Source organism: Mercenaria mercenaria, chromosome 15 (assembly GCF_021730395.1).
Source record: "Mercenaria mercenaria strain notata chromosome 15, MADL_Memer_1, whole genome shotgun sequence".
Taxonomy (NCBI): Eukaryota; Metazoa; Mollusca; class Bivalvia; order Venerida; family Veneridae; genus Mercenaria; species Mercenaria mercenaria.
The window spans coordinates 37,819,979-37,892,067 of NC_069375.1; the positions used below are offsets into that span (position 1 = coordinate 37,819,979).

The 72,089-nt window shown below is 34.2% G+C and overlaps 2 protein-coding genes across 2 annotated transcripts; one reads left to right on the forward strand and one right to left on the reverse strand.

Annotated features, from left to right (window-relative positions):
- The first annotated feature begins 19,147 nt into the window (after positions 1 to 19,147).
- Positions 19,148 to 21,296, forward strand: LOC123529795 (uncharacterized). The gene is made up of 3 exons (XM_053524188.1): positions 19,148 to 20,147; positions 20,560 to 20,665; positions 21,014 to 21,296. The coding sequence occupies exons 1-3, from the start codon at positions 19,148 to 19,150 to the stop codon at positions 21,294 to 21,296; spliced, it is 1,389 nt and encodes a 462-aa protein (XP_053380163.1).
- A 36,675-nt stretch (positions 21,297 to 57,971) lies between these two features.
- LOC123561152 (uncharacterized) lies at positions 57,972 to 61,767 on the reverse strand. Its single transcript, XM_053524392.1, has 3 exons — positions 61,613 to 61,767; positions 58,388 to 58,528; positions 57,972 to 58,236 (listed from the first exon to the last, which is right to left on the reverse strand). Exons 1-3 carry the CDS (start codon positions 61,760 to 61,762, stop codon positions 58,132 to 58,134), a joined length of 396 nt encoding a protein of 131 aa, XP_053380367.1. The 5' UTR covers positions 61,763 to 61,767; the 3' UTR covers positions 57,972 to 58,131.
- Between the last annotated feature and the right edge of the window lie 10,322 nt (positions 61,768 to 72,089).

A 72,089-nucleotide genomic window follows, 5' to 3' on the forward strand; every position in this document is an offset into this window, starting at 1 on the left:
CGAGTCTATTTATGACTATTATAAAACGGTAAATGAAACCCGGCACGAAAATTTTAATGAACCTTATGATGACTCGTTTGTCCCAAACATACATAATTTAGATTCGCTAAATAGACCAATTACAGCGGACGAAATCAGAAAAATGATTTCGAAATGTAAGAGAAATAAAGCGACGTCGCCCTTTGACAAAATATCGAACGAATACTTAAAAAGTACGACCGAATTAATGCTTCCCATTTACTGTTTGTTATTTAACAAAATCCTTGACACAGGTATCTTACCCGATATATGGCTAATCGGTTCTATTCAACCTATATTCAAAAACAAAGGTAGCCCACTATCACCCAGTAACTATAGGCCCATAACTATTTTAAGCTGTTTAGGTAAACTTTTTACTTCGATACTAGATGACAGAATTAAACTATTTTTGAATGATAACAATTTGTTACATGAAAATCAGGCTGGTTTTAGAGCTGATTACTCTACGATAGACCATATATTTACACTAAATTTTTTAATAGAGAAGTTAAGATCAAGTAAAAAAAAAGTTATTTTGTTGTTTTATTGATTTTTCTTCCGCCTTTGATTTAGTTTGGAGATCAGGTTTATGGAGTAAAATTTTTAAAAGTGGGATACGTGGTAAAATATTCAATGTTATAACCAACATGTACCAAAATATTAAGTCTTGTGTCTCGGCAAATGGACAGAACTCTGATCTATTTGAAAGTCATTGCGGGGTTCGACAGGGCGAGAATTTGTCTCCAGTTTTGTTTTCATTGTATTTAAATGATTTAGAAGACTTTTTATCCACGAAAAATGCAGGAATAAATTTAAATGCTGAAATTGACAACGCAGTCGTATTTCTACAACTACTGGTTTTACTTTACGCAGATGATACTATTGTTATTAGCGATAACGAAAAAGATTTCCAAAACAGCCTAAATGATTTTGCTTCGTATTGCCGCGCTTGGAAGCTCAATATAAATTTTACAAAGTCCAAAATTATTGTTTTCGGAACTAATAAGCCACAGAATTATAATTTTCTGTTAGGTGAACAAGTGGTTGATGTCGTAAAAACATATAAATATCTAGGAGTGCTGTTCGCATCATCGGGTAGTTTCTTACAATGCCAAAAGAATATTGTTTCACAAGCAAATAAGGCAATGTTTGCACTTTTTTCAAGAATAAATAATCTAGATCTTCCCGTGGATCTTCAGTTAAAGCTGTTTGATCACACCATCTTACCAATACTAACTTACGGATGCGAAGTGTGGGGCTATAGTAATCTAGACATGATAGAAAATATCCATTGTACTTTTTTACGTAAAATAGGAAAATGTAGGAGCAGTACCCCTAGGTATATGCTGTATGCAGAATTTGGGCGATACCCAATTGAAATTATCATTAAAGCTAGAATGATAAAGTTTTGGAATAAAATAATCTTATCCAAGCATTCTAAAATTGTTTATATTTGTTATCAGAACATGATACAGTCTGTACACGCTTTTAAATGGTCATCTTGTATTAAGAGCATTCTAGACAATACTGGCTATTCCTGTTACTGGCTTAATCAGGCGACATTAAATTGTAAAGGTATCGATATTTTGGTTAAAAGGGTTCTAACAGACTAATTTAACCAGCAGTGGTCAACTTCCCTAACTGGATCATCAAAAGGTACAGGCTATAGCCTATTTAAAGATAACCTTCTGATGGAAAGCTATTTGTTGTCGTTGCCTTGCTCGCTCCGACTAAGTCTCCTGCATTTCAGAACAGGAAACCATCGACTTCCGGTTGAAACCGGGCGCTGGCGACAATCTTACGTTGCACATGAGGAGAGAAAGTGCCCACGGTGCCCACTTAACGATATTGGGGATGAAATGCATTACCTCTTAATTTGTCCTTTCTTTACAGCTCTTAGGAATAAATATATTCCTCATAGATTTTCCCATAGACCAAATATCCTGAAATACAAAGAACTGATGACGTGCAAAAATGAAACAATTATTCATAATTTATGCTTATTTGTTAAACATGTATTGCGAGAATTTAAGTAATTTCCTATCTGTATACATACCTTTCTTAAACAGTTGTTTACTATGTACCAAATGATTTAATAAGATTTAACAAACCAGTGTAAGTCCATGCATTACGAATTCTTGTTCGTTTGTATTTCAGTCAAGAAAGAAAATAAAGTACCTTCGTGTAAGTCCACGCATTCCGAAATCTTAATCCATTTTGATATCAGCATAAGGAAAATGTACTTTCGGACTTATTTTGTTATTACAATTTAAGATAAACTCTCGACAGTAGCCTCCATTCATAAACTGTACACGTGGATTCCGTGATCTTCGCGCGCCCTGCGAACTCGTCCAATCAAAACAGAGTATATGCAAACCTAGCTACTTCTATATTACACAACAAAAATAACGTGCCATATAATTTGAAAGCAATGTTTGTTTTTTGTTGTTTTATTTTTCAGCTTCTATTTTTGCTTTTGTTTTTTATTTCTACTTGTTATTTAAATCTGACATTATGTTATTGATATTTTTCATCGTATAGTATCATTTTTTTTCTATTTAAAGTGTCTTCTTGATTTGATCACTTCCCCTTCAGAAATTACCACTCCCGTATGAACTTTATCAGTTATGTGTATTTATTTGTTCACATGTATTTACACCATGTAAACTGTGACTCTGAATAAAAGTATTGACTTGACTTGACTTGACTTGAGTGCTATACACCGGGCACGTAAAAGAACCAGGCTAAGTTACCCGGACACGTCTGTATTTAAAACGTACTACCTCAGATTGATAAAAATAATCTATTATACAAACTTCTAAAAAATCTAAAAAGCTTGACTTCATAAAATTACGAAAATGCTTTTTTATATCCTAAAAATTATATCCAGACTTCGAAAATATAAAAACAGCTCTATGTTTAAAATTGCCTATTATTACAATTTACGAACATAATTTGTCATACTTAAAAACATAAATATTTCTGAAGTTCATAAATTCACGAACTTGTTTTAGAAAGTGTAGAAAAATCTGACCTTATGAATTTGTGAATATCACTTTTTATACTTCAAAATTTATTAACTAACTCAAATGACAAAAACTGTAAAATAAAAAGCTGAAAACATCAAAACATTTGTAAATTTACGAATGAAAATTGGTCTAGGTTTAAGAAATAACACAATTTAACAGTTCGTAAATTTACGAGCTTGTCGGAGAATATATGTAGGAGAGAAAGGCTAGACTTTATTGATTTACGAACATACAAAAATAATAATAATAATAAAAACAACAAAAAACAAAACAAACAAAAAAACAAATGTCAAATATTCTGGAAGTTGAAGCATTGACGTCGTAAATTTACGAAAAGAAAGACCATTTTTGACATCAAATATCATTTTGCATACTTTGTAAATTAACAAACTAGCTCAAATTAGAAAACTTGCTAAATTTTATACAAGAGGATCATGATGTCTCTATATCGCTCACCTGTCAAACTTGACCTTAAAATCATCAAGATAAACATTCTGACCAAGTTTCATGAAGATAGGGCCAAAAATGTGGCCTATACAGTGTTAACAAGTCTTTTCTTTGATTTGAGTGGTGACCTAGTTTTTGACGCCACATGACCAAGTTTCAAACTTGGCCTAAGAATCATCAAGATAAACATTCCAATCAAGTTTTATGAAGATATGGGCATAAATTTGGCCTCAAGAGGGTTTACAAGCTTTTCCTTTGATTTTCTTGTTGACCTTGTTTTTGACCCCATATAACCCAATTTCGAAATTGGCCTAGCAATTATCAAGATAAACAGACCAAGTTTCATGAAGATAGGGTCATAAATGTGGTATCTATGGTGTTAATAAGCTTTTCCTTTTATTTGACATGGTGATCTAGTTTTTAACCCCACATGACCCAGTTTCTAATATGGCCTAGAGATCATCAAGATAAACATTCTTTGCAGGTTTATTTAAAATCAAAGCATAAATGAAACCTCTATATAGCTAAAAGTGTGAAAATAGAAAGATTTGCCCATTTCAGGGTCAATAACTCTAGAACCGATGGTGAAATCTATCTGGTTTTCGAAAGGAACCGAGATCTTATTGTGACTTAAGTTGTATGTAAGTGTGGTTAAAACCGAAAGTAAGATGTCACTTCTATCGTAAAAAATAACAAATTTTGGCTTTTAGGGGTCAATCAGGGGCCGTAACTCCGGAACTTATGATTAAATTGGATGGATTTATCATGGAATTCAAGATCTATAGTTGTTAAAGATATTGTGCAAGTTTGTATCAAACCAAACCATAAATGAAGTCTCTATATGGCGCAAAAGTCAAAATATGTTCCTTTAAGGGGCCATAACTCTGGAACCCATGACGTGATCTGGCCAGTGTTCGACAGGGAATGAGATATTATACCAATACAAATTGTGTGCGAGTTTGATTAAAATCAATTGCAAAATGTGGTCTCTTTTATATTTACAAGACATTTTGAACAGACGGACGGACGACGGACGAAGGACGACACGTGAGCTAAAGAAGCTGAAGAAAATCAAAACCTTGAGTTTCAATTGTTTGTAGATTAAGAACAAACTAGCCAAATTGATAAAAATGATCAAATAATTAAAAAGAAAAACATTAAAAATGTGGTATCTAGTGGGTTAACAATAATTTTCTGATTTAACCTAGTTAACTAGTTTCAAGTCCTCAGGTTTCCCAGTTTTGAACCCTAGAGAAATACAATTTGACAGAGTTTTATGAAAATCAAGTGGTAATTATGGCCAATAGAGTGTAAACAATGTTGGGGTTTTTTTTTTTGGCTATCCAAAGTGACCTAGATTTATAGAGATACACACTTTGTAAAAGTTTGGTTTAGTTCTGTGGAAAATCATCTAGCTATTAAACAGACAAAGATTCCATTCAACCACCTGCTTTAAAAGGGTGAAAAGGATAACCAAACGTGTACAGCAAGCTTATCTAAAGACGTAGCTTTGGATGATATTTGGGGTCACTGTTACTAAAAACAGAAAAATGGCTTCACTCAGTATCTTCAGTTTGGGTACACTTATTGTTTACAATGTACTTGTGTATAAATAGCTTTTACCAAACACAAAGGTTGGAGATGTATTTGGGGTCATTTGGGACAAGGTCAAGGTCATTGTAACTAAAAATTAACATATTGAGTTATAGATAAAATAAGAAATATATATTTTTTCATCACCCGCTTAGCTCAATAAGGAGAGCGCAGATCTATGTAACTCGGGGTCCAGGCGGGTGTATGTTCTTTGTGACTATTTGATGGAAGACTTTGTGACTGAAATACATGTAATTGCCTTCCACCTCTGATTCATGTGAGGAAGTTAGTAGTTACTTACGGAGAACAGGTTTGTACTGGTACGGAACCCAGCAACACTGTTTAGGTTAACTGCCCACAATGGTGTTGAAAGATGGCGCAAAACCCAAAACAAACAAAGAGGTGTTTTTTTCACTTTGATCATCAATAAACTTTAAATATTAAAACTGGCTTCGGATTGTATTTTGGGACAATGTTACTAAAAATGGTTTATGCTCAATATCTTTCGTTTGGGTACACCTATTGTCATCAAACTTTGTGTTAAATTAAAGGTAGTTTTTATCAAATAATAATAAATTGCATAGGGCAGTGACACGGGTTCCTTTTTATACCATACTTTTGAATGACATGATTGAATACAGTCAGATATGTATAATAGAACATAACCCTTTTTAAATAGAACATGCTGGTGTGATGCAAAGTTTGTAACCTGGTTTTCGTGGAATTTGCACGTTTCTTGTTAAATGTATAAAATATTGTTTGTAAAATGTACAAAGTCAAGCCTATAGGTGTTTTCACATCTTTACAATAGTCAACAATATTTATCGATTTTAGATATCTAGTTTGTAACTTTACAAAATCTTAATACGACTTTTAGCTCATCTGAACATTGTTCAGGGTAAATTAATAGTATTGCTGGATGGGCCGTGGTCTATCACTATCATCAGTCAGGCGTCAAATGTTTTTGTTGAAACAACGCCTCCTTTGAATTTACACCAAACTTGGTCAGTAGCAACCTATCATGGACCTCTATCAAGTTTGTTCTAATGGTTCACCTTGGCGTCGCCAGAGCTTAAAATAGAAAAAAAAATTGAAATACTTCTTCTCATCAACCCCTTGACAGATGTTCCTTAAAAACTGTTGAAGCATGATTGTAAAGTGCTCACATTAATTTGTTCAAATAGGAGCAGTCGGGCCCTTGTAGGGGTTGCTATATGGCTAAAATAAAACTACATTTAATAAACTTCTTCTCAGGACGCACAGAATGGATCTTAATCAAACTTGTTGTGTTGCATCATTATAAGGTTGTTTCCCAAATGTATTAAACTAGCGGGTCTTGGCCTCTTGAAAGGTCAACAAGAGTTAAAAAATAGAAATGCCTTTAAATGACTTCTTTCCATGTACCACTTGATAGTTTACATCAAACTTGATATGTAATTTTAAGGTCCTCTTCCAACTTTGATCAATTAAGGGCACTTAGCCTCCTTTAGGGCCTGCTATAGATAAAAATAGAAAGAAACGCTTTAAACCGCTTGATGGATCTTCATCAAACTTGGTCTGTAGCATCATTGTAAGGTCATCTCCCAAATTTATTCAAATGGTTCTGCTTGGTTCCGTTTAGCACAGCTAGAAATAGAAAAAAAAGTAATAAAACATCTTATCTTAACGTTTGTTCTAATGGTAATGCATTTAGGGGCCATCACAACAAAATAAAGTAATATTTTAATGAACTTTTTAAAGGTGTTCACCAAACTTGATCAGAAGCAAAGTATGATGGTCAAGGTCAAGGTTATCTTCAGACGAGCGACTTCGTAAATTTAAGAAGACAATCATTTTGTCTTCTTTATATATTCTCTGTTAGGTTCGTAAATTTACGAATTTTAAATCTGTGTTTATTAATGTATAAAAAAATTTCGTAAATATACGAAGTCAGGCACCTAAAGTTTTCCAAGTTTGTACAATAATAGACAATTATTTATCAATTTGAGCTAGATGGTAAATATACGAAGTCTTGAAATGTTTTGTAAATATATGATTTAAAGTTATGTTCGTAACTTCACGAAATAGAGCCTTTGATGGTTCAACTGTTTGAAAAATACAGACTCTGAGCTAGTTCGTAAATTTACGAAGTTGTTACTTGTTTGTAAATTTACGAACTATGTCAAATTTACATTTCTTCTTTCACATTTTTCATCTTGTTTGTAAATTTACGAAGTAGAACCTGTGGTGGTTTTCAACTGTTTTAAGTAATATACAGTCTCTTTCAATCTGAGCTACTTCGTAAATATACAAAGTTGTTACTTGGTCATAGATTTACAAACTGTGTCAAATTTACATTTCTTCTCATTTATTAAATTTTCACATTTTTCATCTTGATCGCAAATTTACGAAATAGAGCCTGTGGTTGTTTTCAACTGAAATAATATACAATTTAAAGTTACAGCTTCTTCGTTAATTCACGAAGTTCTTACTTGTTCGCAAATTTACGAACTTTGTCAGATTTACATTTCTTACAATTTAATAATTTTTCACTTTTTTAGTTTGTTCGTAAATTCTCGATCTGTATCAGATTTAAATACGTCATTTGTTAAGTTTTCAACTTGTTTGTAAATTTACAAATTTCAAATCTATTTTTGAATGTACGAAATTTTGTTTGTAAATTTACGAAGTCCGACATCTTTTTCTACTTTTTATATGTTCTCTGACAAGGTTGTAAATTTTCGAACTTAAAACTGTTTATTTTTTAATTTAAAAGATTTTGTTCGTAAATTTACTAAGTCATACATTTTGTCTACTTTATATATTTTCAGACAGGTTCGTAAATTTACGAAGTTTTAATCTGTTTTAATGTATAAAATTTTATTCGTAAATTAAGAAGTCAAACTTTTTGGTTTATTCAAAATTTTACGATAAAAGACAATTATTTATCAATTTGAGCTAAATCGTAAATTTAGGAAGTCTTGAAATGTTTTGTAAATATATTTATTTAAAATTATATTCGTGAGTTCACGAAGTAGAGCCTGTGATGTTTTTCAACATTTAGAAATAATATACAGTTTTTATCAATTTAAGCTAATTCGTAAATTTACGAAGTTGTTATTTGTTCGTAAATTTATGAACTGTGTTAGATTTACTTTGCTTACAATTTGTTGTTTTTTTTCCTTTTTCAGCTTGTTCGTAAATTTACGAAAGCAATCTTTTCAGGTTTCTTAGTTTTTGCAATAATACACATTTCAATCAGTTTTAGCTACTTCGAAGAACAGAGCGTAAAATTTGGGAGTTTCAAGTGAAATTAGGGAATCTGAATACAGATTCTCTTTTAATAAAACGTTAACTTGATTATTAATTGTGTTTTGCAATTTGTGCATTATATGCCGACGAAGAATGATGAAAAATGTCATAAATCGTAAGCTTAAGACTTTTTTATTTCTAAGAAATGGGACAGAATCGTTGATGCTATTGTAATTCACAGCACCCAGGAAGACGCACTGAACCATTTTGATATATTATTTTATAATAATACAAATCATATTGCCGACGGACTTTTAAGATGCCAGTGGTATAAATGCATTAGACCTCACTACGAAAATTGAACATATTTTGTTGCTCAGTTACTTTGTATTGATGAACTCAAGCTAAAGTTTGTGGTCCGCTTAGATCATCGTCGGGGACTACGTGATACTTTTTGAAACCAGTTTTAGAAATAAAACATTATGTCCTGGCAAAAAAAAAGACCCAATTTATTTAAAATCGTACTTTTTGACACACACATATATATATATATATATATAAATGAAAAAGAAAAACATCCAATGGGTTTCCTCTATCTGTATTTCTGTCCACCTACCGGTTTCATATCATAATCATCAGGGCCGACATATAAAAAATGTGTAGTTGCTACGCAACGTCACATGTGTACACATGTGTACGCAACGTTATTTTATGACGTCATCAATATTTGTTTAGTTTTGGCTTAAATATATAAAAAAAGTAACGTTCCTTAGACAACCTAGCTGAAACATTATTATTATGAAATTTATAAAAAGGAAAAATTAAATACTGTGGGTCAGTTTTAGAGCATAGATCTGAATGTTCACTAACAGGCAATTGTCTTGTTGATGGGTCTCTTATTTGCTGATCATGAACTGTCCTTCTGTTTCTTAATTTGTCACCTGTTTGACCAATATAAAACTCTTTGCATCCATTGCAAATCAAAACATACAGAACATTTTGAACAGTACAATCCATGTTTTCTTTTACATGAAAAATTGTATTATTTAATTTTAAAGTAGAACCTTCTACAATGTGTTTACATTACCCACAACGTGGCTCATTACATTTTTTAACTGAAGGTGGGGTGACATTTTCATTAAATTCTGATTTAACAAGAATATGTTTAAGGCTGGGTAATTGTCTTTTGCACTTAATTAATTTGGTATTATCTATTATTTTTTTCATGGTGGAATCAGAATTTAAAATTTCCATGTTATTTTTTATTATTCCAAATAATTCTCTATTTTTAGGATTAAATGTAGAAATATATGGCGTGATTTTTTCGTCTTTATTTTCCTTTACTGATAATAAAGTACTTTTAGGTATTTGCATAGCTTTTATAATTCCTGTTTTTATAACTTGTACTGGGTATTTATTTTTAAACAAATTAGAAGCTAATTCTATTAATCTTGTGTTAAATATATTTTTGTCCGAAATAATAGTACACAGTCTACGAGCTAAAGAAAAGGGAATATTAGTTTTAGTGTGCTTAGGGTGACAAGACTTAAAATTTAAGAGTTGTTTAGAATCAGTAACTTTAAAGTAAATATCTGTTGAAATTACTGTCCCTTCTTTTATAACTAAAATATCCAGAAATGGCAGACTACCGGCACTCTGTTGCATTTTAAAACTTACATCTTTATGTAGTGAATTCAGCATTTTTTCAAAAAGTTCTAAATAATCAAATGATAGTTTCCAAAATATAAAACAATCATCCAAGTATCTTTTCCACTGTTCCATTATATAATAAGCAAATTGTTCATCCTTTACTTGTTTCGCTTTTTCATATAATTGTTCTTCCAAAAAACCAAGGACCAAAGTGGCATATGTAGGTGCAACTTTTGTGCCCATAGCTGTGCCTTTAGTTTGATTAAAAAACAAAGAATTAAAAGAAAAATTATTATTACTTAAAACAATTTTCAAACCATCAAGAATAAAATGTTTATTGAACCTCTCGTGGAGTAAATGAGGGTGTTTATTCAACCAAAATGATATGTCTTCTAGACCTAATTCATGTGGAATGTTAGAATCTAAACTAACAACATCGAAAGAAACTAATATAGTGTCTTTTGGCACTGTTTTAGGTAAAAAATTATCCCTTAAATAACTTTGTACTTTGTTTAGAAATGGTTTAAGGAAAATATCTAAAAAGCAGCTAAGGCGACTTGTTTCACAGTTAGGGCCAGCTACTATAGGACGAAATTTTAAATCTTGAGGATCTACCACTTCAGTGTATTCAGAAATGATATTTTTACAAATGTTTTGAATTAAAATGCTTTTGTGAATTTTTGGTAAACCATAAAATGTGCTAGATCTGCAGTCAAAATCTAATAGGAAATGAATTTCATGTTTAGTAAGATTTGTAGTTTTATTAACAAGACTTCTTATTTTAGAAAATATTTCTTTTTGATTATCACTTGGTATAGATTTATAATACGACTCATCAGTTAACATTTCCATAATTTTGCTTTTATAAAAATCTACATTCATTAATACAATACCACCTCCTTTATCAGCTTCTTTAATAATAATAGATTTATCTTGCGCTAATGACTGAATTGCTTTTCTTTGGGCTAAAGTAATGTTATGTTTGATTTGTTTATTTTCAGTAGATATATTTAAACACATTGTTTTGGTTGTTGTTATATATGTATCTAGTTTTTCATTGCGTCCACTTGGAGGCATAAAATTTGACTTATTTTTAACTAAAGAATTGTTTGTACATACTTCATTCTCAAAATATTCATTTAATCTAATTTTGCGAAAAAATTCCTCCATGTCGTTAATTAATTCAGCAGAATTATGTTTTTCAGATGTAGGAGTAAATTTAAGACCCATCAACAAGACACTTTTTTCAACATCATTAAGTTTACGATTAGAAAGATTGTAAAGTTTTGTAAAAGTTTTATTTGTTTCAGCTAGGTTACCCTCTTTTATGATTGGCTTCTCCAGTTGTGGTCCGCCTCTAGGAAAGAACGATCGTTATCAGGCTTGACCACTTCTTCTTCACAAATTATTTCAGAGTTATTAGATCTGTCTCCTTGTCTTCCACGGTATGAATTTCTTTCCCAAGGTCTACTTCTTTGGGGCCTTCTTTGTTGCTGGTTTCGTCTTTCTTCAGGTTGATTGTTCTTGTTAAAGTTTGATAATAGTTGTCGTAGCAGAGCTTCCATATCTACATTTTTGTTTTGCGTGTTTTTAGGAACATTTTGCTTTACAGCTTCTGCGTATGTTTTCCGATCCCTTTGTGTATTTCCTTGGTATGTATCTTTATTCTTAAAAAATAGATTAGCATTTTGATACTTTACTATGAATTCTTCTTCGTATGATTTTAACCAACGTTCATTATTTTTCCATCTTTTATGACTAATTTCTTCATTTCTGGTAACTTCATTTCACCAAAGTTCAACTAAATAGTTGGCAACACTGCCTGAACATTTTGAAAGTATGATTTCTTCCATTTCTTTGTCAATCTTTCTTGCGCGCTCATTGCACGAGGCTTCTCTTAATCTTTCCATATATATATATATAATTTGATAATTAGTCCGAATCCTTATTCCCGCTGTAATTCAAAACGTTTAGGAGGGCTTTGTTCAATAAATAACTTGTACATATTACATTTCAGACGGACTTTAAAGATGCCAGATGCATATGTCCAAAGAGGGCCTCATTAAGAAAACTGAACATGTGTGTGCTCAGTTACTGCTGACGATGGACTCGAATCATGATTCGGTCCGCTTTTGCAATCAGATATAATAAATTATTGCATTATATACCGACGGAAAAGTCTTACTAGTACAATAAGTTTTTGAGAAGATATGTTAATTTGAAAATTGAAGTTGATATTTCTACTTTGCTCAAGTAGTTGTGCCGCTGTTCAGGGAAGATGTTTTGATTGAGAAATAATTTGAAATATCCGAAGGGTATGAAATACATGAGCAAAAGACTGGATTGAATAATGATTTCAAAGTGGATGTAAAATTTCCAGAAAGTGCACTTGAATTGTTGTTTAAAGCATATATGCTGAATCCTTTGCATCATGCAAGGGCATGAATATCTATCGGCTTTGTTGAACCGTAAATTTCACAGAAACGAATATATCACAAATCAGAAGTGTGACGTATACATTTTTGCTTTAATAGAGGTACAGATGCGAAACGTAAATTTCACAAATTTGTGACATATTCATACGAAGTTTGTGAAATATCCGCACAAATTCTTCACAAATAAGAGGAATTCGCACGAATTCCTCACATTTGTGTCGCGCCATGACATTTTTAGCCCAAATGCGACGTTACGTCATTCGAGAAAAAAAAATCGATTAAAGTTACGTCACAAAAATTGGTGGAGTTCAACACGTTTCCGCGTCAATTAATGCATTTTATCCATTTATACTATATTATTGCGCAATAAATGAATGAAGACACAAAAGGCTATCAAGACTGCATTTTAACATTTCCGTGTTTTAAAATTTCGTTTCATTATCAAATGACTGATAATTTATCACCCTTTGTATCAACACGCCATTTGTAAACATAAAAGGGTCGTTGAACCTTCTAAACAGTTATTCGACGATTAATTTAAAAGGGATATTTGAAGAATTCGTGTCTGTGAAATGCACGGTTCAACACAGCAAAATACTCACACGACTTCAGAAGTAGTGTATTCGTCGGTTTGGCCCCATAACTGCACATGCGTGAGAATGTCATCATGCGCAGCAGCCATTTTGAAATCGATTTTTAGAATGACAATATCTTACTATTTTAAGAATGACTTCACAATGTTATTAATAGAAACGATTATTATAAATCTATTTTAAGATGTTATACTGAAAAGGACTTTATGTTCTATAAATAGAAAATGTCTCCCAAATGTATACGGAGCTGACTCGTATAGCTATCTAGGGCTTGGTCGCGCACATTGAGGGTTAGGTGCTCAGCCCTAGACGGGGAGATAACATGAAAACAAAATAGTACAAGAAAATCAAATAGAATATTAATAATATTTGACCATATAAATTAATCTCAGACCTAAATGAACAAATACATGTTTTTAAAAAAAAAACAGATTATATTTAAAAACAAGAACAATACTAATCTAAGTCGAAATATTTATCACATAAAAACTAAAACATTAAACATTGTTAAAGATAAGTACATGTTTAAAAAGCAAGATTTACTGAAAATTACTTTTTTGTTGACGATATGTACCCCTCGGCGTCCACTAAGTAAATGACCATGTATCTGTTTTAACAAGAGGTCATTCAAATGAACTCATAGTCTAATTGTATAATGAACTATCGACGTCAGTGCAACTATTATTAGGTACTGTATACTCATAGCGATGGTCATTGATGGTCATTGATAAAAAATGTCTTTGATGGTTGAATTTGGTATCAATGCGTAAATTTATACCAGATGAAAAAGTCATTAAATTCTCCGTTTGGCACTCAGGCGTGAATGTGCACTTCCTGCATCTCTGAGTCGATGTGGCAAACTCGTTATCTTTTCTGAAATAGCGCTGATAGTGCACTTTCTGCCTTTCTGAATCCATGTGGAAAACTCATTAAGTTTCCTGACTTCAGGCGTGACAATGCACTCGAAGCCTATTGGAGCAGGTATGGAAATCTCCTTATCTTTCACCGACTTGGTACACGGGTGTTAGTGGCTCTTTTATACCATCAATAATATGATGTTAAAAAAAGGTTGATAGTTTTCTAAAAAAATTGCCAACATTTTCAATGACTGTCTAGGGTTTTTAGAACCGGTAAAGTTTTTGAGAAGGTTGCTAAAATCATCAACAATAAGACGTTTTAGGGTCCATTTTTGCATTTTAGGTATCTGACATTTTTGAAAAGCCTATAGGGTACACTTTACCATAACCTAGGCGTCAACCGGAAATGAAGTTATTAAATTTCAAAGTCATCGTACAGGCTTGGGACCGGTACCGTTAGAAAAGCCGTTTCGAGTAGGTTCGGAAAGTATATACTATTATGGGTCTATCTCTATCCGTTTTCCAGATATTGAGGTTGAAGCCGGAATCATTCATCCGGAAACACCCGGCTTCACTATTCTTTATTATTAAAGATAACCTAGGTTATGGGAAACAGTTTCTTAAAAACTGGAGACCAATAACACTTTTGAATACTGTTTATAAATAGCTTCTGGAGCAGTTGCATCACGTATAAAAACTGTTCTGAAAAGCATCATTAGCGAAGAACAAACAGGCTTTATTAAAGATAGATATATTGGTAAAAATACAAGACTGATCGATAATATTATGCATTTTGCTGAAGAAAACAACATTCCTGGTCTATTATTGTTGACCGACTATGAAAAAACATTTGATTTCCTCTCTTGGGTATTTATTCAGAAAACATTGAATTTCTTTAATTTTGGAGATTGTCTTAAAAAATGGGAATACTCGAATATACAGTCATCTGTATGCCAGTGTGGTTTTTTATCAGATATTTTAGATATTGGTCGTGGCTTCCATCAAGGTGACCCTTGGTCACCTTATATATTTATTCTCTGCTCTGAAATTCTTACTAAAAAATAAACAAGAACAAAAAAATAGAAGGTATAAACGTAAATGGCATAGAACAATTATTATCACTTTTTGCTGATGATACATCAGTAATTCTGGATGGAACAAGTGAATCATTAAATGAAACTTTGACAGAGTTGGACTTTTTTTGCAAATATTTCAGGCCACAAAATCAACTTTGAAAAAACTCATGTAATATGGTTTGGTTCTAAAATTCTAAATACAGTACCGGGTCCATTAAGACAAAGTTCAAGCTGGCTTGGGGAAAACATGAAATTAAATTACTTGGCATTAAATTTCATATTGACTTAGAGAAGATGATTATACTTAATTATAAAGATAAATTGAGTAACTTAGAAAATTCAGTTAAGTTTTGGAATAGGAGATACCTTACGCCAATTGGAAGATGTACAGTTATTAAGAGTTTATTGTTACCAGCCTTTAATCACTTGCTTATCTCTCTCCAAGATCCTGATGACAAAATACTGAAATCAATTAATGACACCTTGTATAACTTCCTATGGCATGGACCAGCAAAAGTGAAAAAATCAGTCATACTAAAGGATTACTGTGAAGGAGGAATTAAAATGACAAATGTCCAGTGTTTTATTCAAAGTTTGAAAATAACCTGGATAAGAAGATTGTTAGCCACACAAGCAAATTGGACAAATTTGGCAGAAAATTTATTTGATAAACACAAACTGATTCATTGTGGGAAACATTATGCAGACAGAATGGAAAAGTGTTTTGCAATTATATTCCAATTTTCTAAAAGTTACTCCTGTGGAAACTAAGATAAACTTTTTAAGGTGTCCAATCTTATATAATCATAACAGTCTTGTTTTTCAAATCCTGGTATGAGAATGGTATAAGATATATTAATGATATGTATTATAGACAAAACAAGCTTTTGTCTTATGAAGAGTTTAAAAATAGCACAAATATACATGTGAACACACTACATTATCTTAGAAAAACAAGAGCTATATTGAACTACAGTAAGCAAATTACACTAAAAGAAGCAGAAACAGAATCTCAGTTTCTCAGTTCATTCCTTTTCCTATAGGAATAATACTAAAATCAAAATCAGAATGTAAAGACATCTATAATATTCTAAACAGAAACTCTGATACACCAACAAGCCAAACAAAATGGAATTCAGAATTTCACTTCAATTATGATGAATGGAAATATTTCTATAGTATGCCATTTAAAGTCACAAGGGACATCAATTTACAATGGTGCCATTATAGACTTCTACACCGTATTTTGCCAGTTAATAAGTATTTAAGAACATTAAGCTTGAAAGATAATGATCTATGTGACTTTTGTAAGAGTGAATCAGAAACCATAAAACATTTGTTGTAGAAATGTATACACACAAGTTCGTTCCTTCAAGATCTTAAGAGGCACTTGGAGATTAAAAATATTTTCTTAACATTAGACAAAATAAGCTTCTTGCTCGGAGCAAAAGGTACTCCAGAATACTTAACATCGCTATATATTAAACAATTCATATTCTCAAGTAAAAGCCTGGGTAGATTATTATCAGTGAATAATATGAAATATTATCTACAACATGAATTCAATATTAATAAAGAATTGTCAATAAAAAACAAACTTCCAACAAATTTGAAGCAAATTGGAAAATAAGAACCTTAATAATTAGTTGTCACGTTTTTCATATTGTTTTATTCAGACAGAGGAATTATTCTATACTTCCAAAAATAATCAGAAAAAAAATCTAGTGAACAAGAAATACAGAGCACAACTCTTTCCCTCACTTATACTTAAAGGCGCATTTGATACTTTTACTACTTCAGTATTATATGTTAAGCATCATATAGCATTTTCACATCATTCTGTATTATACTTTTTTTTTTTTTTTTTGCAAATGCAATGTTTCTAGATACATGTTATATATCATGACAGTTTACACTTCTGTATATACTTCATAATGCTACTTGTGTTAAACTTTGCAGATACATGTTATATATCATGACAGTTCTTTCATATCTGTATATAATGATACTATGCCATGAATCACACTTGCATATATTATGCTGATACATATTTAATATCGGTATCATGCTTCTTGACCTCTGCAAACAAACTGGGTTAAGAACTGTTAACGGCCGAATGAGCAAAGATAAATTTATTGGTCGAAAAACATTTTTTTAACGCAAATGGTTCTAGTCTTGTAGATTACGTAATTGCCTCTCAGAATTTATTCTCAAACATTGAATACTTTGAAGTGCATGATCCTAATATTTTATCGGATCATTGTGTCGTTGATTTTAATTTCATATTTAATAGACATATTGAAAATACTGTAGAAACAGATAATAGCTATGAAAATGTACCCGTTCAAATATGTTTGGAACAGAGATAAAATGTATGATTATCATAATTGATTGTCTGAAAATGAAAATTTGTGCAAATTAAATATGTTTAGTAATAGTGTTAATTCCTCAACATGTAAAACTGATATTGACAATTGTATTGTAGAAATGTCCGATATATTAGATGGAGTAGTCTCCCCTTTATTTAAACATGATCTTGGTAGTAGTAATTACGTCAGTTTTGATAATTCTAATGTTATCAAATGGTATAATGCTGATTGTGATGAAAGGCGTAGGTTATTTATGTTGCTTTAAATTCTTATAGATAAGATAAATCTGATCAAAATAGAAAAATATGGTAAATATGCGTACAGAATATAAAAATACCTTACGTAAAGCTAGATATGAATACGATAGAAGTGAAACCCAAAAGTTACTTTCAGCTAGAGAGAAAAATGCAAAACTATACTGGAAATAGTTAAAAGGTTCCTGTGGTATTAAAGAAAATAATATTACACTTAGCATGTTTGAAAATTATTTCAGAAGTGTAAACAATCCAAACGATCGTTTTTTCAGTCCAGATTAAGATGTGTTATTTTTTGTTGAACGCTATGAAAATAATGAATTTAATACTATGTTTGAAGAGTTAAATATACCTTTCACACAAGATGAGCTATTAAACTCAATTAAACAATTGAACACAAACAAGTCCAGTGGACCAGATTTATACTTAAATGAATTCTTCATACACGGTAAGAATGTATTATCAAAGTATTTGTTGATTCTGTTCAATAAAATTTTCGAATGTGGTTATTTCCCAGAAGCATGGTCTGAAGGATTTGTAGTCCTTTTACACAAAAAAGGTAGTGTTAATGAAGTTAATAATTATAGAGGTATAACTCTACTTAGTACACTTGGAAAATTGTTTACAAGATTATTAAATAACAGACTTTGTACTTGGGCCGAAATGTATGGCGTATATATAGAAGCGCAGTCAGGTTTTAGATCTAAGATGGGAACAGCGGATAATATTTTTGTATTACATGGTTTAGTAAGCCATTTAAATGTGCTTTCATTGATTTCAGTAAGGCATTTGATTATGTTACTCATGAAAATCTTTGGTTTAAACTTATAAAATTAGGACTCAGGGGAAAAATACTAGATGTTATTAAGTCAATGTATAGCACAGGCAATCGGCGTGTGACTTTGACCCCTTATGAATGATGGACCCCCCACCCTGTTCTCTACAACCCAGATCCCCAACATAATAACAAAAAAACACATTTCCAAAAAAAAAAAAAAAATGCTATATATAAAAAAAATAAAGGTATGGTACTTCACTGTCAAACATTAAGCAAAAAATGGTATGGCCTCAGTAACGATCTCACTGCGTACACAATTTTCGGCCGATTTTTGAAAATCTGGTCTTAATCAACGCATAAAGCATAAATCTTAACGGTAGACATGCACTTTGGTCTCAAGGCTGCATCATTTTGATGCAGCGAGACGCTATTCTTTGACAAATATCATCTCGTACACGATGTGACCTAACCCGTATATTTCTCGGGTCAATGGACAAGTCAATGGCAGCCACCTATTCCCTTCGTTATTTCCAAGCACAATCGTGGCCAGCCTTTAGAAACATAAATAATTAGTCGCTTACCTATAATTACTTCGTCCCGTTTCCGTCAATAACGATGCATCGAGTCAATTTCCCAACGCGGTATTCTTTCAAAACATCAGCTGCCATGTTTATACGGTGACCCGGAACTGGTTTACTGCGCAACCTTTTTGCGATTGGTCGATTCTGGAGGTGTGTTCTCCACGTGAGCTGGTACCCTACTTCTTCGTTATCTACCGTACGTAAGCCTGTAATCAACTTCCCGCAAAAGTGTCAACATGGCTTCGTTCAACATGATATCGTTAAACGCACAACAAAAAAGAGCGTTAGAATTCGTTTCTGGGGGTCACAATCTAGTACTGTTGGGTCCGGCAGGCACCGGTAAATCCTTCTTGGTGAATAGAGTTGTAGAAATATGTTCTACCATGGGGAAACAATGTGCAGTTACTGCCACAACAGGGATTGCATGTTCTGTGTATCCTGCCCAACTCAAGCCAATGACCATACATCGTTGGTCAGGGATAGGTGATGGTCGTTATGACTCATCTGAAATGAAAAGAATTGTGAAAAATAACGTCCGTTATAAAGACGTGATGGACAGAATTTTCAACACAGACGTTCTGGTCATTGATGAATGCTCACTGTTTAGTAAAAGACTACTTGAAACTTTGCATGAAGTATGTTCTTTAAAAAATCCACAACTTTATTTTGGTGGGATCCAAGTAATACTTGTTGGTGACTTCGTGCAACTTCCACCTGTGCCTTGTGCTAGATACAACGAGGATGGTTCATATTGCTTTGAAAGTGATATTTACAGAGCAGCTTTCCCTCACCATATTATTCTTAAAGATGTTATTAGACAGAAAGACAAATTAATGGTTGAGGCTATCCGTGAAATATCTTTAGGTGAAGTTTCAAACGACACTATCTCTTTAATCAAGCAATTAACACGCCCGTTAAATGGAGAAAGCATAAAACTTTTTGCAACTAATGACTTGGTTGATGATTATAATCGAGACCAAATACTGGATTTTCCTGGACATCTTGTTGAATTTAAATCAAGTGACACAGGAGATAAAAAGTACCTCAATGACATGCTGGCTGCAAAAAATTTGTGGTTAAAAATTGGAATTCCAGTTGTGTTAATTAAGAATTTATCCGATGTGTTAGTGAATGGACTTATGGGAGAAGTTTATGATATCTGTGATGACGGGAAGATTCTGGTGGAGTTCCCAAAAATGAATGAGAAAATTTATGTTGACAGGGTCAAATTTGAAGGTAATAAATTGTTTTTCAGCAATTTGATTTTGAAAGTAAATAGCTAAAAACCCATCTGTAACACTGAAAAATATGTATGTAGAAAGAAAATGGTAAAAACTCATTTTGAAGGAAGTAATGACATGGCATATATAATTTTATTATATATAGTCTAAAGATTATCGAACAAGTAATCACAAATCTATTTATTCTCAGCTACAATGCATTCATACTTTAAATGATGCTAAATATACTTTAAGAATATCTGTCAATAATTCAAGAAGTGAGCTATATATTTTTGCTTGCAATAAAACAAAGTACATGTAAGTTAAGATGGTGCACCAAATTAGCTGTGTCTTAAATCATTCTTGTATTTAACAATCCTCAAACATCAAGATTTTATAATGAAATTGTTTCTTCATTTTTTTTCTAGTTTTTGATCCCCGGAAGAACAAAGTTGTTGCTACCCGAGAGCAGTTGCCCCTAAAGCCAGCATATGCTTTGACAATACATAAAAGTCAAGGAATGACCCTTGAAAGGTAAGTTAACTTTCAGGTTTTTTTCTGATGTACAAGTATTATTTTTCAGATTCTCATTTGATAACTTGATAGATGTTTAGCTTCCATAACATAAGCACATCTAGTAAATAAGTGTTCTCTTGAAATTTACTTGAACAGTTTTGTGTAATGGGAGGAGAAAATCACAGAAAAATCATCAAGCCCGATACAGGATTCGAACCCCTGACCTAGAGAGAGACAGTCCAACACCTCGACCAAGTCGCTAAAGAGCTAGCCCAACAGTGAGACTTTTGGAAGAGTCTTATACATTTTTTACACTATAAACACACTGTAACGTATGTTTCCAAGAGGTAATTGTCATTATAACAGATTTACAAAAGTTATATTATTGCATGCTGAAAATATTAAGTGTCATTTACAGAGTGGAAGTCGACTGCAGGATATTTTCAAACCGGGACAGCTTGGTGTAGCCATTGGTAGAGCTCGTTCCTTAGATGGACTTAGAGTTATAAATTTCAACAAGAATGCCTGTATCAAACAGCCAGAGAAAATCCAGAGGTTTCTCACTTTAGAAGATTCTATTGAGACAAAGGATGATAGAAGCTGTTGTAACAATTATGCCAGGTTAGACATGTCTAGTTTAAATATATAATATATATACTTTTAAGATGTTTACACACTTGATAGAGAGATACAGTATAACCTCTCTTTGAGCAAACACCTCTTTACAAAGACATAATTATGTCAACATTTGGTTGATTATCCTTTCAAGGGCAATAGATCACATATTGAATTAGTGTCATAATTAGATTTGCACTTTACCTTTTTATTAAAGAACACTGAAATAAGCAAAATTGTTTTGGTCAACCTTATGTACAGCTCGGAAAAAATGTTTATTTTATCTTCAAGTTTATTACTACGGTACATTTTGTACTAGTTGTTATATCTTGACATGCATTTAACTTAATAGTTACTAATTTAAGTCTCAGATCAGATAACCAAGTGAAAGAAGTAATGAATGACAAAATCATTATGAGATGTATAGTTATTGCTTAGGTGTTTAAAATTACTTTACCTGTCAATTTTCTTCTTTTGTTGGGGTAATTCTTGACAGAAAAGTTGTATGGCATAGCAGCGTCACGTCCTTTACCAGCATTTGCCTTTCTTGATACAAGGTTTTGCCCAAGATGACACTATTTAGGGTTCTTTTATACTGTAACGCATTTGGATTGGTGTTTGCACCATTGTAGGTGGACCTTTGCTGATTAAACGTATTCTCTACTACATCTGAGTTTATTAAAGCTGGCGTCACAAATATTTCTTTTGTGGACTCGATCACCATTTTATTTAGTTCAATAAATCCAGTAATACATGACTGTATGTCTTCATGACACTGATATGACATTAGACTGGATGCTTTTTCTTTTTGTGAAAGATTACTACTGGCATTAATGTCATCTTGCCAGGTCTTGAACCAAGTACCTATTTCTGATAATTCCTGAATCCTTGAGTCTTCAATGTGTGAAATAGGCCTCATGTCCTTAAATATGTCTATCAGTTTTGAAGTTTGTTTCAAAAACTCAATGACTCCATTCAGAATTTCACCGTTTGATCCCAGGGATAACTGATAATTTATCATGGTGTTTAACATTTCTGAATTTAGAATATCTTCTGCTAAGTGGTTGCGCATTTTGAATGACACGTTAAATAAATATGTTCTTTTGTAAGTTTCCTGTGAAGTTGTAGGCAGTTGTTTTTGTCCCAGTTGAAGCAATCAACAAACATTTTCCACTGAATAGTATATGAAGATGGTAGAGTCAAAAGTCTTGTTTGTTTTTTAGATTTACCTTCAGTGTCACTACTAAAAATATTATTCCGTATCTTCTTTATCACATGGGAAATATCCATGATAAAGACAACATCATTAAAGTTACATGGACATGGTGTTTTAAATGATGTATTATTATTATCAAGGTTATATTTCATGAAGTTTCTATTACTCTGTGCACCATCTAAACTAGTGTAATATACTTTAAAGCCGAACATCTGAAGCTTATCAACTGCTTCCCAAAACAGAACGTATAGCTCAGCGCCTTGGACCCCATTTGTAATGAAATGTGCAAAGGGAAATCTGAAGCCGGTTAAACCTAAAAATACAAATTGCAATGCATATGTTCCTAGTGTTTTTTCATTTTTACCAGTTCTTAATATAGTGCATGCATTTCCCTCATCTCCAACATTAGAAAAGCCACACAGTTCCACAACATCTCCATTTTTTGATATCTGAATATCTGACTGTATAGCCATTTCATCTATAACGATTCCACCTACCCATCCATCTTGGTGAATTTCTTTCCTAACAGCCTCATTGTGCATCCATTCAAGAACATTATCATCAAACCCGACTTCATGCTTTACTTTATTTTTATAGAGCACTAGTGTAGAGGGACTAGGTAGTATGAGCATTTTTGTTGCACGAAAAGACTCGTAAGACTGAGGGCTTCTGCAGTACCATTGTAGGCAAACAGAAATAATTTTTTCTGACCATCGTCTTCCTCGTGGATCTCGGCTGATATTCTCTGCCTGACTTAAAATGAGTTCTGCAATATCTTCTGTTACATCTGGGATCAAATGTTTAATGTCATCTAAAGTTATTTTTCTTTCGGCATTTGGTCTTGATTTTTAAAATTTTCAGTATTATTTTGTGACTCAGGATTAACATTTTCCTTGTTTAAAGTATGCTCATTTAATGTCATTTTTTGGCATTTTCTGCAAGTCATTTTGACACTATTTAAGGGAACAACTCTGTCACACACAATAGTTCTAACAATTCTATGTTGAATGCCCTTGTCATTTTTAAGATGTTCAACACTGTGAAATCTTGTAACTATAAGGGATTTATTTACTGCTACACCTTCACACAATTTCAATCTTTTGACAATTTCACACACTACTAAGATGCTTTGTTTAGTGTTCTGATATTTATTTGACACATATAAACTGTCAAGGTTGACTTGCTTTCCACAGATGCTAAGACTCCATGAATTATCTTTTTGAAATGTCACAATTTTGTAAATTGGTTGGTCATGTAATGAATATCCACTAATTATTTGGCATGATATTGACAGTTCCTTTTCTTTCAATATAATAAAGTCTGATGGCAAGTGATTCTTAATGTCTGACAGTTCTGTAAAAGTAATGTGCTGTTCTTCGTGTGGTAGCCTAACCTTAATGCCTTTGTAAATTGTCCTTGTTTCATGTGCATTTGTCTTCCTTTCCTTTTTCACATTAGGATACACCTTCTGTATGTGTTCCGAGAAGGCACGTTTCTTAATATCGAATGGTAATCCAGCTTCCTTGGTCTCAAATTCAAATATTTCAAGTAGCTTATTTATGTCAACTTCAGAATTACCATCTTCTTCCACCCTAGTCAATAGCCTGAAAAAATAAATGCAAGTAAATGTACTGAAATAGCTATTTTTTAAAGAATTTTTTTTCAGATGTATTAAATGTATAAGTTTGATAATGAAAAATGTCCCTTATAGCAGAAAAGATGGGAACATTTAGCTTGTTAGAAATATTTTTGCTGTCATCAACAAGTTTTCTTAACAAATTTGCATTTTTTTTGCTCATTTGAAACAATTTTGGGACAGAAGCCAACATTTGTTCCATTTACTTGACACAATGACCAAGTCTTGTCCAGTGCATTTCTGTTCCAGTAGTGTTGTAAGCTCTTCTGTAAAAATTAGTGTTGGAATGCTGTTGTCATGAATTTCAAATAAAAGGGACTGTACGCATAAAAATGGTCAAAAATTATTCCAATACATGTAGAGGTGGAGACAATTAAAATTTAAGTCTTTAAGTTGTTTCTGATTTTTGTGTTAATAGTCACAGCTGGCTAGTGTCAAAAAGATGATATGGCTGTACCACAGTATTTTTCCTGTAAGTTAAACATGTTAAACAGACATAAATGGTGTCAAATATTCAGTAATCTGTTGTAATTGTGAGAACCACTGTATGTGTTGTAATCCAAATTATGTACTGTTTTTTCTTGTTGGAATGCTATACTGGATGAATTTTAAAAAAAAAAATGGAAAAAAAAAAAAAAAAAAAAAAAATTATGCCAACGCAGTAGAAGTGGTTACTGTTACAACGCACTGGGATGTTTCCGTTTCTTTTCAGTTAGTGAGGCAGAAGGGTGTCAAAAGGATAAAATAACTATTCCACAATCTCTATCCTGTGAATGGTGCAATTTAATCAAGTCAAAAATGCTAAGAATACATAAACCAATGAGATATACAGTAATGCGTTGTAATTGGAACCACTTCCTTATACGTTGCATTTAACTTTTTTTTTTTTTTTTTTTTTTTTTTTTTTTTTTAATGCATTCAGTGCCATTCAATCTGACCATGAAGATAATGAATTTGTTTGATAGCATCATACTAAAAAGTGTTATGCAAACACAATCAGATTTTTTGTACATTCTTACATCTTTTTATAAATTTTACACATACTGCACACAAGTGTGTAAATAACTGGTGCATTTTAACAGTGTTTGTTGCTAGAAAGGATCATATGCAGGCTTCTTTGTAACATGTTAAAAGCAAACTCAAAAGAAAATATACTGTTGACAGCAAAAATACCTTTATCAAGCTATATTTATACTGTTTACCCTGAAACCACTGTTTCTGTGAAAGTAAGCTTTGGCCTGTATAAAAATTTTGTAATCCTTTTCCATTGAACATCAAAATTTCAATTTTGATTGTTTCATTAATCTTACACAAGCTTTATTTCATCTGATTTTCTTGATTATACCATTAGACTAAACATTTTATGTGAAAATTTTGTTGTATTTCTGCATCATCTGTGAACAAGTTGCTTTACAAAAAACAATTCAAGCTAAGTTTCTAAAATGACTGTCTTAAATATCAAATATATTTTTCCAGGGGACATTGCAGTAGACAGGGAATAGTAACAGTTGATGATCGGTCAGCAAAATAGGCAGATCACCTGGAAGGCCGACCGCTTTGCTAGTGGAATATAAGTTCAGTTACAAGTCCCTAGCAATAGGTAAAAGGTTTTTTTATAATATGTTTATACAATTTTCCTATAAAACGGTGTTTAATTTTTATAGGGTTATAACCTAGCCTAGCCTCTGTTGCTTACCTTTGTTGTATAATTTCAGGAAGATTCTAGCCACGACAACAGTATTTTTACATTGGCTACGCTACTTTGCAATTGTCTGGTGTACAATATGAAGGGAGCCTTTGATCAAGATGCCGTCAACAAATTAACGTATCCTTGTTGACATATAAACATATTTTAATGCAAGACGTTGTCTGGGACTGCTGATACCATTAAATTTACATGATGATTTAGACGAAAGTATGGTGGTATGTTGAGGACAAAAAAAATGCATGTCCTAAACATACCATCGTACGAACGAAACTACGGCTTGTCTTTTATTCTGTAAGAAATGATTTTGTCCGGTTGATTTTTTTATCCGAAAGAAACTGACACATTCCATAGATGAATCAGAGTTGAAGGACGAATCATTTCAAAGACATTCTCTTCTTTTAAGCCGAAATGGAGATCATAGGCCAAGTCCTGGGATCGAAATAGCATCCTCGCGATTCATAGTGCACGCCTTTTTATACGCCCGTTTGAAAAACGGGACATATTATGGGAACGCCCCTGGCAGGCGGGCGGGCGGCGTCCACAGACTTTGTACGGAGCATATCTTCTACATGCATGAAGGGATTTTGATGAAACTTGGCACAGTTGTTCACCATCATGAGACGGAGTGTCATGCGCAAGAACCAGGTCCCTAGGTCTAAGGTCAAGGTCACACTTAGAGGTCAAATGTCAAATTCAAGAATGACTTTGTCCGGAGCATATCTTCTTCATGCATAGAGGGATTTTGATGAAAGTTGGCACAATTGTTCATCATCATGAGAAGGAGTATCATGCGCAAGAACCAGGTCCCTAGGTCTAAGGTCAAGGTCACACTTAGAGGCCAAATGTTAGATACAAGAATGACTTTGTCCGAAGCATTTCTTCTTCATGCATGGAGGGAAATTGATGTAACTTGACACAATTATACACCATCATGAGACGAAGTGTCATGCGCAGTTCCCTTCTTTAGAATTACTTCCCTTTGTTGTTACTATAAATAGCTTATATTGTAACTTTTACATTACTAGTCGTAGGGAAAATCGAGACCACTTTTCTGTAGTACAACATGCATGCTACATCCAATTTTGGGGTGTATTTTGACCAGTCTCTACCTGGTAAAGATTTTTGTGAGGACTTACATTTTTTTTTTTTTTTTTTTTTTTTTTTTTTTTTTTTTTTTTTTTTTTTTTAAGATTAACTTCCCTTAGTTGTGACTATAAATAACTTATATTGTAACTTTTTTATAACTGACCGTAGGGAAAAACCAAGACCACTTTTCTGTGGTACAACATAGATGTTACTTTCCAATTTTATGTTTATTTTAAGGTATCTCTACCTAGTAAGGAGTTTTTTTTGTGGACTTAGAAAAACAAAACACTTACAGTTATTACTAAACAACCACAAAATTAAAATTCCATTTGCAAATACAGGTGCTAGAGTAAAGAAATTTGCTGTGACGGGCGCATATTGTGACATTCTTGCACTCTTGTTTACATATTGAGCTCACCGGTCCGGCTAATTGTTTTAACCGAGGCTGTAGACATGGTAGAAGAATAGTTCGTGACAAAGCAATATGGTAGTAGATTCAGTATGACTTAATCTGTTCACGACAAGTAAATATGCAACTTTAAACGTCCCCGTAGCACCAAGATTTAAGCACGGACTGAACTACGGTGTTCGGATAGGGTCATTGTTTTGTCATACTGTCGACCACTATATAGAGGTAAGGGTTATGTTACAACGACACGATACGTCAGCACGACAAGATGTTGCGACGGCATGACGACATGATGCAACAGCAAAATAACACGATGCAACAGCATAACATTAATATCGCGTTATGACATACGATGGGTTTACATGGCAACATGATGTGACATTAATAAAATATTAGTGTCGTACTGTTGCGTCGTGTTGTTTTGCTATCGCATGGTGTTATCTTGCTGTTTCATCGTGTTGTCGTGCTGTCGCATCGTGTTACCGTGCCGTTGCATCGTATTTTGTTGTCGTGCTGTCCCATCGTATTTTTGTAAGATCACCCTTCCCTCTCAAGGGGTCGAAAGTACGATCGTTCCATGATAAATAGATAAATGATAAATAGCCGGCATAAGTGAAATTCTATTGTACAACATTCACTGTAAGAATCAACACACATTCCCACACACATTCCATAAAATATAAGGTAAATATTTTCCCATAAAAAGGTAACATCTATACGCACATGCGATCACCTATACAACTGTTAAAAATATAACTTCCAAATGTTAAACTAAACGATGATTGGTTGCTATTAATATTTAAGCTAAATATATACATAGTTAACTTGCGGCCTGCGGGGCCAAGTTGATATATAAATAGTTTTAAAACGCATAAGTCTGTTAACTTTGTTCTTTATATGTGAGTTTTAAAACAATGGTAGTTTCAACTACGGTATATATTTTAATGCCTAGAAGAGTTCTGCCTTTTTCCTTGACCGAAAAATATTCAGATGTGTTACCGAAATGGCAAAGAATATCCGTTATCGTGGACGTTGTGAGGAGGACAACAGTAGTCTCAACCTCATTTTGCCTGATTTTGTCATATGCATGAGAGATTTTAGCCTTAAACTCTTTGAAAATGGAAGAAAAATATCTGATAATGAATATCTCGAAAACAGCCTTTCTTCGAATAAAAGCAACAATGAAGCATCCAATAAGCTACGGGAATATATCCGAAAGTATTTCCCCAATCGAGAATGCTTCACACTTCCAGTACCTGGTGATTATGATGTGCTCGAAAATCTTGAGATCTTGCCTTTCAATGTCCTGTCAGTTAAATTCATAGAAGCTACAATCCGGTTTATGAAGCACGTATATCGCTTAAAACCAAAAGGACTTCTCGCCAGCAAACCAATAAATGGGCAAAGTAAGTTCCATTTAATTTTCTTTTTAGCTCATCTGAACGATCCGGCGTCTGTCGTACATCGTCCGACCGGCATGTATAGTTTTATTAAATACATGTATCTACTTATGATCTACTTGAGCAAACTGAAAGTATGCTGAAAGTATGCTCCAAGTATGTTGCAATTCTGTAAGAGACAGTTAGTGGCAAAGTGTCTTTTGTCTTTGAATTCCGAACCGGCCTGCACACGTATAATGCTGGTGCGAGTATATCATTGGGATGGTCATGCAGAGCGTCAAAATTATAAACTTATCCACGGGTAACTGGTAACGTTGAAATATGAATGTTGCAGTAATTAAAAAGCGAGCTGCCGTTTTCTGGACATGTAGATGTTTGACCATTGTACAATAGCTGTTGGGAATATTACTCAGTAAAACGTATCAATATCGTAATCGATCTCGAAAGAAATATGGTGGCATGACTTGTTATTTGCCGGACGTTGCGACTGTGTCTATCCCCACCTGCACAATAAGTTCATCTGTTGTTCCATATAATAATGTATACAATAATATAAGTATTGAACAGTTTGCTAAGTTAACATAAAGAAAAATATTTATAGGTTATAAACTTTGTATCGGGAAATATGCACGAGTTATTCAGCGGAAATATTGCTCGACTTTAGATGCGCAATATTCTTCCGCTGCAGAACGAGTGGATCCTATGTAAAGATAATGACCTTTTTGATTACATACGCATCTACACGAAAAATAATGTGAATATTATGAATTAATTCAATAGCCTGAAAACTAAATAAAATAATGTGCAACAACACACACTAAATTTTGTCACGCACCCGAAAAGAAATTCAGGCGTGTAACTTAACAGGGAATAGAAACGAGTATGTAATAATTATAATTATAGTATTGATCTTACCTTTTCAAGTGATCTATAATTACAGTGTTTACAACCCTTGCAACTGAGTATGTCACAGCACTTAGAGATGGTGCTGTTCCTGACGTGGATGATGCTTTTAAAGCCGTTGCTAAAATGGACAATGAAAGGATATCAAACAAAGCTCTCGATATATTTGAAGACAAAATGAAAAAAATACAAAACAAATTGCCGATCCCTTCAAGAATGTTTGAAGAACAATACATGAAATTTCAACAGGACGCATTGAGTTTCTTACGCGAAAATGTTGTTCATGATGAAACTGGGGATTGTGAAAGGAAGGCACAGGTTCGTTTTAAAACAATTTTGTAATTATCATGTTGATAACGGTATCATAGGTTATTTCTTACCAGGCAGTTATTTAAGGAAGTAGATAGATACAATAAAATTTGAATGTGCGCATGTCCAACCAGAAGCAAATGTAGGAATTTATGACAATATTTACGACAAACTAAATGTTTATTATTATTCATAAAATGATTGTTTTATTTTCTTCTGGACAGTTACATTAACCTGTGTCCAATTTGATACTAAACGGTTTTATAATGCTAAAATGAAGAACAATTTGCCACTGAAACGCTATTAAACATTACTGCGTTAAAATAATGTCATAGACGTCATGGCGTTATGTGTCAGTAACCGCAAAAAAAGGAATGTGTATCTTAAAAGTACGTGATTTTTAATACTTTAATATTTGAGCTAATTTTAAACAGCCTTTATTTGCCAAAATATTTTTCTAGACTCTTTCGTTTCGTGTAGTGATCAATATTTTGCAGCCTTTATCTACTTGTATTGAAATGTCATGCGGAATGAAAGAAAATGGTTGATGATAGGCAGATACAAGGTTAATAATCACGGACATTTTCAAATAAATGGAGCACTTTGATTTGTAATACATATTATTTCAGATCTCGTTTTGTAATTTTGTAATTTGGTATTTATATAATACTAAAACTAATCTAGATTAGTCCATATTTCGGTAGAAAATAATGATAGCATGGACTAAATTAACGTAACCATGGAAACTAAACATGAAATCTTTATATCGACTTTTAAAATTCAAAAGTTTTACACTGAATGTTTCAATTTTTAAAATGATTTTTAAAATGGTTCATTGGAAGAAGAATTGCAATCAGACATGGTTTTTCTAGTCTGATCAAAAGTGCTGCTGTGAGTATTTTGTTTTGCTTTGGTATATGGAAATAAACTAATGTATTACGTTAAAAGTAAAATGTTTTGAAGCTGCACGAAGCAGGAAAGATAAACTTACTTTAATATTTAAGAAAAACGAAGAAAGTCAAGACAATGTATTTAACCATCCTTGTTGACATGATTACTTAAAACTTTAAGATACTTAAGATACGATAGTGGTTGATATTCTGTTCATAGATTAATCTTGGTATTCAATTAAGGTCCAATAGAAAATGGAACTGAAAACGTCAAAAACTCGTTATTATCCGTAATTGCTTAAAAATCAGAGAAAAAGCGTAAGCATGGAAACAAAATTTTAGTTTATATAAGAAAGCTAATGCATACCCTCAAGGATCTTAAAAATGCCTCATACATAACCTTAGGACGGCCAGCACATATTCATGCAACCTCGCCAGGTATATGTATGTTTTTGACAACACAGAAAATGACGTCACTCGACCTTCAGCTATTTCTGGAAGTAATTAAAATGAAAGTAAAAATGCTAAACTTGAAAACAAAAGCCGCATTTTGATTCGTAGATAGTCAAGGGTCACGCGCAGGGGAGCCAATTTTCAGCTCTTTATTACGAATTGAAATTACCTGGGCTTTAGTACAGCATGTCAGCTTTTAATCTATGAAAAAGTATTTGAGCTCTGGATAAACGCAAATCCCACAGGGGTCCGTAACGGACCAAGGGTACATTGATAATTTTGGAACTTCATCAAATCGCTCAAAATGTCATTTTTGATGTTGTCTGAGAGTGTCAGTATATGCCTCAGGTGTAAGATATAACCGTATTTGAGAGCTGCAGACCTAGACATTTCAAAATAAGTTTCGTGTAATAAATGTTGTTTCTACGGAAGCGTGAAAGGGCCATCAGACGCTAATACGTTTTAGTACGTTAAGGCTGCGGAAAGGATATATAGCAGTTATTGCATTCTTGCAACTTTATTGGATATTAATTTATCATTATTCATTCTAATATGCTTGTTCATGTAACAAGCTTACGCTAAAATGACGCCACGTTTACGGGTGATGACATCGATATTTTTGTTGCGACCAAGAGAGAGCGCTACTTTATCTTCTGTTTTAGATAAAGGTCATATTAGAACCGAAGTAATATGTAGCAAAACTGTGTTTAACTTAAATTAATACTCTTAAAATCGGTTATACGCCGCCAGAATAAGTTACAAGGGCTAAGCCCTCGTGAAATTATTCCTTTGACATTTAACCTCTTTTTCGTGTATAAATAATGTTTAACCATGATTTTTCTATACATTAATTCTTGATTTAATTTGATCCAATATGGTGAATTCTTTTGTGATAATTGAAGCATAACCGTTGTCTTTTGTGCACGTGGAACGTGTGCTGTAATTTTTCAGAGCGCGCTTTTACAAAAAAAAAATCATTCTGAAGTCGATTACAAGCTCATGAACAACCATTTCTTTTCAAAAGTCAGTATTGCCTTTTATTTTTCTCAAAAGTAGGCGTTTCTAAATTTTTTTATTTAAACACTTTAACGCAACAATATCAACTACCATCAATTTATTTCGAAATATTTCGGAATAAAAATGTCTCCGAAATAATACTGAAAAGGCTACGGCACTAGGGTTCCACGTTAAGCATCGTTTCAGATTACTTAAAAGTCACCTGCGTTGGTGTTTTCCACAGCAAACATGAAAAACTTGGATTTATTTTTCTGTTAATGATGTAACGACCTAAACGGATATTCGGTATTCTCCTCCGACGGCAACCGAAAAACTAATCCAAATATGAGCGTCACGTTTGTTTTAGCATAGAAAAAATACAACCTTAATACTTTTTATTATATATATATATTTCATAAAAATATGCATTACGAAAATCTACTTAATCAAAATTTCCAAGTGCATAGAGTGGGCGTTTTTAAAGTCTTCGAGTGTTTACTTATGTAATCGTCAACAACCGACGACTTCTACGAATAACAGTAAAACCGAAATAAGCTGAAAAATGTTAATACCCATATTTTCTTTCTTCTTTCTTCGTCCAAAATAAAATACACTTAGAGTCATGAACTTCAAACCGAAATACAGATTTTATTCGAAGGTACAGAGACCCTGGCAACAGATATGAGAGAGAGAAAAAACACTTTACATGTTATACCCTACCCCTAGGTATACTATAAGAACCATGGTCATGAACAGGAAAATATATTAAGTTTAAATATGTACAGTTGCTAGAGGGAATGTAACTGTTATAGTTTATACTTATACCATTTTTACTATTTTATCTCAAGGAGAAAAGAGCAAGTTTGGGTATTTTTAAACATCCCTTAAACAATTATATCAGCATAGGATAAACAAAAGCAATTAGTTAATTGTGTATTATTCCCGATTGATACTGGTCATAGGAAGTATGCCACTATTGGCATATAGGACACGATTAAAAAACCAGATTTATGTCACACTTAAGATACGCTTTTAAATTTATCAATAAACCATGTTTTATCAAAATTACCAAATGGACAAATTTCTGCAAAAACAAATGGTTGTTAAAGTGGGGGATAAATTGATGAGATACCTTTCTGTAAGATTGGATTTAAATTCTTGAAAAAAAAGGACAAGCCTTTATAAGTATTTTGCATTTGTTAACAATTAAAGGGCTATATCTTCTTAACAATGCATAGTACATATTTGTTCTGACAATAAAAGCACGTTCACGTCATTGTGATACATTCCTGATTTCGTGTCGGACAATTAGACTTTTGGTAAGCATAACAGTACTCAAATTAGCTATCGGACGCATACATTTCAGATGATGATGGACAATATTTCGGATGAAATAAAAAAGGAAAACACCGACAAAATTCGTGAAAAGTGTAACGAAAAGGTGCAGCTTGAATTTGAGAAAACGGTTTGCGGAAAACTGAAGGAAGGTGATTATAATATCGCTGGAGGTTACAAGAGGTTTCAGCAGGACATACAAAAACTGAAAGATGATTACACAAACAGTATGGTAGACTATGATCAACATGAGGTAATTTTAAAATGCCTTCTTTTTATATATAGAAAAGGAAATGAGCGTGTGCTTCAACTGTGCCAGAGACACACCCCTTGGCCTCCTTTTCTGAGAAGCTGTTTATCAAATAATGATCCGTATTAATGCCCAGCAAAATATTTGGTCACCATGGATACATAGCGATGTCAAAGGTTAATCTTCGTTTCCGGATGTCCCAACTAAATAGCACAAATGAAGACAAGAATTGAATGTTCTTTTAAAGATAAGATACGTCTTATCTGTGTTTGAAATACACTTTGAGTTGTAAATTTTATCAATATATTCGTTTGAACATATTCAACAATTGTTTTAGGTTTTACTGGTTTGGGTTGAATTGATGAATGCATTGAAAAACAAAGAAATGCAGATTATAAAAGCTGATGATGATTTGTCCTTAAAGGAAAAAGAAGGTAATATGTTGATTAATTAATTGTAAAAAGTAAGTTTAACATTCATTGAATATCTTGTGCATATGATACATATGTTGTATAGTAAAGGGATTGTCCGAATAGGATATATTGCAAATGTAGCTCGTTTGAACATGTTTTCCAAACGTTTATACAAAAAGCAAGACAAAATGCCACTTATGACATAGCAACATAGAATGTCCGTCTATGAAGATGTACACAGCTCCGATTCGTGTATATTATACTTTTAATATTGAAAAAAAAAGAAAACATTTTTGCCATTTTTTTTTTTTTTTTGACGTTCTTTATATTATATCTTCCAGTTAAATTGAAATAAACGTCCTATATTATGCAACCGATATAGAGCCAATTAGAGAATGGTGATGCCATAATGGTGATGCCATTTTTTCTCTGAAGAAACCTTTCTAGTTCAGTGTAACACATATGCAAAGAACATAAGAAAACAGTCGCCGCCTTTTAGTCAACACGTGTGTTTAATAATAGGCTTGGTAAGTCTGGGGACGTAATAATTTAAAACAAACAATTTTGTTTCATTTTCACCCGCTAATGGAAATATTTCGCTTATAGTGACAAATCAGACATGTTAATGCGCCGCTGCCAAGCGATCTTTAATGCATGTAGTTTCGATCTATTTATAAAATACAATGAACGACCATCTAAGTCTCAAAAGAACAATAAAATCTTTAAAAAAGTAATATTTTAGGTAGAACAGTAATATTTTTACCCTTATGTTCTATATTAACAATAATGTTTATAAATTTCCTGTAAACACAAAGAAAAGTAGGGGCCACTCGGACCATCTTCTAAATTAACAGCTAAAATGTAAGTACATCCGTGTTAAAAGATTTGATTACATTTCTATAAATGTAAAATTTAATGCTTGAAAATGCTACTGAATGTCAAGTATATGTCCACAATGAAACAAAAACAGCAACTGACTGCCATATACATGAATATACCGCATTAACTGTGAAAAATGATTTTCGCACGGGGGAGGCATATAGTCTTCACCTTGTCCGACCGTCCGTCCGCCTGTCCGTCCGTCACAATTTTTGTCCGCAGCATAACTCAAAAAGTATTAAAGGTACTTAGTTGTGACTTCACACAATGATAGAGCTTATTGAGAGGAAGTGCAGTGATAAGGAATCTAAACTCTAGGTGGTCCCATTTGAAATTATCTCCCTTTTTTGTAAAAAGCTTTTCCAGAGGCTTAGTTCAAAACTATGAAAAGGATTGACTTGATACTTTAAATATTGATAGAAGTCATTACGAGAAAGGTCAGTGTCAAAAAACCTTAACTCTAGTTGACCCCGTTTTTTAAATTATCTCCCCTTAAGTGAAAAAATTGTCCGTAGAATAATTTGAAAACTATAAGAAGGAATGACTTGATACTTCACATAAATATAGAGTTCTATAAAAGGAATTGCAGTAACTGGGACCTATAATCCTGGCTGATTCCTTATTTTGAATTATTTCCTTTTATGTAAAAGCTTGTCTGGAGCCTAAGTCCAAAACAATGAAAGGGAATAACTCGATACTTTACGTATTGAGAGAGGTCAGGTAGAATACTTGCAGTGTTGAAGAACCATAACTCTAGCTGATCCCATTTTTGAATTATCACCCTTTATGTGAAAAAAAGCTTCTTTAGAGCACAACTTGAAACTATATGAAGAAATATGTCTCCCCCTTGTTTTTGCCTTTGCCGTCAGTCTGTCCGTTCGTCCGTCTGTCCGTCCGCATATGGCTTTTACAGGTCAAACTGCTGGCCGGATTTCAACGAAACTTTCCAGAAGTAATCAGTACCAAGCCTAGTTTTGCATATCACCGGCAAGTTCTGCTTTGCTTCACAAAATAGCCACCAGAGCTAAAAATAGAAAAATCCTGTCCGGCTTCTACAGGTCAAACTGCTGGCTTGATTTCGGCGAAACTTCACAGGAGTGATCAGTATCAAGCCTAGTTGTGCATTTCGCCGGCACGTTCCGCTTCGCTGCACAAAATGGCCACCAGATCTAAAAGTAGAAAAATCATGTCCAGCATCTACAGGTCAAACTGCTGGCTTGATTTCGGCGAAACTTCACAGGAGTGATCAGTACCAAGCTTAGTTGTGCATGTCGCCGGTGTATCTAGACGCTGTATCTTGGTGTATACATTTTTTCAGGAAAATAACAATTCACAATACGTTCACAAAACACACCAGTGTCAATAATCCCTGCAAACTTCGGTATGAAGTAATTCTTCAGAAGAAAACTGCACAAGAAACTGCTAGTATAGAACTTAGTATTAATAGAAGTTGCAGTACTTAGCAGTGGCAGTAAAGTACGGTAGCGGCAACAATAGAAAGTAGTAGTAGTAGTAGTAGTAGTAGTAGTAGTAGTGGCAGTGGTAGTGGCAGTGGCAGTAGCAGCAGCAGCAGCAGAGGAATAAGTGACAGCAACAACAGCAGCAGGAGAAGAAGAGGTAGATGTATAAGACGTATTAGTGGAAGCAGGTATAGTAGTATCAGTAGTAGCAGTTGTAGTAGTACTAGTAGTAGAAGTAGTAGTAGTAGTAGTAGTAGTAGAAGAAGTACATGTAGTAATAGCAATAGAAGTAGCGGCACCAGTAGTAGTAGTACAATCAAAATGTTAACTATTGGCAATGGAGGGTATTAGAGTTGTAGATCTAGTAAAATTGTCCGTTAGGTTTGGTGGGGATCACTTTTTAATAGATATTATCGTCGAAAGTCTTTTTAGGAGCCGGTGTTTTAAACGGAAAGAGTAACTTTTTTAAATAGAATAATGTCCGGGAATCGATATTGTATGAGAGTTCGAATGTAGTAATTTCGGCAGTGAGTATTTTACATGGAAGGAGTCACTTTTTCTATAGAATAATAACCGGGGTCGTTATTCTATGAGATTCGAAGGAAGTCATCTTTAGGGAGTCAGTATTTTACTTGGAGGGGTCAGTTTTTCTAAAGAATAATGACCGGGGGTAGTTATTCTATAGAGTTTTCAAAGGGAGTCAGTTTTTTATAAGGGGAGTCAATATTTTACAGGAAAGGAGTCACATTTTCTATAGAGTAATGACCGGGGGTTCGTTATTCTATGGGGGTCGAAATACTTCATTACACCGGCATGTTCTGCTTTGCTGCACAAAATGGCTTCCAGAGCTAAAGGTATACATAGGGGGGAGACATATGATTTTGGGACAAAAACACCTTCTAGTTAACTTAATACTTCAAATATTGATAGAAATCAGCGAGAGGGGGAGGAACAATAACTCTAGCTTACCTTGTTTTGTGTTATCTCCCTTTATGCATGGAAACTTTTACCGTGTATTACTTTAAAAGTATATAACAGATTGACTCAATAACTTAAATTTAAAAAAAATGAATGAATGAGAAAAATGAAGGCTAATAATGAATTAAACAACATGAATACAAGCTATATAAATAATCATAATTAATATATAATATAAAAGAAGGAAGGTGGGAAGATATTTGTTAAAATGATAAAGGTCATACTGCTAAATTTATTGTATAGAGAATTTTGATAAAATGTTTAAAAAATAAATTCATCTTCTTTCTTTGTTTACAATTCTCGTACAGTTCCGGTCATTAACGCCGCCTCGGAAGTATTACTGGCTTTTTTTTAACTCACCTCTATAACGAGAGGGAGCCAGTGTGATATTTATATCTAGGCTAGTTACGGATGCCATTTTAGTGGCCATCTTGCCTACGAAATAGAAAGCGGCATCAAATGGTTCTAAACTATACAGACTCTAATTAACATTTTGATATGCAACAGTTGATTTGCTCATCCAAAGACCACCAACTGTTTGTTTCAAGCTACTTATCAGGTCATGTTTACAGCATGATTTTGTCTACTTATACTTCCACACCTTATTGTATTGTATTGAAATGAACACGTATTATGTTATATCTTTTGAACAATTAATAACATTTCAGTCTTTTGTATTTATATGCAGATGAAAAACAGAAAATTAACAAACAGTTCTCAGACATGAAAGAAACGCAAGAGAAAAAGCTTACTGAAGCACTAGAAGCTCAAAAGCAACAACTACAGGAACATTTTGAGGTCATGGAGAAAGAAAGAGAAAAGAAGATGAAAGAAGAAGCAGAAAAATACGAGGAACTCGTTAGAATGAAGTTGCAAAAGGAGCAGGCTGAAAAGGAGCTGCAGGAGTATAAGAAAAAAACGAAAGAAATACAAAAGCGCAGTGTGGAACCGAACGAAGAGCTTCGAAAGTTAATGAAAATAACGAAAGAACAAGAAGTAAGTCGTAGAAAGGAGGAAAATGATCTTCAAATGTTACTGAGAAAAATGGTGCAGTATGACAATAAAAGAAAAGAAGATGATGCAAAGCTGGCGCGGCAGATTCGTGAGTTACTACAAAAAGTTGAAGAGTCTGAAAAAAGAGAGAGGGAAAGAAAGCGCAAAGAATTTTTTTGGAATGCTAAGGGATATATTCACCAACAGTTAATCTCGCACTTAACCATCACAAAATACATGAACATGATAGTTAACAATCTAGTGAATAACAGAAACTTTTATTTTAGTGTGGTAGACTATCTGACTGTAAATTGTCTGCAATGTATTATTACTTAACATTTTCATTCTGGTACTGCAATGTAACGAATTAAAAACGTCATTGTGTTTAAAGTAAAATGCTTTCAGTCGCCTTATGTATTATTCTATTTCGTGTGATATTTAAATATTTAAAATAACACTGAACAACGAGGTCAAAGAAAATATGCAAATTCCATTGAAATTTTTTTTCAAGCATTTTTCTTGCTATTTTCATTGACTTTAACATTTTCGCGATCTGATCAAAACTTCGTAAAAATCAAGGATAGGTGTCCAAACAGACAAAATCTATCTAGCTTGTGTATAGGACAAGGGTTTAACACCACTACGTTTATAACTAGAAGCACATTTACAATATACAATCGATCTAAAGGTATACCGGGGTACTCGTTAGAATCTGGAGTAATATTTCATAAATTCAAGTTATTTTCTAACATTGTCTCTGGACAGGTATCTGAGAAGGTCCTAACAATGTAGGACTGCAACTGCCCCCGTATGTGTCTGTTTTACTTTTAGTATGATCTCTTTACAACTGAATATCTTTATAGTGACACACACACCATTCCATAAATTATTTAGGAAACATTTTCCTAAATAGATGCAGGAATATATATGATTTCAAATTTAATAAAGACTGGTTAACGTTTTAATTACGGTCATCAGGTAAACTGTTTCAAAAATTTAGACGAACATTTCCTTGCATATAAACATGAATACTTTTCTTATAGTGGCAACGTTTGATTTTATTAAAGGTATCGCATGGTATTCTGGCGTTTTGAAAAACATTTCCAATGCAAAGACTAATTCCTCGTTGGCCGAGGGTAGCGCTTTCCGTTTCGTAATTTTTCATCGTTCAGTTCGGTTACAGGACCAGTATATTTTTATTTTTTAAACTGTATTTACCTTTTTTTATTTTTCAGTAAGGTTTAACGAAGATAACTGAAGTTAGTAAATTTAGTTCCAACGTTTTCACTAACGGAAATATATTAATCAAACGTAATTATGTTTAAATACTCTTTAAATTAATAATGATGTAATGATTTTGACATTTTCTCGTGATATATTAAAGGAAAACAGGTCAGTTCTATTCTTATACTTCATTTTTGATAACATTACAAGGCAATAATTTCAGTATAGATAAGTTTATAAGAACATAAGAACAAAAGTCTTAGAATGATCTAGAAACCGGTGAAAAACAAATTAGCACAGAGTACGTAATGCAGAATAAAGACAATTTTTGAATGGATACATGATTCGAACCGTCAAAAGTATCACACCAAAAAAAAAAAACAAAAAAAACAACAACAAAAAAAACAAACAAACAAACGAAAATTCTACTGATAAAAATAAAACGCCATAGTACTGTATGGTACTTTAAATCGTAATAACTTGACATTAAAATGTAAAATTTCCATTATACTTAGGTGTATGGTTTCCTCTTACATTGAGAGGACACATTTGCCAGATGTGTAACATCTTTTTTAGGTGTTTCATATTCTTAAATGTTTTGATGTGAGACTGAGATCATGTTTTCAAAAGGTATCTTTTCCTTTAATGATTGGTGTTGTGTTTTACTGATGTGGTCTCAATTAATGTAACTTTCATCAAATCACTTTTTCATGTAAAGCCTCGTTTGATGTGTATCTAATAAACAAGATTTTGTTAAGTTTTAGTATTTAGTTATTATATTTCCCCTTAGGCAACAATTTAAACTACGCTTTGCTTGATTCTTTGGTCTTGCTAAATGTATGATTTAGTTCTTTTATGAAACTGCTTATTAAAAATGTTAGGAATCAGACAGTGACGTAACTTGTCATTATCTTATTAGAATAAATCTGCGTGTATGACAATTTCATTTGCAATATATGAATGGGAGTATATTTTGTTACCATGGTCACCGTGGTGAAACAAAATGCGTTTCAATATAACCATTATTTTAGAATAAGTTGGTGGATTCAAATACAAGAGTGTAAATTGTTTTTGAAGAGAACACATGTTACAGACGCCGTTATAAAAACTCTTCGATGTCATATTCAAAGTTAAAGGGTAAAACTAGTGTAAAACCAGATTTTACCTATACACAATTTCATTCTTTCAGAATAGACATGTTTTTACACTTTTATTTTCAATTTGAGGGGTATATACTGGTAACGGCGGTAATACCAAAATGGATTTCAATATAGCCGACAATAAAACTGTAATATAACAGATTAGAAATATTGTATTTTCTGTAAATTAGCTGAATTGTCAAACCTGTCACAAAACAGGGTTAAACAGGTATACTTGGTCTTTTATATCATTTTACTTGCTCAATCAAAGTAATTATGTTTAAAGAAAAAGGCACGACGAACTGCGTAATTTTACATGGGGCCAGACTGCTACTTGAATATAAAATGTTGAAACAGATCTTGATAGATGATCAGAGATGGGAGAAATGCTAGATTGATAAGGTCACCTTCTCTTGATAATATTTACGTGAAAATGTTATGTTTTATTTAATAAAAAGACTGTTGCCATGTTAAATAAAACTGATTAAAAGGTTATGTTTTGTTGTATTAAATGGCCACGCTACGTTACAACGCTCTATAGTATTTTTGCATATTTCTGAAAACCACATATCCACGTATTTATCTCGAAATATTTAGTAAGACTGTCACTTATTCAGTTATTATATTGCAAATGACAAAACTGCATGTTATCCGCATAAGTATCTTCACAGGACAAAAGTGCATGCTGATGTCCATTACTGCTACCCACATATTCCGTTACGTTAACTAGTCATCTTGATTTTTGTCACTTAGTCAGTCATGATTGGCAATTTCCTGTAACTGCCCCTTTTATTACGGAATGAATGAAAATACGCAAATGGACATAATAACTATGCAAATTTATCATTCCTTCTGAATTTTATAAATCACTTCTTTAATAGGAGTGGTGGTCGGTGACGTGGTGCATGTACACTCGTAACCGTAAATCGCCAAATTTGATCGAATATTTTAAAACTTTATATCAAGAAAACTTTCACAATAACCACTTATTTGTGTGAATATGTGAATGGGCAGAAGTGGGCACTAACAGGCAGCTTTGTCCTATTAACAAAATTATCTGGATAACACGTAATTTTGCCACTTGCCAGAAAATAACTGGATATGTGACACTAGAAAAAGACTGTCTACATAAATAAGTGGATATGTGGTTGGCAGAACAATGCCACCATACTATAGGCATATGCAAAAGTGATCCGTTATATTCGATTTGGCTAGATCTAGACTTGCTCAAAGATAGTTGATTTTAATGACAAAAATCTTCAGATCACCAAGAAATTGTTACAACAGGGTTGCCATTATCATAAGCTACGGAACGCTTTTAGTAATTTTTACTACAGATCGTCGGAACTGTTAGAAAATACAATATGAACCTTAAAACACTTTTAAAACGTGGACTTACACACCAGGAATACTATGGAGATGTAGTTTATAAAATATTTGGTTAAAAAGTTTATCAAAAGAGATACGATGCGAAAATCGTGAAGCACAGTGCATGTTTAGTGATTGACCCCTCTACAGTTAATTGCTACGCTTTCTTATTTGATGGCGCGATGACTAATAAAGTGTAGGATTCCATGATGCTTTCTCCTAAATCTTACATACAACGGACGGAGGGAGTTGATTTTTGTCTTACAATTTTCTTAGTCGTGCCCTTACAAGTTAGGCTCTTGTTGCTCTGACTTTAGACAAATTGTTGAGTACATTGGTGTAAATATACCTTAAAATTACCTTAATTTTATGTTTTGCTTTATTTATCTGTTATTTTTGCACTAATGTAAACGCCTTTCTCAGCGGGGATTTTATTTACATTGTGTTGTTTAACTTGTTGAAAAAAGGGTAAGTGCGAGGTTGGCATGCCCTAAACGCGTTCAAACCCCTAGTTTCCTTTATAGAGGTTACTGACCGTTCCAAGGCGGTGCCCCTATTTTCAACTGGTTGTTTTGTCTGTTGCGCATGTTTTCTTTTTTTTTTTGTTGTAAGCGTTTTTCCTCCGCCTCATTCCCCCTATTGCCCTCTCCTTTCCCTTGCATTTACGCTTTAGTAAGTTTTCGTGGCTCCCCCTTGTTTTGGCAGCCGAATTCTAAGACGGTACTTGATTGTTTTTTCCTACTTGTGTGGGTGCGTTTGTATGCTTGTGAGTCTGTAACGGTGCCTTATTGTTTTCTTATGTGTTGCTTGTTCGTTTTTTCGTTTTTTGTATGTTATTCAGTTGATCGTAGTTGTGTGTTTATCTTTGATACATGGGTGTCTGCGCTATTGTGGTTTACGTTGTAGTGCGACTGTTTTTAAAGAACATGGCATTCCCTTGTATATTTGTCATTGTTCAACTTTCCCCTTCGGGTTCCTTTCTACCCCCCACTCCCACCCCATTTTGCCCCTTACCATTTCCTTCCCCTCCATCTATATTTAGCATAAATTAATATGTACTTGTTGGATGTTTGAAACAACCCATCTGAAATATTTTTCCATTACAGCTTCATTTTGTAGCGGGCCTACTATGCAAATGTGTGGCTCTGGGGCTGTGTTTTTGGTGCTCTGTGCTAGCCTTACCTATTATTTTTGGTACTGTTGCTACCGTATGGACCGCGTCTTCTCTGCCGTAGAGTGCATTAGGGCACCCCAAACACATTTAGATCTGCAAACGAAAAACTTTATTTGAGTAACCCATATTCTGCAGAGGTAGTAAATGCACCGTACGTAATTTGCAGATCAAGGAAAAGAAAGTTAAAAACAGCAAACGTGTGAAAAGGTTATATAATAAAACTGATATCACCAAACATATACGGAAAACATCAACAATTTTAACTTCAGTCTCTTAAACATTATGAAATAACCTATAAAAAAGATATCCATATGAACGATACTTATTTGTAAGGATACAAATCTGCTATAAGCAACAAAGTTGCATCCCCACTCAAGGTACACTTACTAGCCAAGCACAATACACAAAAGAATACTACAAAGGTAGTTAAATGCTATACTCGTAGCAAATTAGGATAAAATACATGCAACTTCTTAACAAAACTCATTACAATTCAATAATGTATATATCAACATTAAACAACACTCATAGTTTAAAAACAAGCACATAGCATTCCTATACTGAACTTCGTGTGAATTTAATACAGTTTCATCTAAAAACACAAACCAGTCTTATACTGAAATGTGTGTGTATTATGTAAAAATGCTGAATTTTCCAAAAGCACAAACCAGCCTAATACTGAAATTCACATCACGTAAAGAAATATGCAGAAATACAAGCCAACCTTACACTCAAATTCCTCTGCATCAATGATAGTATTATGTAAAAGTCCTTAACAGGAAGCACGAAGCCTTATACTGAAATTTGTGTGCATCAATGATAGTATTATGTAAAAGTCCTCAAAGCAGGAACTAGCCTTATACTGAAAAATAGCAGTTAAAACAACTGATCTAGAAACATGAACAAGTTTTATACTAAAATTCATGCGGATCAAGGAGTTTTAGTGAAGAAAACATGCACCAACATAAATAGAGATGTCTGTGTATTATATTACCACTATTAACATACAAGAACCAGCATGATACCCTTAATCAAAGCTAACAACTGCATATATGTGTAGACAAAAAGGGGAAATGTCAAGTAAACAGTACAGCAAGCATAACTTTTTCCAACATAAAACAAAAAGTAAGTGATGACAGATGACTTGATATGTCTGGCAACAAGAACTAAGTTCGTCCAGACTTGTACAACTACCTACTAAATCAACAATTTGTTGTTGCTCTGTAAGATAAACATTCTTATAGAAAAACAAATATATAACAACATATGACTATATAATATTAAAGAGTTAGCCTGATGCTGAAGTCCCAATAGTAAGAAGCTGTAAACACTTACATTTACTAGAGAATATTTCTGAACCGAACTAAAAGTAACATCAGACATTGCGGATTATATGTGGGTACAATTTACTTTTGGTAAGCGTATTTATCTCTGTAAAGCATTAGAATGCCAACGACCCATCTTTAAAATACTGTCATCTGAGTGGCCCTGCAAAGCAGCAAAGTTGCAGCACCGATCCTACAAGAATGTGATTTGTACAATTTCGGGTGAAAACCTAGACAATTTATAGCATTCTTAAGTTGAGCTGAGAAAATCTTATATGTAACTGGTTTTCCACCGTCAAATTGAAACCCCTGCTCTGTAAATATGTTTGTAACGGACTACAGAGGATGTACTGTGTTTGAATTTGCGCAATGTTAGTTTTACACCTTGTAATTTACCATTAACAATAACCACCTGCACATCCTCCTTTTGTAAAACATAAGTATTGGCCAAGTTACTATTTTTCACAGTTATCTCCCCAACACGAAAAAAAAAAAAAAAAAAAAAAAAACCCTTTAAACTTTACATTGTTCGAAATCACAAACAATTGGAATGTAGCAGTATGGTATGAGACAATGATCCTACTACTTTCGTAAGTAATGAGTATGTAATAAATAAACGTGTATCAAGCAAGAACACAGACATAGATGTGCCTCCTTAGAAAAACTGTTTGACTAAAAAGAATCATTAAAATCACTATAACCAAACATGTCTTGCCTTGTACGCAAAGAAGCATGTGCTGCAACTGTAGCTACACTATATCCGGTGACAAACAAGTATACTAGATAAATAACTAGTCTGGTAATATGTAGTGGAAACTGAAAAGTTAGCCAAGTGTTGTTTGGCAATAACGAAGATACTGGTTCAAGTAATGTAAATAGGTCTGTTTTGTTTTGTGGCTTAGTGCATTGCTGACAATAGTCTTTGCATCTGAACTGAAATCTTCAATAATTCCGAAGTCGGGGAGAGGTGAGGATTGTACTTGAGTGCTTCCTGAAATTTGAAGCGAGACAAACAATCAGCCACAGTATTTAATTTGCCTGGTAAATGATTGCATCTAAACAATATATTGTTTTTTTCAAAGCATGTAGAATCAAGCGTCTAATTCATTCCACAAGAAGGCATCTATTTGGCATGTCCAATCATCCTACGAAGTTTCAACGTTCTAGGTAAAGTTATTCTGAAATTCTTGATTGGAAACGGTTTTCCATGTCCTGGCCCCTACGACCTTGACCTTTGACCGAGTGACTCCAAAATCAATGTGGGTGCTTTACTTTGAACGTCCAACCATCCCATAAAGTTTCAATAGGTTCTCAAAATATTGAACTGAAATGGTTTTGCATTTTCTTGCCCCTGTGACCTTTAGCTTTGCCCTACTGACCCCAAGATCAGTTGGGATATTTTACTTTGCATGTCCAATTGTCCCATTAAGTATCAACGTTCTTGGTCAAATAGGTTTCAAGTTACTGATCAGAGACAGTTTTCCATATTCAGGCCACTGTGACCTTGGCCTTTGATAAAATGACCCTTAAAACGATAGGAGTCATCTACTCCACAAGCCTTATTAACATATGATATTTGAGGTTTCTGGGTCAAACAATTCTTAAATTGTTGATCGGAAACGCTTTTCTATGTACTGACCCCTGTGACATTGACCTTTTATCGGGTGATCCCAAAATCAATAGGGAAATTATGTGTGACGGGCGGACGGACGGATAGGGCAAAAACAGTATGTATGCTACACGTGATATTAATGTTTTGTAATGGTCTTTCGAATGCATTATCTCCCATTGAACAACAGCCCTTAGTTGCTTTTGAAATTGATTTCTGATTGGCCGATAGCGACACCCCCGCCCGAGACTTGTGGTCGACCTCATTTTAAAACTAAATGCATACGTGAAATAGCGAAAAGCATGGGAACCTATTGCTCGTCGGCTCGAATCTCTGAATTCCAGTCGTGTAGATGGTATATATAATTTGAAAGGGGCTCGTAATTTGAAAGGGGCTAATGTTTCACCGAACATTTTTTATTGAAGTAGAATAAAAACAGAGGCTTTTATCTGCTTTGTCATAGTTTTTCATCCCAGGTCCGATAATATATTAGAGTCTCTGTCGGACCGCGCTTTGTGCGTAGAATTCTTCATTTGAGGAAGCCATCCGGCTGTTTTAAAGAAGGTCGTGCTTCTACCCATGTTCACGGCCGTAGAACTAATGCCCGGAGGGGCACTTGGGGTCTGCCCCATCATATAAAGTCTGAAAGTCGCCATATGATCTTTAATTGTGTCAGTGTGACGTTAAACCTAATATACAAAGTAGGGCCTCCGAGTGGTTAATGTCGCTGACTTAAAATTACTTGCACCTCATCGATGTGGGTTCGAGCCTCACTTGGTGGTGGGCGTTGAATTCTTCATGTGAAGAAGCCGTCCAGCTAACTTAAGGAAGGTCAGTGGTTCTATCCAGGTGCCCGCCCTTGATGAAATAATGCACGGATTGGCATCTAGGGTCTTCCTCTAACAAGGTTTAAAACCGCCATATGACATTTAGATGTGTCGGTGCGACGTTAAACCCAACACCAACATAAAAAATAACAGTATATAAAGTAATGTGACTATTATCGAAACGTAGTCCATTGAAGCCTTCCGTACATGTTACTTTCTAGGTGAACATTAGTGTAATGTAGATATATAATCGGTCGCCTCATATACTAAGAAGAAACTCATTCAGGTTTGATCCGCTCATAAACGAGGCGTATTATGTGATCATCTGCGGCGGACCGGCAGCGTCTACTAAAGTTGTCCGCTCTCAAACTTGTGCAGTTCTTAACCAATGTTCACCAAACTTGGTTTCACTTATTCAAGGTATAATATCTCAGACAAAGTCGAAATTCAGCTATATTTTCCCAGAGGATATGGAGTCATGGCCCTTGAATTACTAAACGTTGAGAAATTTGAGTTCTCACTGACTTGAGTAATTCTTATCCAATGTTTACCAAACTTGGCCATGATTTTTATGGGTAAAATATATCTACCAGTTTCGATAAAATGGCCGGATCTTCTAAGTCTCGCTGCAGTTATGACCATTGAACTAATAAAATTTGCGATAACTGACTATCCGCTATCTAACTTGAGCAGTTCTCAATCATAGTACATTGGCAACGTTCGGAAACCAGCCGGATTGACTGAGAGTAACTCACTGGAGTTATTGTCCCTGAATTACTAAAATTGATATCGTCTACTCTTCGGTTTGAGTAGTTCCAACCAAATGTTCGCCATTCTTGATCACAATGTTTATGAGCATAATATCTCGGAAACGGCTGATAACTAGCCAGAACTTTCAGCCAATCTTGAGTTCTGTCCCTTAAATCACTTCAAATTACTTCAAATCAGAAAAATTGACAGTGTCTACTTAATAATTTTAGCAGTTCTTATGCACTGTTCACAACTATCTTGTCTAACTTTGACAACCAGGTGGGTAGTCTTTGTCGCTCTGGAGTAATGGCCCTGGAAGTAGTCAAACTGAAGATCATGACAACTTGTCTGAGTATTAATTAGAGTATTTTAAAAATCGAAAGTAATCTGCTGTTTCGGGCGCATATTGTGACAGTTTGCAACTCTTGTTGAGTTATCTTAAAGTAAAAATTGGTTTTGGAGTAGAATGTGGGTACATAAACACGTACAAATATTAAATCGTAACCTGTCTAACCTCTCAAATTATTAGTACCTTCTGCGTTGAATTCGATTTTGGTGAGCGGTCTCTCGATTTCATTCCGAGGTATACAATATATGAAGCTGAGAACGCCCCTGGTGCATATTGTCGAATCATTAAACTTTCAATTTTATTGTTTAAAGGTGACTGTGACAGTACTTTTAATTCATTTCACATAAGTCAGAATAGATGATTGGCTTTACCTAACATACTGTCCGAGCTTTTACGAATCCTTATTAAATAAAGCATCAAACTCCGTTGCACCTATTACTTTCATGTTAACAACGGCTAATGGGAAATGTTAATATCTTCCATATAATATCATGATTAACCCTCACCCTGCTAAATTTCTATAATTAACCTGTCCATCTTACAATTTGGACAGTACCTTTTAACTGTTATAATGGGTGCCAAAAAGATACTGGCTGAATAGTGAACAGTGCAGATCATGATCAGACTGCACGGATGTGCAGGTTGAACATGATCTACACTGCTCGCAAATGCAGAACCAATCGAGTCCAGATTGATAAGGGTTAAATGACAATTGCAATTTAAAATCCGACAGACCTTTGTGACTATAAACTTTGATTAACCCTTAGACTGCTGGCGGCAAGTGATTCTGTCTTTACGACCAGTGCCGACCAAGATCAGCCTGCACATCCGAGCAGGCTGATCATGGTCTGCACTATTCGCTATTCAGTCAGTAAATTTTCAGTAAACACCCCTTCGGATAATAAATTGAATGATGGACCAGTCCATTTTAGAAATTTAGCGGGCTAAGGGTTAAAGCATACCCTGTCTAAATATAACCCGAGATAGAAAACAAAGTAAATATCGAATGCTGATGATACATCATTTATTAATACCGTGCAATTTTGTTTTTGAAATATTAGTTAATATGTTAACACAGTTTGATTTTAAGTGTGTTCTTAAACAAACAATTATTCAATATCTTACATTTCTTTTTAAACGTTCAAAAAACAATCTAAGTAACCATTTTACTTAAAACATGACAATGAATAGTTTCTAAGTACGTGTACAGTCAAATTAGAAACAGTTTGAAACGCTAATGATAGAAGCAGTGCAATATAAACAAGAGGACCATAATGGTCCTGAATCGCTCACCTGTTCCCACATGACCCAGTTTCGAGTATGACGTCGTTTTTTCTATCATTTGACATAGTGACCTAGTTTTTGAGCTCATGTGACCCAGTTTTGAACTTTTTGAAATTCTGACCTATTTTCATGAAGATCCATTGAAAAATATGGCCTCTAAAGAGGTCAAAATATTTTTCTAATTTTAGACCTACTGACCTAGTTTTTGACCGCAGATGACCCATTTTCAAACTTGACCTAGATATTATCAAGATGAAAATTCAGACCAACTTTCATACAGATCCCATGAAAAGTATGGCCTCTAGAGAGGTCACAAGGTTTTTATATTATTTGACCTACTGACCTTGTTTTTAATAGCACGTGACCCAGTTTCAAACTTGAACTAAATATCATCAAGGTGTACATTCTAATTCAATTTTCATGAAGATCCATTCAAGGGTACGGCCTCTAGAGAGGTCACAAGGTTTTTCTATTTTAAGACCTACTGACCTAGTTTTTGATCACAACTGACCCAGTTTCAAACTTGACCTATATATCATCAAGATAAACATTTAGAGCAATTTTCATACAGATCCCGTGAAAAATATGACCTCTAGAGAGGTCACAAGGTTTTTTCATTATTTGACCTACTGACCTAATTTTTGAAGACACGTGACCCACTTTCAAAATTAACCTAGATATCATCAAGGTGAACATTTTGACCAATTTTTGATCCATTCACAAGTATGGCCTCTAAAGAGGTCACAAAGTTTTTCTATTTTTAGACCTACTGACCTAGTTTTTGACCGCACACGATCTAGTTTCAAACTTGTCCTAGATATCATCACGATAAACATTCAGACCAACTTTCATACAGATCCCATGAAAAATATGGCCTCTAGAGAGGTCACAAGGTTTTTCTATTATTTGACCTGCTGACCTAGTTTTTGACGGCACTTGACCCAGTTTCGAACTTGACCTAAATATCATCAAGATGAACATTCTGGCCAATTTTCTTGAAGATCTTTGAAAAATATGGCCTCTAGAGAGGTCACAAGGTTTTTCTATTTTCAGACCTACTGACCTAGTTTTTGACCGCACGCGACCCAATTTCGAACTTGGCCTATATATCACCAAGGAGAACATCCTGATCAATTTTCATGCAGATCCAATGAAAAATACGGCCTCTACAGAGGTCACAAGGTTTTTCTATTATTTGACCTACTGACCTAGTTTTGGAACGAACATAACCCATTTTCAAACTTAACCTAGGTATCATCAAGTTGAACATTCTAACCAATTTTTATACAAATCCCATGAAAAATATGGCCTCTACAGAGGTCACAAGGATTTTCTATTGTTTGACCTACTGACCTAGTTTTTACTGGCACGTGACCCAGTTTCAAACTTTTTCTAGATATCATCAAGATGAACAATCAGACCAATTTTCATGAAGATCTTATGAAAAATATGGCCTCTAGAGAGGTCACAAGGTTTTTCTATTTTTAGACCTACTGACCTAGTTTTTGAAGGCACGTGACCCAGTTTCAAACTTGACCTAGATATCATCAAGGTGAACATTCTGACCAACTTTCATAAAGATCCCATTAAAAATGTGACCTCTAGGATGGTCACAAGCAAAAGTTTACGGACGCACGCACCCACGGACGGACCTATTCTCTTGAATCGGACATTAGCATTTTTTGACATTGACAAGTATTCAAACAACATTTAAATGCAGAGACACAGTGTTAGATACTTTTTGCACAGTCATCCATACACGAATACTTCTTGCACAAACACCTCAGAGTTAAACTAGTCTCTGTAAAACAGAAATACGCAACATTTTTTTAACATGGTCATGATGGTAGCGCTATCGCTTTGCCTAGTGATAAAGATGTGATGTATGGTTAGTAGCGGTGTTCAGACCAACATTTTAACAGGATATTTTGTTTAGAGGCATTTTCAATTTTAAGCTCTGGCGACCTTTGTTTGTACATTACATCTCAATAGAAATCAGGTTTCTACTTTGTGAGGTCACTTGTCAAAGAGGTGTCTTTAGAAATAACGTTAAAAGACGCATACATAATTCAAAACAAAATACAATATACAATTATCAATTTCACACAACATTTATCCTTTAATGAACTCAAATCTATGAAGCACCGACTTGCTATGCGTTATGACACGAATTTGTCTCATCATTTTCATATCGAGACCCTCTCGTGAATAAGTCGTCATCTGTTCATCGGCAATGAGGATCTGAAACACATAAAACAATATTTAAGTTCTTAAACACCAAGCTTGCGCTTCTGTTGCCGAGTGATTAAGGTCGCCCACTTCAACTCACTTGCCTCTCACCGATGTGGGTTTTCAATATCGCTTGGGGCGTAGAATTCTTCAAAAGAGGAAGTCATCAAGCAGGCTTGCGAAATGTCGAAGATTCCACCCACGTGCCCGCATCTGAGGTATTCCTTCAGCATGAAAAACCTGAAAGTCGCTGTATTACCTATAATTTGGTCGGTATGACGTTAAACACAGACATAAATAGACTAATGCATTTATTATTGTAAGTGAGAAGATAGTGGCAATGGTAGCAGAGATCATGGAGACGTTGCAGTATAAAAGGTCATGGCTACACACTTGTTAGGAAAGATCATTGTTAGACTTGTGATAATAAAGACGGAACATACGCACGTGGTAGGAGAGATTAGACATATAGATGTAGTAGGAAAGATAATGCACACACATGTAGAAGGAAAGACATTGGATACACATGTGCCAGATAAGATTATGAGAGAAGATATAGTATGAGAGACCATGGATACACATGTCGTAGGAAATATCATGTATATACAAGTGGTAGGAAATGTCACTGATACTCGTGAGGTAGGTAAAGGTATGAGAATATTTGTGGTAGGAGAGACCATAGAAGCAACTGCAGTAGCATAGACCAAGATGTAAATGTGATAGGAGATACCATGCATACACAGGTTGTAGGTATGAACACGGACATACGTTGATGGAAAATGCCATTGATACTCATGAGGTAGGTGAGACTATGCAAAAGTATGTGGTAGAAGAGACCATTGAAGTATGTTTTGTAGGATAGATCATGGATACACATGTGGCTGGAGAAACCATGGAATCATATGTAATAGGATAGATCATTGATATATATGTGTTAGGAGAAACCATTAATTCACATTTGGTAGGTACGACCATGGAAGCGCGTGTTGCAGGAAATGTCATAAATACTCATGAGGTAAGAAAGACTGTGGAAATATATGTGGTAGTAGAGACCATAGAAACAAATGTAGTATGATCGGCCAATGATAATGATGTGTTAGGAGAGTTCATAGAAAAATGTGTTGTAAGAAAAAGCATGGGTATTCACGTGGAAGGAAATACCATGGAAACAAATGAAAATGGATCAACAAAAGTGACAGTTCCATAAAAGACGCACATGACGGCTGGAACTGTTCGATATATTTTAATTTAGTGCAACGACACTTTTTTTTATAAAAGAATAAGGATAAATATCAAACAAGGAATTCCACGTCCCAAAAGGTAGTTTCGCAACTCGCAGCACGCGGACCTGCACCCCTTCCCAACCCCTCCCCCTCCCTCAGCACACGCTTACACAGCAAACGCACGAGGACAAACCGTACAATTAAAGGAAAACGGTAGGGCACCCGCCAAAGTGCAAATAAATGTACCCATCACAAGATAAACCCCTAACACACAACAGGAGGCAGAAATATAAAACACAAAAATGCTTTTGGAAATTGATTAAAACTGCAAACTAAAAACCAACAGAGCAGTCTAATGACAGCGTGGTGGATAATTTGAAGGTTTCCACCTAATACTAGGTCACTTTATAAGAAACATTTCCTAAGCTGAAAATAGGCTAATTTGTTTGTCCGAGCTATGACACTTGCTATATAATGCCAAAGATGTGTGAGGAATTTCAAAACATTTTGTCTAGTTATTCCTGAGCATCATGCTTAAATGCAACACTGTAAGAGAAAGTTTCAACGTTTAAAAGAGGCACACGTTTAGAAATTAACAACTACTTATATTGTCACATGAGGTAATATGATACCGAAGACATGTTAGAACTAAGAGAGCATTTGGCCAAGTAGTTTCAAAGAAACCTGCTTACATGCAAAACTTTGACCTGAAATAATGATTTTAAAAGGGATATAATTTTGACACAAAGCTAGAGTTATGTAACCTGCCCTGTGAGGTCGTCTAATAATACCAAAGAAATGTATGAAGTTTAAAAGCATTTTGGTCAAGTAGTTGTTGAGAAACACGCTTACATACATTGCTCTGACACCGACGCGGGCAAAAATTCAAATAGTCGAGATAAAACGCATGCACTCAATGCTTTTTTGCTTTTTCAAAAGACAGGGCCTTAAGAGAAACACCCTGAAGGCCCCGGCGAAACAGGTCAGACGAAAAATATCAATTAGTCCCCGTGGGATTTAAAGCCTACCTATCAAACAATCCTCCATTGTTCCGACAGACACAATCAAAGGAACCGTACCTCCATCTGTAAAAGGTTAACCTTAAACATGCTGTGTGTCTCAACACTTTACGGTCTTTACCTCTTTTGATAAATTGCTTTTTATTTTTTCCGAATACACCTGGAAATCTACCATGACCCAATACCTTACGAAGTTTGCAACCACATCCCCGTAAAACGGGTTTTGAAATACCTTCTCGCAGAAGTGCCTTTAAATAACAACTGAACTTTAAAAACAATGCTGAATTACGATGAAAGTGAAATTTATCAACATATTTACGCTATATATAATTACAGTAGCCTTGCTGAAGAAGTTCATTTGTAATATTTTGATTACGTTAATTGGATACCTCAATATGACTACATGCTCTAGCAAACCGAATTAACTGAGAGAAAAAAAATCCAATAAGTACAGTGCATTCGCGGTGCTACGAATCTCAATTTAACGAAATACCGGTATACTACGAAAAGGTGTTGTGGTACCGGCTGCTTTCCTTCTTATTTCTATGTTGCAAAGTCGCGGTTTTACGAAAATGCAATTTTACGAAAAATGCGCTCCTACGAATGTATTGTTATGCCCATAAAGCCTGTTTTCAACTTGTTTTAGTTGCGATTTTACGAATACCTGTATCGTCAAAGTTTTCACACCTTCCATAACGGCGTGAAAAACGCTTAAGAGCGGAAAGTGTCAGTATCAATTAGCTGGGCGTAAACAGTAATTAAAGTGAGAAAACTTAGTAATTAAATTCGAAATAAATACGCTGTACACTATGACACAATTTAGTGGTTGTTTTCTCTATAACTGTCAGATCGGATGGCATACCAGCCATACTTAATTCGATATCTATACGTCTCAGTCACTGCATAAAGAAAATAAAAAATCTAAGTGCTGATCGTCTGTAAATTGTCGTTTTATTATTCCGAAAAATTCAGTGTATGGTAGCTGAATCGGAAAAGGCAATTGCGATTTTTGTTCTTGTGCAACAATTTACCCTGTATATATTTTATGTACAGTGAAAAAAAGGTGAAGAGAAAAAAAAACTTCTTTTTCCATCTGAGTTCAGATTCGAATAAGATTTGTAGAAAACCCAGTTGTACATATAAAATTGGTATACACGTACTCCGATACGAAAACCACATGTTTAAATACCACTGGTTACGATGTGTAAATATTAAGGTGCTGTATAGCGAAATTTCCTATACTGCGCTCAAACGACAATGCGATACTACGAAAAAAAAACGGCCGGTCCCTTGGCTTTTCGTAGGATCGCGATTGTACTGTACATATAGACTGTTGTTGTCATCCCCTTCCAAATGGTTGAAATTACAATATAAATTTAAAATCATCCTTCTAGTAAACATGTTGGTATAATATTATTATAGATAGAGAAATGTAGAACTAAAACGAAGCAGTTGTGTCAGAATTGTCATTTATATTTAACTGTTGCTAAATGTCTTTATTAAACGTGTACTTACCTTAAGCGTGTTTGCTTGAACAATCTGGAACGATATTATTGTTCTACCACCTAGCTGTGGTAAGAATTCGATTACTCTGGTGCCCACATATTCATTATTGAACTGTTCAGTAAGAACTGCGCTCTCAGCGGTCGACATTCTATAAGAGATATGAGCCGTGCCATGAAAAAAACAACATAGTGGGTTTGCGACCAGCATGGAGCCAGACCAGCCTGCGCATCCGCGCAGTCTGGTCAGGCTCCATGCTGTTCGCTTTTAAAGCCTATTGAAATTGGAGAAACTGTTAGCGAACAGCATGGAGCCTGACCAGACTGCGCGGATGCGCAGGCTGGTCTGGATCCATGCTGGTCGCAAACCCACTATGTTGGTTATCCCGTGGCACGGCTCATATGAAGTCGTTCACGTCAATCAAGTCTCTATACATGTTTACCAGTACAGAAGATACCAAATACTGTAAAATACTGCTGGCTCGGATGTAGCCGGCTCGAAACCTGGGCACACTCGACCTTAAGCGCCGAGTGTGATCCAATTTGGCAAAATCCATGAAAGCCGATCACAATATTCTAGATCAAGCTATTGTTATGATTACTAATTCATTATATACCTCCAGCTATTAGTTTATTGTTTTCAGCAAATGATGACTAAATATTCTTCTTAAATTTAAGGGATTTTGTGTGCCCCATTTACAAAACTTCATTTCATGAATATTGATAAATGAAAGTAGTCCGGCAACATGAAATACAAAAGGTACACTACGGGATATTTTTCTGCCTGTTTATATTCACTTGTGAAATACAAACTGTTTTGTGACAGAATTTATATAGGTATATAATTAAATAATGTCTTTTAGATTTTAGCGAAAGCCCATATTTCTAACAAAAATAGATCTTCAAAATTTTTATAGGGCAAAACCTTTGCCAAGGCAAAACTCTATCAACAAATAATTTTTACAACATTTTAAGACAAATTTCTATGTACTTCTCTGATAGCTCTATAGTGAGTTGGTATGTATACATAAGCTTATATTTTTCTCATTCTAACAAAAGAACACAAAATCAATTTACCCAAGTATCCTTATGGAGATGCGATTGCGTTCCTCAGAAAGCGTGTCTAAACCCATCTCAGACGATTCGATAAGCCAAATTTCTGTTCTAAAAACAATTTTACATAATCTACATTAGTATCTAACACATTGATACTAACACTTTTTGTTAATACGGCGCCATTCCAGCCAAGGAGACACAGTCGCAAATTACTCACTTCAAAGGTCTAATGCACTATTAATAACTGCAATACTTTTAATATTGTAAAGCAAATATTAAGATAGTTAATTCTACTTAAGATGAAATTACTTGAAAAATAAAAACAATATATCATTTTCACAGTATTCAAAAGAAAGAAAACAGAATAACAAGAATTTATTTCATGGCATAGAGCAATAAATAGCTTTCCTGTCGTCATTGTAGCCATATTTAATTCCTTCGATTTTGTTTTCTGTCTCAGTGCTCTATCTCATAGCAGGGCCGTAGGAACAGGGGGCTCCAGGGGGCCGCCACCCCCCCCCCCCTCTACCCCCAAAATAATTTGACCGATTATGGTAATTATCTTAGCAATTTATTTGACTGCGAGTAAATTTTAGCTGATTTTCATGTGTGAACCTCCACCCGCACCCTACATCCCACCCCACACTATCTGAAAATGCTTCCTACGGTCCTGCATAGCGTCCTTTTTATTATCATATCTCGTATGATAAAACACTCAGTAGTCTCTAAAATTTTAATATAAGTTTATGCGCGTGTTTTTTTCTGTTGGATTTTGATCCTTGTTTTCCTTCTACATAAGGACTGGCCTCTAGATGACGGCGGAATATCATTATATCCAAATATGTCGATGGAGTGCCTTGTTGTCAAGATTTTCAAACTGCTAATGAAATGTGTATACATTTATGAAATGGAAGAGTATAGTCAACTATAGCATAAGAAAGAGATACATGTACATTTCATAGATATTCGCACGTTCAGCAAAGCACGTTTTAACTCGTTTAAAAAGTATTTTCTTAAAGCGCGACTACTTCTGTGTTATGTTTTATACTTCATATAACGGAATATTAATTGAGCCGCGCCACGTGAAAACCAACATAGTGGCTTTGCGACCAGCATGGATCCAGACCAGCCTGCGCATCCGCGCAATCTGGTCAGGATCCATGCTGTTCGCTAACGGTTTCTCTAATAACAATAGGCTTTGTAAGCGAACAGCATGGATCCTGACCCGACTGCGCGGATGCGCAGGCTGGTCTGAATCCATGCTGGTCGCAAACGCACTATGTTGGTTTTACCGTGGCGCGGCTCATTTAACTGCTGTCATTAAAAAGGAAAGAAACAATGATATTTGCAATATTGAATTGTAAAGATTTGAAAATTACTGACATTCATTGTTTTTGTTTTCAAACCTTACGGATTGGAAAGATAATTTTTGAACTCCCGTTTGCAGATTGTAACCAAGTTAATATTGTATGTTTACTTACGCTAGAATTTCACCTCCAAGAGTCACCTCTACTTTTGCACCTGCACTTAGGACACCAGGGATCAGCCAGGACTTCTGCGGCTGCTGTGGGCCTAGTATAATCTTAAAATGATACAGCGTTGGCATTAAACATACATGAAAGGTATTAAACTCTATGACTTAGGAATGAAATGTTAACGTAGTTTGAAATATATAAAAATAAAAAATTGTATCGTTCAAATTGAAATTGAAATCATGTTTTAAAGTAGTATACCGGTGGCTGAAAGCTTTCCTGTGCAGAGATTTTCTTCACATATGCATAACCACTTTGTATGGTTTCATTCAAACCCCAGAGATAAGGTAAGCCCTCACACATGCCTGTCACATTCGACACACGTCCGCCAACAAGTTCATTCTGTAAATAAAGACACAAACTTAATATTATATGTTCGTCACTGACCTCTGATATGTTCGTCACTGACCTCTGAGTCTGAAATTTAGACTACTTCAGTCAGATATTCGTATTGACTTCGTCCTACAACTGTACGGTGTAATACATCTATTATATATACTCAGTTCCAAAAGAAAGTGTGCACTTTTTAAGTTTAAATATTTCAAAAATTTCCCCGACGTTTTTGTTTCATTTTTTCATACACTAACTCTCAGGTATAACTCAAAATCTAAAATGCACTCCAATTTAAATTCTGGTACCAAACATTATAAGTTTTCATGAAAACAACCGAGAAAAAATAACAGAAAACTAAGTGCACACTTTCTTTTGGAACTGAGTGTATACAATGTACACGGATAGTAATTGGAAACACATCTGGAACGTGCATTAGGTAAAGCAGGCAGGTTTCAGATCTAGACGAAACAGGTTCGAATCCCGTGCTCATTAATGTCGTCTGATAGTTGTATTTTAAATAGTATACGTTTCTTGTTTAATTTCAAATTATCTTATTTTATGCGGGCTCTGTCTTTTGATTTTTTTTATTTAGATCTATTTCATTTCAGATCCTACTGATATAACAATTTATAATTATCATGTTTACACGTCATTTTCGCTTTTCCGAACCAATCAGAATGGTTCAGGCTGATGATAATGAACCTGCGAATTTCATCTGCAGCATAATCGATATCGCTGCACTTTTCTTCGGTGGTGCAAGCATATAACAACGTCACTTAAAATCCGAGACAGATTCGAACAATGGACTGATATGTTTTATGCATGTTTCACCAGCGTTACTTGCATACTCACCTGCATAGCTATCGAACACTTCAATAATTTAACATAGTTTAGTGATATAACAAATCAACCCAGAAATATAATTGAGCCGTGCCATGAGAAAACCAACATAGTGGCTTTGCGACAAGGATGGATCCAGACCAGCCTGCGCATCCATGCAGTCTGGTCAGGATCCATGCTGTTCGCTTTCAAGGCCTATTGCAATTAGAGAAACCTTTAGCGAACAGCATGGATCCTGACCAGACTGCGCGGACGCAAATGGAAATGCGGCAAGTCAAACCCAAACAATAACTCTAGTATGAAATTAATCAATTGAACCTAATTTATGACAATTTTATTTACTAACTTTACAATACTTATTTCATTATCAAACTGTGATATGAACCACAAAAGAGAACATAATGACATTTGTCATTTTTATGATTCCTAAATGAAAATATTATCCTGATTTATAATCAGGATTACTTTCAAAGTATAAAAAAAATGATCAAACTAGTTTTGATATTAAACTTGTCCACAGTTGCAATCGGGCACTGGTTAAATTGTGCAAGACAGAGTGTCACTTGAGTAGAAAAAATATTAAATCCACTGGCCAAAACAACGTGAATTACCTGGCTGTCCTTTCTAAGGCCAAATATTTAACTTTAATTGCTAGAAACCAATTTTTCGACCAACGCCAGTATACTTCCGTTTTATATTACTTTTAACATTTTGTGATGAGCACAATTTACTATCTGGTATTTCGCACAGAATAATTTATCAACTGTATTCGTAATCAGATAAATGTCAATAAGGTTATTTAGGTTCTAAAGAACCTTTAAGTGATATTAAGATGGTTTCTATCTAGTACTGCTAAGAACGGATGCCGATATTCACCTAAATGTCTGAACCAATAAGAAGTTGTATCGCTTACAGCCGAGATGATTAACCAATCAAATGAAAATAATATGATAATGGTCTAGTCAGTCTGGAGTTTGCAAAGATGGAGCAAAATATTACCGAATATATCCTCATAAAACTTTGGCAATTAGTATAGTATTACTGCAAATAACATATAGTTAATTAATCATAGTCTATATTTTATGGTGCAGTCAGTGCTCACCTATATTGTACAAAATATTGTTTATACTATGTATAAATAAATGACAAATAGAGAAAGAGATTTACATACCTTGTTGGTTAAAACTTACTGAAAATATACACGATTGGTTAAAATCAATGATTGACAGATCAAAAAGTGAGAGTCTTAGAATGGATGGTGGGTATGTTAGTGATATGAAGTGTTGTCAAATATTCAAACTTTTTGACAGCAGAAACATCATTTACCATGTATTCATTAGATATAAAGTAGCACTGTGCACTGTGTAACAATCAGCGTCAGCTCCCGCCTAAATATCCGTTACTGTTAGTTCAGGCAACACGTGTGGACTTTTCCAACTAGACTCTAACATTTTTATTCATAAAACAAAACCTATGGCACACAAATTCTTGACTCACACTGTGCATTTCATTTTAGCAAAGTTAACAATGGCACAATCAATCACCCTCTAAAATACCCGTGTGGTCAAAATAGCAAACTTCTAGTTAGAAGTGTACACTTGACAAACTCTAAAGTTTTACGGTATGTTTTACCGCCATTATATCTAATACAGAATCAAGGAACACTGGTTTGGTTAACTGTCCAGCGTCGCATAACTGAAATACTGTTGAAAAATGGCGTTAAACCCAAAACAAACAAACAAAAAATAGTAATACAGTTTCCCTCAATATTTTTAAAACTCTAAGGACAATTTTTTTATGTTTAATGAAAAGAAATTACACTTATGAATGCGGATTATAATGTCCGAGAAAAAGAACATTCTTTACTTAGGCAATTGAGTGTACATGTTTCCTCCGAAAATATTCAAACAAAAAAGTTCAAAGACCTGCAAAGTCTGTTTGGAAGAAACTACCTAAATTAAGGTTTATTTATTATTAATAATGGTATTACTTTCTCAAGTAGCCCCTGTCCATCAAGGCTCGTCATACAGTTAGGGAAAAGACATATTGCAAAATATTTCAGACAATGCACTTTATGTCAAAGCGATTTATATTCGAAGGACTCTAACGACTGATACCAGTATAACAGTTCCGTGGTCATAGACATACATGTTGATATTTAATAATGTTCAAAAATGTTTTCGAAAAAAAAACAAGTTGATCATTTTAGTGCAACAGTTCTCTAACAACATTGAATATTTAACAAAATCAAACCTGATACAAAACAGCAGCAGCACAGTTCTTTATTCCAGGATGTTGATGCAAGACCTGGAAGTTTCCCGTCTTTATACCTTTACCAGACAAGAGAGATATTTTGTTAAATATAAATATCACAATTAAGGAATAGACACTTTTCAGCTCCATGATTAAACGAGCAAACGTAGACAATTAGACAGAACGAAGTATCCATAAAATTGTGCGGGAACAAAACAAAAATGATCTCAAACTTCAAACGACTGCATGTAATGCTATATTCAGGTTTAATATTTTATAGCTGTTGCTAGGTGAAAGTAAAACATTCCTAAACAAAACAGTTCATATACTGTGACAAATAAGTTAGTAATTCACTTTGATATTTTCATCGCTTCTTTGAAACAGTGTAAACATATCAATATTTTATAACTTCTTCTTATGTCTGACGTTTGTAAAGAATAAGCGGATATGGATGATGACATAGGAAATGTTGTTATTTTTTTCTACAATCTAAAGATCTAAAACTAAGAGCCAACTACCTGTAACTATAACCGACAATTCATTATATTTTCTTCTCCGTATGTCATACTAGAACATGATATTGTAAGTCACAAATCAACACAGTCCTGTCAAGACATCCTTCGCTTTAATAAGCTTTTTCATTTGACAATATGTGATATACTAGAACATGGTAATTGTAAACACTTAAAAGTTCACTGACATTCAGCCAGTCCTTAAACGATATGTAAACATTTTGACAGATCGCCAAGAAGTCTAAAGAGATGGATCAATTGGCTTCTATAATAATAATTTCGTGTGCTTGCTTCGATTCCGCGATATAATGGCGGTAAATATTTCTTATCATAATTATGATCTTGTACTTTTGTAAGCTTCGATGAAATTAGCAAGTTTAAAAAGTTAATACTAGAAAAATTGTAACAATTGAATGGTGGCAGTTTGTAAATCTACGCACATACTGATGATATGTTTCTTCCATAAAAGCAAATTTCAAGAAATACCACAAACCATTAACTCAACTTGCATAATCTTACAACCAAAGCATCAACTCAAACAAACATCAAAAAAACACAAAATTCCCCAGATCAATACAAGATGTTAGATAAAGAACACAGACTGTTAAATCACAACCAGTTAAAACGAGGCAAAATATAACCACCCGTGGGATACCGTCTTGGAAAGATCTGTAGAAAACTATTTTAGGAGAGGAATTAAATCGGTTTAAAGGGTACCAAACTTGCCCTTTTAGAGGATTTAACTAATAGCTTTACCTTTTCATATAGATGTACTTTGATTCAGATTCTGATACAGTTCGAACAGGTAAAATCGATAGATGAAAGAAGAAAGAAAACAATTTCCGCTTGAAATATTTAAAACTTATTCAGTCCAAGAAAGATAAAAGTTTATAAGGGTAAATTTTACACTATGCAAGCGTCATATCAGGAAATGCGTTTTTGAGAGACCGCATATATCTGATATTGTACAACTGATGGTGATCAATACTTCTTGGAAGAAATTGGCTGTATATTTAGCAACAGCTGTTAATCATGTCCATTTTGTCATTTAAGCCAAAACTATTGTTTGTTTCCGGTATCCCGACCTATCCAAAATTTTTGGCCCGACCCTAGATGTTTTTATGACCTTTGAGAATTTTCTGTTTCAACTTTTTAACAAAAGGTTGAAGAACTGCGCTTTTTTTGCTTTAAAAATGGTCAGTGATGTTAGTTACACAAATATGTCATAGTACACCAGTCTGAAACTTACATGAGGGCATACAATTAAATTTGCACACTATTTCCTTTTAAAAAGAATTCTTAATTTATCATGTCCAAAATTGTTAAAATATAATTCATAGTTAACATCATAGACAAAACGATTTTAAGTAACTGATCGACATTTCTTCAAAAACGTGAAAACTTATGAATAAAATGATCTCAGAAATCACCGTATATTTACTACAATAAATTGACACGTTAATTGACGGGAAAATGCCACACCTGTGTCTCTTTACATAAGTACGCAATGTCGAGATCCTCTACAGTTTCTGTGTTAGGTCGGGGGTCTATGACCGTTTCCATACCTGATACCGTGCCATAAATAAAATATCAGAAATGTTTTGAACACTGAACTTTTCAAACCGATAAATTAAGCTGTCCCATGATTCCATTCCTGTAGCGGTATATATACGTCATTGTTGTTTGTTTTTTTTGTTTTTTTTTACTGAAAATGTGTCTTTTGATGCTTAAAAGACATACACAATATGATCGCATTTATTTACTTTCACAATTCATGTTTCATGAAGAGCAATTTTTTTTATCTCAAAATAGTGATTGTAACGGAGAACCAAAAGTACACAACAATCAATAATGATACTAGTGAAAAGTTTTTTTTATATATAATACTCGAATGAGTGACTTTACCTGTGTTTCTGTTTGACAGAAAAAAAACTCAAGATGAGTTCAATTTATGAACGTGAATTAACTGGCTGTCCTTTCTAAGGCCAAATATTTAACTAATAGCTTTACCTTTTCATATAGATGTACTTTGATTCAGATTCTGATACTGTTCGAACAGGTAAAATCGATAGATGAAAGAAGAAAGAAAACAATTTCCGCTTGAAATATTTAAAACTTATTCAGTCCAAGAAAGATAAAAGTTTATAAGGGTAAATTTTACACTATGCAAGCGTCATATCAGGAAATGCGTTTTTGAGAGACCGCATAAATCTGATATTGTACAACTGATGGTGATCAATACTTCTTGGAAGAAATTGGCTGTATATTTAGCAACAGCTGTTAATCATGTCCATTTTGTCATATAAGCCAAAACTATTGTTTGTTTCCGGTATCCCGACCTATCCAAAGTTTTTGGCCCGACCCTAAATGTTTTTATGACCTCTGAGAATTTTCTTTTTTCAACTTTTTAACAAAAGGTTGAAAAACTGCGTTTTTTATGCTTTAAAAATGGTCAGTGATGTTAGTTACACAAATATGTCATAGTACACCAGTCTGAAACTTACATGAGAGCATACAACTAAATTTGCACAATATTTCCTTTTAAAAAAAAATCCTTAATTTATCATGTCCAAAATTTGTCTACTAGACAAAACGATTTTAAGTAACTGATCGACATTTCTTCAAAAACGTGAAAACTTATGAATAAAATTATCTTAGAAATAACCGTATATTTACTACAATGAATTGACACGTTAATTGACGGGAAAATGCCACACCTGTGTCTCTTTACATAAGTACGCAATGTCGAGATCCTCTACAGTTTCTGTGTTAGGTCGGGGGTCTATGACCGTTTCCATACCTGATACCGTGCCATAAATAAAATATCAGAAATGTTTTGAACACTGAACTTTTCAAACGCAGAACTAAAAGTACACAACAATCAATAATGATACTAGTGAAAAGTTTTTTATATATAATACTCGAATGAGCTACTTTACCTGTGTTTCTGTTTGACAGAAAAAAAAAAACTCAAGATTAGTTCAATTTATAGACCCGTCTGCTGCTTAGGGGAATCAGCATGATTTACCTTGCCTTATTTTGGTAAGAACCACTATCACGGACCGCTGATATCAAAACCGAACTATATTTAAAATGGTCACGTATTCATATGTATAGGACTGAGGATAGGTGTTATTGAACGTAATAATATGAAAATCACAGATCATTTCATGACAGTATAATAATTGACTTTGTTTTGCCGATAACCACTCTTAAGAGTTATATCTATATCTAATTTAGAATAGAGTAAGCGATTTAACTTTTCGGTTACGGAATGAAATGTACATAAGTGTGACATTAAAGGGTCATTGAACAGTAGCTAGGTTTCACATGTTGGATTCAGCACGAGCCTGGATCATATTAGACCTGTACTAGTGTGACCCGGCATGGTACAAAGACTAACACATCCCAGATCAAACGGGTTTTATAATTACAAATATATGATAGAGAAGCGCTGTCTTTTTAATCTTTGTCAAATCAAACAATAAAGTATCTATATCTTTACCGGTTCATTAATATAAATAATGGGATTAAATCATTTACACCAAGTAAAATACTGATTGTGATTTTTATAACAATGTATTTAATTTTGAAATACATGCCATATGTGTTTAGTAATGTCTAAGTATATAAACTAGCAGACGTTGTATCATACAACATGAACACTTTTTTTCTAAAAGACATTAGTTTTCTCAGTCATATGGTCTTTGTACGTTTTGTAAGGCCTAAAAACTTGTTTGCTTCCGGTACTCCAACCTACCCCAAAGTTTTGGCCCGATCCTAAATGTTTTATAGCCCTGTAGATTTTTTTCCAAACATCGGACTTTGATAATTGAGCGGTAGGCGATGGAAGGATATGGACAAAACAGAATTCTATACGAAACACTAATCTATGCTTCGTTGTAAATAGAGCACATGTTTAAATTAAGAAATAATAAACATGTCCCTATATTTTATCAGTTAAAAAGATATGGGCAGGAGTTCGGATGCGTAATAATTAAATCACGAGTGCGTATCCGAACGACTGTCCATATTTTATTATCTGATAAACATTTTGCAACCTCTTTATTATATTGATTCTAACCGCGCAAATTCTTCGCATTTTACAGCACTACATTTTTAGATCAAAACTCATTCGGCTGGCCATAGGCTGTTAAAAACACCTCCCCTTTCGGAATGAATCTCATTACACTGAAATGAAGGTACGCTGCATACAGTTTGTCTGTGTGATATGACTACGGTCAAACTTTGCTTATGAAACAGAAATATTGAAATAATTACAATTGTATGTTTTGCTTGACCTTCACTTTTTTATAGGTGTGACGTCATTGTCCAAAGATTCATGAATAGCGAATATGCATTTGTTAAAGCGGGATCAGTTGGCATATTTTAGAAATAAATAAAAATAATAAATAAAAAAAATCCTTAATTGATTTTTTTCTCATGTATTCTAATCAAACTTGATTTGTAGCATCTTTATTAGGCCAGCAGCCAACTTTGTTCAGCTGGGACATTTGACACTTTTAGGGGCATTTAGAGCTAAAATTAGAAATGCCTTTATACAGCGTCTCATGAACAGCTTGGTGGATCTTTGTCATACTTGGTCTGGAGCATCATTATAAGGTCCTCTTTATTTATATAGGAACTTGGGCCCTATTAGGGACCACTATAGCTAAAAGTAGATATGTCTTTCTTTACATTAACAACTAAAATGTAATGGATTTTTATCAAATTTGATGTGTAACAATTTCATAAGGTCTCCTGCTATTTTTGTACAACTGGGGATAGGTTAATGACCTTTTCTCATGAACCGCTTCATAAATCCTCATCAAACTACTGCTGTAATTATTCGTCTAAGGATAAACGAAACAAAATTGCAACCCTACGAAACCTTTGCGAAAAATTAAAAGAGAACCATTTAAATTGTTAAAGTGCGGTGTTTAGTTTTGTAATATGAAAAAATGTTAGATGAAAGATGAATGTTAGATGAAAAATTCATAAACTTCTTTCCTTATTACAATTCGCCGACCATCATTTTTAAAGATATTTCTTGTTTTACACTAATGACGTCTTTAGTATTGTTTTTAGATTAAATAGACATTTTAGACGGTCTACAGATTAAAACGTTAACACATACCAGCCGCCATTATTTGGTATGTTTTCGATCCATTGCGTAGCGATAGGGAAGACAATATGTACTACCTATATATTTATTTATTTTATTTGTTTTGGGTTTAACGCCGTTTTTCAACAGTATTTCAGTTATGTAACGGCGGGCAGTTAACCTAACCAGTGTTCCTGTATTCTGTACCAGTACAAATCTGTTCTCCGCAAGTAACTACAAACTTCCCCAAATGAAACAGAGGTGAAGGATGAATGATTTCACGATGTCTTTTATCAAATCGTCACGGAGAACATATGAACATTTGTCACATGTCTTGAGATAATACAAGAAAGTCATATACATGTATTATGACTTTCTTGTATTATCTCTGAATTTTTCTTTTACCATTACTTTATAAAATATACTTATGTTGAAGTACAGCATTCATGAGAATTTTAATTGTAAGAGAAAGTCAAGTACCTGTACCTAATGGCTCCCTAATAGCCTAATTTGTCATGACATGTAAACTTAGCGACCATAGTTTCAAAAATAATGTTGTATATAAGTTGTGCGTTGAAAATACGAGAAAATATTTTACGACAATCTGGATGAAGTTTTATTAATTCTGTATCTGATATTTGCCATTTTTAGCTCGACTATTCATAGAATAGTAGAGCTATTGGACTCGCCCATGCGTCGGCGTCGGCGTCTGCGTCGGCGTCGGTGTCCGCGTCCGCGTCCCGATTTGGTTAAGCTTTTGTATGTAAGCTGTGTAGGACCACATTCGTAACAGATCGCATTTGTAACAGGTGTTACAAATGCGATCGCATATGTAACAGGTGTTACAAACGAGATCGCATATGTAACAGAAATCAAGTACATATGTAACAATTTTTGAGACGAATGTGATCGATGCCGATTTTTGATGTGACATCTGATCACATTTGTCACATGTCATTTTCAAACGGAAAAATGACCCAAAAAAGTGCATTTTTACATCTGAAACACATTTGTAACATGTTTTAGCTCACTTGTACGAAGTGACATAGTAAGCTATTGTGATTACCCTTTGTACGTCGTCCGTCGTCCGACCGTCCGTCCGTTCACATTTTTCTTGTGAATATGATAGAGACAACATTTATTATTTGATTTTGACAAACTTGCACGGAACTTATATATATTTATGATATCTCGGTTCTTTTCGAAAACCAGCCATATAACCTTATTCGTCTTGGAGTTATGGTCCCTGGGATGGCAATAACTACTGATTTTAGTCTTGTGAACGCGATAGAGACCACTTTCTTTTTGTTTATTTGACTAAACTTGCACACAACTTATACATCTGTAAGATCTCGGTTCCTTTCAAAAACAACCGTATTGCACCGTTTGACTTTGAGTTACGGCCCCTGAATTGGCAAAAAAATGCTGATTTTATCCTTGTCAACACAATGGAGATTACATTTATTATTTGATTTTTATTAAACTTATATAGGATCTCACTTCCTTTTAAAACAACAATATCGCGCCATTTGTCTCGGAGTTATGGCTGAAATGGCAAAATTTGCTTATTTTAGTCTTGTGAACACAATAGAGACCATATTTATTATTTCATTTTGACCAAACTTGTATAGACAAAAAAAATGCACTAAAATCAAGATCAAGGCAGTCTCAACTAACATAGAAAGTCTTATAAAAGCTTGTTTCCGTATAACACTTTAAAATAGTGACTAGCTTGACTATTCGAAGACTGCTCATGGCTATTGTTCTGGTCCTGATGTCGTCGGCGTCCGCGGGTTCGCTGCAAGATAGGTTTTTCGTTTTCGTTTTGTTTATCTTTGTCAATTCGCATTGCTTTAAACATCAAAAAACTTATACTGACGACAATGGATACATCAAATGAAATATGTCCCATTTAAAACCCTGACGTGAACTTTACTGGATTATATTTACTAAGAGGGTTTTCTTGCTAGGCCTGATGTCCGCATTCGTATGGAAACACCCTTATTTTGTATCCCTATAGGCGCGGCACGAGTTATTCTATCGGTGATGGTGGTGCAGTCGATAGTTGTGCAAATTACGAAACTGGCGGAGCGGGTTGAATACCCAGCCAGGACCGGAATTTTCAGAGATATTGTGTCTCTCGTCCACCCAGTTAAGACCTTACGTGTATCGGTGCGTTTTACCAGACCCGTAAACGAACGTTTGAGTTTATACTCATATATGAGCCAGGGTATAATTTCAGTTGAAATTAATGGGAAGAACTAACCATCGAGTAGAGTGTCGAGGGACACACGTTCGAGACCGGGTGAAAACTACTCGTATCTTTTGCGATTTTCGCCACTCAGTGCTGTTTCATGCTGGGAAGTTGTCTGTTACTAACATAAAGATACTGTTGTACTGATTTTAATATTATTGACAGTTTTATCATCATCATCATCATCATCATCATCATCATAATCATCATCATAATCATCATCATCATCATCTGGTCCCTTGCCCTGGGGGACTTGGTTTATGATCACTACAGATTGTCAGTATATGGTGGTCATTTGTACCAAAGTATTTGGAAATCTGACTAAAGCGAGTTATGATCCGGACACAAACTTATATATTACAACAAAATAACAAAACAAATCTAAGTTCAATGGGGAACTGTGACCTCGATCTTGGATATAAAAACGTGGATCATGATCGCAACACACCTTCTATCCATGCTGATCATTTATACCAAATAATTTGAAAATCTGACTTTGCATAGGAAATAATTCCAAGGACAAGAACCTATATATAACTGCATGAACGCACAAACTCCGCTATTTCACGTCGGAATTATAACAAAAGAAGGCCTATTACCTCACAGGCGGGATCAGTGGGGTGAGGGTAATTAAAGAATAAGGTGTATTTTCTTAAAATCTCATAGACATTAGTTCGCAGCACAAGGTCGGGCCCTCCTAGACTTAAGGCTTACGACTCCGTCCATGACAAGTTGTATATAATTTGTCCCAGGACATGGCAACTTCCTGAAACAGCTCTGGATGACGACAGATAGCTACTAATGTATGTCGCCACCGGGGTCGAACCAGTAATCTGAGCATGTGTGTCTACATTTCAGCTAGTCCAGGTAACAGTTGAAGTAGCTGAAGTTGTAATCACATTATAGTGGTAGTGGCAGTGGATGTGATAAAAAAATTGAGCCACGTCACGGGAAAATTAGCATTCGGACATTTTAGTGAATTTCCGGAAAGTGTATACTTAGGCTAACCTGTGCATTTATGCATCTGTATTAGGGTCAGAAAATTTCATATTCAGGTAGAATAAGCCTTCTTTGAAATAACGCTGCTGCGGATGCGCAGGTTGATCTGGGCCTACACTGGTCGCAAAGCCTCGAAGATTCCCGAAGGCCCATTTTCTCATGATGCGGCTCAAATAATTTTATGACGTTATTGACGTCGCCGACGACGACGCTAACTTGTGATGGTGCTTATGGCAGTCATTTAATGATGTTGCGATGACAACCAACTGATTGAAAATTTGCAGTATAAAACTCAACATGATACATATGTGCTTCTCATGTCAACCCCCATGTTGGACAAACACATTCGTAACACATTTTACATCGCATACGTACGAAATCTGTTAAAAATGCGATCTGTTACGAATGTGGTCCTACAAAGCTGGTATCTAGGCAACCACTTGTGGGAATGGATTGAAACTTCACACATTTATTCACTATGATAAACTGACTGACAATGCACAGGTTCCATAACTCTATTTTGCTTTTCTTTTTACAAAATTATGCCCCTTTTTTGACTTAGAAATTTTTGGTTAAGGTTTTGTGTGTAAGCTGGTATCTCAGTAACCACTTGTGGGAATGGATTGAAACGTCACACCCTTATTTACTGTGATAAACTGACTTACACTGCACAGGTTCCATAACTCTATTTTGCTTTTTTACAAAATTATGCCCCTTTTTCGACTTAGAATTTTTTGGTTAAGGTTTTGTATGTAAGCTTGTATCTCAGTACTCACTAATTGGAATGGATTAAAACTTCACACACTTGTTCACTGTCATGATCTGACATGCACAAAGCAGGTCCCATAACTTTATTTTGCTTTTTTACAAAATTATGCTCCTTTTTCAACATAGAAATTTTTGGTTAAGTTTTTGTATGTAACCTGGTATCTCAGTATCCCCTAATGGGAAAGGACTGAAACTTCACACACTTGTTCACTGTCATGATATGACATGCAGTGCAAAGGGTCAATAACTCAACTCCGCATTTTACAAAATTATGCCCCTTTTTCAACTTAGGAGTTTTGGGTTAAATTCTTATATGTAAGCTGGTATCTCAGTACCCACTAATGGGAATGGATTGAAACTTCACACACTTGTCCACTGTCATAAGCTGGTAATCACTATGCAGGTTCCATAACACTATTTTGCTTTTTTTACTACATTATGCCCCTTTTTCGACTTTCGTATTCATTCAATCGACAGCTCTTGTTATCATTGTAGTTGTAGTTGTAAATCTACCCTCATTAAATTCTGATTGTATTTTCCTGTTAATATTCAAATTATTCTGATTTCAGTATTTGATATGATAAATTCTGTGTATGGATGCTAAACTATGTTTAAATCCAAAATGATAATAAACTTTCTGTTCTGTTCTGTTCTGTAAAAGCTAGCTGCCTTGAGGTCTTTAACATCACTATCAGTGGCATACTGCGGTGTCAAAAGGTAACAATAGATTCTGTTTGATATTTTGGTTAACAAAACTAATTATGTCACACTTTAATGGCTATTATAAATTTGTACTTTGGAGCTGTCCCAGGTTTTAAATGTATAGTTCAAAATCTTTCA

Coding starts and splice junctions, on each gene's coding strand:
- LOC123529795 (XM_053524188.1), top strand. CDS start 19,148: ATGGCTTCGTTCAACATGATATCGTTAAACGCACAACAAAAAAGAGCG. Junction 20,148..20,559: donor TGACAGGGTCAAATTTGAAG/GTAATAAATTGT, acceptor TTTTTTTTCTAG/TTTTTGATCCCCGGAAGAAC. Junction 20,666..21,013: donor CAAGGAATGACCCTTGAAAG/GTAAGTTAACTT, acceptor TCATTATAACAG/ATTTACAAAAGTTATATTAT.
- LOC123561152 (XM_053524392.1), bottom strand. CDS start 61,762: ATGGAGCTGAAAAGTGTCTATTCCTTAATTGTGATATTTATATTTAAC. Junction 58,529..61,612: donor CTGCTGCTGTTTTGTATCAG/GTTTGATTTTGT, acceptor CTTTATTTACAG/AATGAACTTGTTGGCGGACG. Junction 58,237..58,387: donor AGGAAAGCTTTCAGCCACCG/GTATACTACTTT, acceptor TATCATTTTAAG/ATTATACTAGGCCCACAGCA.